General features: G+C 36.9%; 5 long non-coding RNA genes and 1 pseudogene across 14 annotated transcripts in view; all 6 read right to left on the minus strand.

Annotated features, from left to right (window-relative positions):
* Positions 1-17,946: 17,946 nt before the first annotated feature.
* Positions 17,947-31,823, minus strand: LOC122056624. The gene is made up of 7 exons (XR_006133322.1): positions 31,641-31,823; positions 31,440-31,562; positions 31,223-31,328; positions 28,514-28,551; positions 20,286-20,366; positions 20,146-20,202; positions 17,947-18,082 (listed from the first exon to the last, which is right to left on the minus strand). It is a non-coding gene; the product is annotated as an uncharacterized LOC122056624 (long non-coding RNA).
* A 14-nt stretch (positions 31,824-31,837) lies between these two features.
* LOC122056621 lies at positions 31,838-41,509 on the minus strand (annotated as a pseudogene).
* A 424-nt stretch (positions 41,510-41,933) lies between these two features.
* LOC122056622 lies at positions 41,934-46,369 on the minus strand. Of its 2 annotated transcripts, none has more exons than XR_006133314.1 (4): positions 46,163-46,369; positions 45,995-46,061; positions 45,047-45,195; positions 41,934-42,094 (listed from the first exon to the last, which is right to left on the minus strand). It is a non-coding gene; the product is annotated as an uncharacterized LOC122056622 (long non-coding RNA). The 2 variants fall into 2 exon arrangements; XR_006133315.1 differs by lacking the exon at positions 41,934-42,094 and adding an exon at positions 44,758-44,814 and having other exon boundaries at positions 46,163-46,368.
* Positions 46,370-52,373: 6,004 nt separating this feature from the next.
* LOC122056625 overlaps positions 52,374-72,089 on the minus strand; it is a 34,773-nt gene continuing 15,057 nt past the window's right edge. Inside the window, exons 5-8 of one of the 4 annotated variants that reach the window (XR_006133323.1) lie at positions 70,349-70,402; positions 69,497-69,611; positions 52,566-52,632; positions 52,374-52,485 (exon numbers count right to left, since the gene is read on the minus strand). This is a non-coding gene — a long non-coding RNA (uncharacterized LOC122056625). The other 3 variants (XR_006133324.1, XR_006133325.1, XR_006133326.1) reach the window with 3 other exon arrangements.
* LOC122056623 lies at positions 52,726-54,642 on the minus strand. 6 transcript variants are annotated; one of them, XR_006133319.1, is made up of 5 exons: positions 54,582-54,619; positions 54,484-54,495; positions 53,644-53,835; positions 53,467-53,516; positions 52,726-53,023 (listed from the first exon to the last, which is right to left on the minus strand). It is a non-coding gene; the product is annotated as an uncharacterized LOC122056623 (long non-coding RNA). The 6 variants fall into 6 exon arrangements; XR_006133318.1 differs by having other exon boundaries at positions 54,349-54,495; positions 54,582-54,618; XR_006133321.1 differs by lacking the exon at positions 54,484-54,495 and having other exon boundaries at positions 54,582-54,642.
* Positions 55,233-56,551, minus strand: LOC122056626. Its single transcript, XR_006133327.1, has 3 exons — positions 56,464-56,551; positions 55,829-55,889; positions 55,233-55,760 (listed from the first exon to the last, which is right to left on the minus strand). It is a non-coding gene; the product is annotated as an uncharacterized LOC122056626 (long non-coding RNA).

Consider the following 72,089-nt stretch of genomic DNA (forward strand, 5'->3'; position numbering starts at 1 on the left):
CATGGTGACCTGCTCGAGGAAGTCTACATGGAGCAACCTCCGTGTTTTGTTGCTCAGGGGGAGTCTTGTGGTCTTGTATGTCGCTTGTGGAAATCTTTATATGGTCTCAAGCAGTCACCTAGAGCATGGTTCAGTAGATTTAGTACCGTAATTCAACAGTTTAACATGACTCGAAGCGAGGCTGATCATTCTATCTTTTATCGCCACTCATCTACTGGTTGCATCTATGTAGTGGTTTATGTTGATGATATTGTCATCACAGGTAATGATCATCTTGGGATTTCATAAGTAAAACAATATCTTTTCAAACATTTTCAAACAAAGGATCTCGGTAAACTCAAATATTTCCTAAGGATAGAAGTGGCACAGTCTAAAGATGGGATCATTATATCTCATAGGAAGCATGCAATGGATATTCTGGAAGAAACAGGAATGTTAAACTCAAAGACAGTCGACAATCCCATGAATCCTATTGTCAAGCTCATGCCAAATCAGGGGGAGCCTCTTTCAGATCCTGAATGGTACAGGCGATTAGTAGGGAAACAAAGCTACCTTACTATCACTTGTCCGGATATCTCATTTGCAGTAAGTGTAGTAAGTCAGTTTCTCAACTCTCCGTACAAAGAACATTGGGATGTCGTGACTCGTATTATTCGATATATCAGAGGTGCACCAGGAAAGGACCTTCTATATAAAGACAAAGGACATACTCAAGTTGTGGGGTATTCTGATGCAGATTGGGCAGGATCTCCCGCTGATAGAAGATCTACTTCTAGGTTCTGTATATTTGTCGGAGGTAACCTTATTTCTTGAAAAAGAAAAAAGTAGAATGTTGTGGCAAGATCCAGTGCAAAGGCAGAATATCGAGCTATGGCTATAGCCAGTCAAGAACTTATATGGTTAAAACAGTTGCTTCAGGAACTAAGGTTTGGAGAGGTTACACAAATGTCACTCATATGCGACAACCAGGCCGCCATGCAAATTACCTCAAATCCAGTCTTCCATGAGAGAACAAAGTATATTGAAGTTGACTGTCACTTTGTCAGAGAGAAAGTCATATCTGGAGAAATATCTACTAGTTTTGTCAATTCACATGATCAGCTAGCAGATATATTCACTAAGTCACTCAGAGGTCCCCGAATTGGCTACATATGTAACAAGCTGGGTGCATATAATCTATATTCTTCAGCTTGAGGGGGAGTGTTAGAATATGTAATATATTTATAGGGGCATTTATGTAATTATGTAGCATACATCTTTCCTATAAAAAGCCTAACCCATGGTATCCAATACATGAGGTTTAGTTTTCCTTTTTACCAGAAGAATGTATCAAAGTAATCACAAAGCTCCCACATGATATCTATAAGCTACCAACTCTAATACTGAAAAAGTTAATTTAAAAAATTGCATCAGAGGAAGTATCAATCTATTAGTTGTATTTTATGTTTTAAATTTGCTTTGTATCTCCAAGTCAGTATCCAACATAAATATTACCTGACACATGAGATGAAATTCACCATTCTCTGGATTTATTCCAAAATCACTAGAAGCTTCAAGAGGGGCATCACCGAACCAGTCACTTGCATTAGGCAGAAAGATATATCCTTTCTAAACACCAAGTTTATAAGTTTATCAGGCCATCTCCATGGACAGTGACAAATTTTGGGTTTAGGTTAAGATAGGGTTATCTCAAAAATTGTTTGGAAATTTAAGGAGGGAAGCTATCATGATCAACCCCACCAATATCCACGAAGATTTAAAACATGTTTTCCAGTAAAACTAACTGTGGATATTGGACATACTGAACAGGCAGAAGGAGAATCTAGGATATGAAAAGACAGTCCATTAACATCAAGCTGGCTATGGAGACTTGAAAAGCTATCCCCTCGAGACATGTAGATGTGAGGTTGACAAAAACAAGAAAAACAAAGGCATATAATTTACATGAAATCCATCGTTCAAATTAAAAAAGATGCCAAAACATATCCATTTGTCCTAAACACAGTAATGAAGCTTCACAGAGCATCATTAATTTTAAAAAGCAAATGAGACTGAGAATAATCATCAAAGTAGATTTATGCTAGTCGACGTTATTGTTTCTAGAATAACTTCTAGAACCATGGACGACCTGCAAGACAATTCACTACCAATGAGGGAAATTAAGTCCATGAAAAAAAAAGTATTATACTTAAAAATAAACTCAAACCCAAAAAAAATCAAAATACTATACTTAAGCCAACCTCATTAGTCAATGGATATAAAATCCAACGATCAAGTCCATAAACTATATCTTAATGTTAGCATCTGTAGGTTTTCACGTTGCGGAAACAAACCTGCATCAATATCAGAAACTACGACAGAAGTAAGACGGAGAACAACAGAACCTTCTACAGACGCTTGCTTCTGTAGCGCAACCTTCTGCAAGACGAAACGAACCAAAACTTAAGAACACTCGAACAATCTTTGACCAAATGCTCTTTTTCTGGATTTTCAATTGATCTATCTTTGAAACCATTACCTCATGAACCTTAAATAGACAAAACAAAAAGAAATGAAAAGACAACAAGACAAATGAAAGGACACCATTAGCTCTAGACCATTAAAACTCATTTAATCTCCATTATCTTCAATATTCAATCTCCATTATCATAAGCAGTTATTCTCCATTGTCATCAGCCTTGAACCAACACCAACAAACTCCTCCTTGGATCAAGTGGTGATAGACACTCCAATCTTCTCTCGAAACCACACAAATCTGCTCTAGTGAAAAGACTTGGTGAAGATATCGGCTAACTGATCTTCTGTAGTACAGTAGATCAATTCTACTTCTCCCATCTGCTGCACTTCTCTAAAATAATAATACTTCACATTAAGTGTTTTGTTTTACCATGAAAAACTGGATTCTTTGAGATCGCCAGTGCAGCTTGGTTATCAACAGAAACTTTCGTTTCCTTCTCCATTATGTGACCCATATCATTCAGAAGCTTCCTCAACCAAATAGCTTGATTCACAGCACTTGTTGCCGCAACAAACTCAGCTTCTGCAGTCGATTGAGTTACAATTTTTTGTTTCTTCGAACACCATGAGAAACAAGCTGATCCTACTGAAAAACAATACCTCGAAGTACTCTTCATACCATTTACAGAACCTACCCAATCACTATCAGAAAATCCATAGAGCTCAAACTTGTTGGACCTTCTGTATCTCATTCCATAGGAACTCGTCCCGTTAAGATATCTAAGTACCCTCTTCGCTGCTATCATGTGCGCTTCACTAGCACAATGCATAAATCTTGAAAGTATACTTATTGGAAAAAGGATATCCGGCCGAGTTGCTGTCAAGTACATCAGACATCCGACCAAACTTCTGTAGAATGCATTGTCTGCAGGTGCAGAGCCATCACTTTTGCTCAGTTTATCCTTCTGTGCCATAGGAGTTGCTACACTCTTGCACTCCTCCATCCAGAATCTCTTTAGAATCTCTCTCACATACTTCTTCTGACAAATAAAGATCTCTCCTGGAATTTGATTCACCGCCATGCCAAGAAAAAATGTCATCTCTCCTAAATCTGTCATCTCAAACATCTGCATTAGACTCTGCTTCATCTTCTGTATGAGCTTCTGATCATTTCCTGTAACCAAAAGATCATCTACATACAAGGAAATAATAATTACACTCAGATCAACCTTCCTAACATACAGAGTATGCTCACTTCAACTTCTTTCAAGCCCCGACTCAGTAAAATAATCATCAATCTTACTATACCAAGCTGTAGGAGCTTGCTTTAAGCCATACAGAGCCTTCTTCAACCTGTACACCTTTTGTTCAGGCTCTGCAACACAAAACCCTTCTGGCTGCTCAACATAATATCCTCCTGCAGAATACCATTAAGAAATGCAGATTTTACATCAAGTTGGAATACCTTCCATTCCTTTTCAGCTGCAATTACTAGTATCATCCTGATTGTATCTAGTCTCGTCACAGGAGCAAAGGTCTCTGAATAATCTACTCCCCAAACTTGAGAGTAGACCTTCACAACAAGCCTAGCTTTATGCTTGTTCACAGAACCATCTGGGTTTAGCTTCGTTCTGTAAACCCATTTTACTCCAATGACCTTTCTGTCATGTGGTCTATCCACAAGTTCCCAAGTTTCATTCTTTTCAAACATAGCTAGCTCCTCCTGCATTGCAGCTAGCCACCTTCTGTCTTCCTTTGCATCCTCAAAACTAGTAGGTTCCATTACTGTAACATTACATCTTTCATAAACATCAGTTAATGATCTCGTACCTCTTATTGGTGTATCATCAACATTTTAATCAGAACTGAGTTGCTGCTCGATGTTCTATCCCTCAGCATTCTGCTCCTCAGAATTCCGTTCCACCAAAACAAGCATCTCTGGTCCCTCAGCATCTTACTCCTCAGAATTCGGTTCCACCAACCAACTTCTATGAGCCACACCTATAGCAAAACAAGATGCTGTAAACATCAACACTACCTCGTTATTTGCAACACCTTTTGTAGCATCTTGCAGAGAATCTTTCTCCTGACAAAACCTTGCAATATGCCCAAACCCATGACAATTATTGCACTTCACGTCTAGCCTCCTCCAACACTTGTAATGTGGATGATTTGTGCCTCCACAATGTTTGCAAGAATCAAACCTTTCTCTCTGATAAGCAGAACCACTCTCAGAAGGATGCCTTTGTTCAGCATGACCTTTGTTACTGCTTGAACCTTCTGCATTCCCTTTCTGTTGGTTCTAAGACTTCTTTTCTCTTCTAGAAGCTCTCATCTGAGACCTTGCTGGTAAGGCTCCTTCCATGGCTTCTACGGGAACTTCCCTTCTCATCAACCTTCTTTGTTCTTGAGCTTTTAATGCACTCAACAACTCCGCCAACCTTATATCGGGCATATCCTTGGTGTTCTCCAGAGAGGCAATCGTAGCTTCAAACCTTTCTAGCAAAGACACTAAAATCTTCTGCACGATTCGATCGTCCTTCATATCTGTGCCCAGAACTCTGATTCTGTTAGCCAGATTGATCAATCTATCTGAAAAATCCTTCACAACCTCATTCTCCTTCATTTGTTGTCTCTTGAACTCCCGCATCAAATTCAAAGCCTTCATACCTCTTATCTTCTCATCACTTCGTACTCAATCTTCAGAAAATTCCAAATATCCTTCGCGGTTGGAAACTTCATGATCCTGTTGAATATAAAAGGTGACACTACAGCATAAAGGCACGACTTCGCCTTCGCCTTCCTTGTGAAACTGTATTTGATTGATTGTAGGATTGTCGGGGAGTGGGGTCACTTCATAATCATCCTTCACTACTTCCCACAAGTCACTACCCTCCATGAAAGCGCTCATCTTCACCACCCACGCTTGATAGTTCTCCCCATCAAACGCAGGAGGCGGCGTAGAAGAAAAACCGCTTCCACTTGCTTCCATCTCCTTCTGTAGGACAGAAACAACCTTCCCAAAACTTCACAAGACTTCCACAGCTCCCGAAAGATCACTAAGTGCTCTGATACCACTTGTAGGTTTTCACATTGCGGAAACAAATCTGCATCAATTTCAGAAACTACAACAGAAGCAAGACAGAGAACAACAGAACCTTCTACAGACACTAGCTTCTGTAGTGCAACCTTCTGCAGGATGAAACGAACCAAAACTTAAGAACACTCGAACAATCTTTGACCAAATGCTCTTTTCTGGATTTTCAATTGATCTATCTTTGAAACCATTACATCACGAACCTTAAATAGACAAAACAAAAAGAAATGAAAAGACAACAAGACAAATGAAAGGACACCATTAACTCTAGACCATTAAAATTCATTTAATCTCCATTATCTTCAGTATTCAATCTCCATTATCATCAGCATTTATTCTCCATTGTCATCAGCCTTGAACCAACACCAACAGCATCTCTTGTACAGGTAAAGAACTTTAACTTATTTAATGAATTTAACCAATAAAGTAGTTCAGTAGAAAAGAGGATTATTATATATTCTAAACAATCTATACAGCCTCTAAAGTATGTCAATCTTACATGATTAGGTCAAGAGTAAAAGTTTAATTCAGTAGTTAAACCTCTTTGAGTAAAATATAATTCACTTCTACGATTCTTGCGTATATATTTCTTTGAAAGAACTTTGAACTAAAATAATTAGATGGATTCAGAACTTCAGCCTTCAAAATACTTTTTGACAAATAATGCACACTGTGCTTTAACAATCCTAATACTTCAAACACTGAAGGTAGAGATGGATACCATAATATATTATGCAGTTGCTAGTATATTGTTAGAAGAATTGATTACTAAAGCCTAGCCCTAACTTTAGACATTTTGATCTAGCTAGAACATATTTTTCAACACAACTTGCAGACTATTAAGTCTCTGTTACTCCAATAGTCAGTAAAATTAGCTAGCAAAGGTACATGTACACTTTTCTTTAGTCAATGTGTTCAATCATCACCAATCAATAACCCAACTAAATTAATTTAAAAACTAATAAAGTTTAACCAAACACAAAACCTATACTAGGTCACCAAACCTCATGCCACAGTAGAGAGCTAAATTCAATAAGTTTAACTGGGATATTGTGGAGCTTGTTGATTAAACAAAATTCAAAATTGTAATTGTAACATGGAGACAGAAAACTAATGACGAAATCAAGAGGGAATAAACAATTGCCTAGATTTCTTATCAAATTCTAACTTTGGATGAAATTGCTGTTTATTGAAACTTAGGGAAAAAATCTAAACTAAATTAAGCAATTCACCCATGTTAGATTAGATTATCATGCCAATATATATGCCAAAAGATACAAGACATAAGAAGAATTCTCAGAAAAACATAGAAAGTAATAGATTATACAATTGATCATTGTTGGGAATCTTATCTCCAAAATAATAGAAATTTAATAGCTAAAATATGAATTCTAGAAAAATCAAGAAATATAGCCAATTCAAATAGGTTTCTAAAGGGAATCAGACAAGCACCTCACCAGTGGCTCTACCCTTCGACCATGTCAAGGGAAGTTCTAAAATCTGCTCAAACAGCTACCTTAGTCCAAGAATCACATAAAGGAATCATTGTGTTAAATAGAATGGAAATTTGACCAAACCAATTCTCTGCTTCAAAGTTTCAGAAACATAGAAACTACTTACTAGGGCAAAGAGACTTATGATCTTCAAATTTGCATTCCAATTTTGCTCAAGAATATTTACAAATACATCAGCTGACAAATCTCCCCCACCTTCACAAGTTCGCTCCTTTCTCCATTCCCTACAATTTCCACTCAGTTGAATATGCACTCCACTATAGTCACTATCAAGTTTGAGACACCCATTCACTTCAATCATTTCCCTACACATAAGAACATTTTTCTTTTCAACTATCATACGAATTATATATATATATATATATATATATATATATATATAAAGTTTGGGTTAAAAACAAATTGCATGATCAAAAACTAAATAGGACCACACAATCAAAACTTCACGATTTGTCGTGATAAGCCCAAGAGAATATGGATGATCCCCCAAAGGAAAAGAATATTCATAAATTAGATATGTTTGTCGCCTATACCATTCAAAACCCAATAAGACCAGATGGTTGGATCATAATAATCTCCCTCATTCAAACTTATGAGTCAAAGATTATGATCACATATTGGACCACACCATAAACCACAGATGATATTAGATCGGATTGGCAGATCCACCACAATTTTATCATTGTCTAGAGCATATCATCACAAGTTGAATCATCCAATCCTCCCCAAATAATGCAAGATCTGATGGTGAAGGATTCACCTCAATATCACCATTACTTGGTGCATATTTTCATCCAAGAAAAAGATTCATGTAATAAATTATCTCCCAATACAGTTTACAGAAATCCATAAACCATCTTAGCATGAACATTATTCAAAATCTCAAATCAAAAGTAGTTCCATTATTGGATCAATTAGTTACTAAATCATAACACCTATCAGAAACATAAAAGTAAAAAAGTTGTGTATTGCCTGTTCCAAGAAGTGTAAAAGTATTGTCTTTTTTAGAATGAGCAAGTACTGTCTTATTACCATGTAACAAGGGGATTTCAAAATCAAAATCACTAGCTTCCGATTCAAACATGTCACCTCGCTGATATGAGACAGGAGCAAATCATATCCTAAGCTTAAGTATGTGAAGAGTGTTTAAATTTTTGAAAAAAACTCACACCGCAAGATTAAGAAGAAAGTAAATGCAAATGACATTTCGATATTGGTAGTTATCACAAATATAGAAAAGTTATGACTCGTGTTGATAATAATAATCTATGAGGTAATAAAGGACCAGAATCAGAATATAGGAGAAATAAAATTAAAAAAAATATTTAGAAGGTTGCAAATTTCTTAACTGTTACAATTTCCACTTCTGTCGATAATTTAGCACATTTCTTTTTTTGCTACTACAGGCCTGAAGCACAAAGAGATTTTATTCATTGGTGCTAATCCAGTGGCATGTGGACTTTTGTTTATCTTCATGGTGCTTTCGGGCTAATATATTTCATGTTACCTCAATTTGAACTTGCTCAATTTGTTTAATTGCGAGAGTTGAGTAAGGAAACAATGGTGGTAGAAGGAGTGCCCACTTCTTTTATGATGTGAAGATAGATGACTATGCAATCACATATATAATGATTATTAAACATATTAATAAATTGCATCAAAAGTATATTTTTTTAAGTGCATTCTTTGTATATAGTAGGTAATAAATAACAAAATGAAAATAATATTAGCAATATGAAAAACATGTAGTGCTTATGGAAGCTTCAAGATTTATTATGCACAATTGGTGTCTTCAATCTTAAGTTTAATCATGATTGAATTCCTGATAGCAATCACATTCTCATCTCTTTGTCTAAGTCATGATGCATGAGTTACAATTATTAGGCGACTCATTGGTTAAGACAATTCATTACCCCTCAAAGCTTTACAATTGACTTATTTTATATCATAATCCAGCAAATAACATTCTTTGACAAGTTGTATCATCTCTTACTTTCTTATTTTGTCAATACATTTTATTTGCATTAATTTAAACTTTAATAATATTAGTCATCTTCTTCATGTCTAGTATATTCTTAAAATGTCTAGTCAAATGGAGTAAACCCAATTTAGTATTGGTGAGCCATTTTGAACCAATCTGAGATAAAAGTAATATGACTACATATGTGATGCTGTGATTAAAAAAATGATGCCTAAAACAATTTGAGTCAGAGTTTACATACCCTTGCCAAACAAAGTAACTATGTAAAACAAAAAAACTAGTCAACTTTGCCTTCTAGTGTTGACGGTATTAAAGAATATTCTAATTTGATTTGATTTGATATGATTTGATAGATTAGGAAAGTAACATAGAAGGAATGGAGAGGTCAATCTGTGATTGAGAGAGATTTTTATTTTTCTTTTGTTTGTGATCTTCCTTTTCTAGTGTCTCCTGCATCCTCCTATTTTAGTTGGACTCTTTGTAAATTATGTAGAGATGAATATATATGTATGTTCTTGTTCTCTTCATACAATTCTATATGGTATCAGAGCAATAAGTGAATTTTAAGGCAGTCATGGTGGGCTCTGGCTCAACATCTTCGGATGCTAGGAGTGAGGTGATGCCTTTGGAGGCAAATGCATAACCGATGGCTGGTTTTCTTCCTGACAACTTTATTGGCTCTCTCCAGATTAGCCTTCATAAACTGAATGACAAAAATTACCTTGAGTGGTCTCAGACAATGCGGTCGGCAATAGAGGACAAAGGAAAACTTGATATCTGAATGGTGAAATCATTCCCCTAACCACAAAGGATCCAAGATCCAAGCATTGGCGGTCTCAAAATTCTATGGTCACTGCTTGGTTAATCAACTCTATGGATCCTGTGATTGGAAAGCCATTTATATTCCTACCCATAGCTCGAGATGTGTGGGAAGCTAATAGATTAGGGCAATCCAAGCGATAGTGCTGGCTATAAGAAGAAGATAGAAAGAGGTCGGGTATTTGTGTTTCTGGCTGGTTTGAACAAAGAACTTGATGAGGTTCGAGGGCATATCTTGGGATGAAAGCCCTTGCCCCCTCTAAGAGAAGTTTTTTCAGAAGTACGCAGAGAAGAAGCAAGAAGCCATGTGATGCTAAAAACATTCCTGAATCAAAACTGGAAATGGAGGGGCCCGCTCTTGCAGTTCGTGGTGCAGAATTTTAAGGAAATAGACAAGGAAAGCAAAGGCCTTGGTGTGATTATTGCAGAAAATCGTGGCACACTCGTGAAAACTGTTGGAAGCTACATGGAAAACCAGTAAATGGAAGCGATAACAAATTAGGGGGAGAAAGTCGTGCCCTTCATGTGAACCATTCAGATCCAAAGCAGCAATCTTCCTCAGAATTTTTTCCCTTCACTAAGGAATAAATGGAGCACTTACAAAAACTATTCTAGTCCCAATTCTTAGGAAATTCTAACTCTTCATGTACCCTTGCTCAGTCAGATATTGTTCCCGTCGGTACCATTGCATGTACCAAATCTAATGGCTTATGGATCTTAGATTCAGGTGCCACTGATCATATGACTAGTATTTTGCAATATTTCTCTTCATATACACCAAGCGCAGGGAATAAAAAGGTCAAAATTGCATATGTTTCTTGTAGAGTCCAATGTTTCTAAAAAAAACATAAATCCAAGGGGGGACATGGAAATAGACTCTTTATTTTTCTTAAGGGGGGCTAAATTGCTAATAACCAATTAATGGACACATGGGCTTAGCCCAATTGGTAAGGAATGGACCTAACCCTAGGGATTGATTCTTATAAGGGGTGGGCGGTAAAAAAAAAAAAGATAGAGGTGAGGGGTTTCGGCGGAAGAAAAGGAAGAGGAGGGAGGTCTCCACGGAAGGAAAGAAAAGGGGCGTCTCACCATTGTTCGTCGTCGCCTCCTACGCCAACATCAGCCCTCCGAACATAAGTCACCTCTTAGAACCCTCTTCTTCCACTTGATTAAGTCTGTGTTTTCTTTTCCTTTTGTTTCATCTTGTTTTCGCAGTAGTTTCTAGTACTTCTTCCAGCTCTTTTGAACTCATATACGCAGCAAGTTTGAGGGATCTCTAGGCTTTCCACAGCAGGTAGGGATGAGCGTTATATCGGGCTGGACAGCAGAGGGTTTTTGATGGTTGTGTCGGTATTATAAGCAAGGGATTGATCGTTTGTAGGCTGTTCCAGGATTTGAGTGTTGGAGATGATTTTTAGAGTTGTTTTGCTCCCTTGCAATAGATTGGTTGCGGCGAAGTGGATTCCATAAGTAGGCCGACTGAATCGATTATTGTTATTATTTATTTTCTTGCTTTGCCCTTCTAGGGATTTTTGAAAATTGATTGGCTTGGGAGGGTGAGGTTCAAGATTTCCTCAAGCTAGTTGCTTTGTGGTGGACAAATTCTGGGTGCCGGGAATGGACTGGGTTAGATGTTATAGTGCTGAGGTGTTTTCTGCTCAGGGTGGCAGGGTTGGATGGAGGGTATCAGTGTTGTGTTCTGGAAATGTGGTGGGTCTCAGTTATTGGTTAGAATGAGTGGAGAGTAATGGATTTGGGTGATCGTTGGTGAAGTTTTTGGTTTTCCTCGAGCAGTGATGAGGGAAAGGGAGTAGGTGTTGTGTTAAGTGATTATTTTTCTCTTGTCTTCTTTTAGAATTTTTGCATGGCCATGGTATAATTTAATCCTTATTCTGCCCATTACAAAAACTGCATGACCGTAGTATTAAGTGAATCTTGCTTGTTTTTTTTATATTTGTAGGACTGTTAAGTGATTCTAGCTTCTTAATTTAGGTATGGTATTAACACTGCATGCCCAAGGTATTAGCTAATCTTTGTGTTGCTTTTCACTAGAATTGCATGACCATGGAGTTAAGTGAATCTTGCTAGGTTCCTTCCAAATTAATAAGTCTATTAAGTGATCCTAGTTTCTTAATATAGGCATGGTAGTAAATTGCATGGTCATAACGTTTAGAGTGCTTGAGCCACCCTTCTGGAGTGTTAAGATGTATTCTTGGCCACATGAAATCCTTAGGTTGCATGAACTACATAGCATAGACTCAAATAAAGAATTGGTAGCGGGTCAGGTTGCTTCACCTAATAGATTCAACCATGGAAATTGACAAGAGTGTAGTGAATTCTAGTAATGACGGAGCTATGAGGGTGGAACGAAATCCAGTTTTAAATGACCTTCAAACAGGAAACTTGCTATACCTCGGTCCGGATTCCGTTAGTGTTTGTCACTCTATGATGTCTCATAACATTCAGGTTGTTCATGAATCTTGTGGAGTTCAAGTAGCCCTTCTTAAGGAGTTAGGTTTAACTACTATGGATGTAAGTTGCGAAGTCTGGTATTGATAAAACTATGGCCGCATGTGGATTCTGTATGTTGCTTAAGTAGTTGATTGTAATGAATGGTAATTTTGCTAAAAAAAACTATGATGATGAGGATTAATGGAAATTTCCGGAAGGGCCAAGGCCCCAGAGGGACCCCAATATCGGATTTCTATATTTGGCCACGGCCCAGTGACGAGAGTTGCTGACACCCCGCCACCTGGTACCATGGTTAAACAGATTGATCAATCAAACAAAGGATAAAAGATGGTTAACGCGTCTTCACCTAAAAATGATTTATGATAAATGCTAAAGGGAAATGCCAATAACGTAATGTATGAAGGATACTTATAATAATGTTGATGAAACCCGTAGTATAATGTTTAATGAAAATATGCTTATATGCCTGTTTGCTTGAATGTTTAACAACAATTCCAAATAAAGGTAGATTTAATGATATATGCAATTAGATAAGAAGATTTTTCTGCCATGGTTTGGAGGTGCTGAGTTAAATTCACAAGGTTTTGGGTTTGTGGCAGGTGTAGATATGAACGACATTGGAGGCTTGGATCCTTGACTAGACTGGGTTGGGCAGTACACTCCCGAGGACCCTCTGATTCCGCATTAAGAATAAATAAACAGCATTTATGTTTTAGAGAGAATAAAATAGTTTCTATCTAGATTCTCAGAATGTATGACTGGTTTATCAATAACGAAAGTTTTCTTATTATTTGAAATGTTTTATGATGCAAAAAAAAAACTTAGGGTCTTTTCAATTCCTTTGCTACTATTGCAGGAAAAGGACCGGTAACTATTTCTCAAACTATAACATTGAAAAATGTTTTACATGTTCCTAACCTTTCATACAATCTTCTATCCATCAGTAAATTCACCCATGATCACAATTGTTGAGCTAATTTTTGTTCCTCAAGTTGTGAATTTCAGGATTTAACCTCGGGGAAGATGATTAGGGATACTAAACAGGATGATGGGCTTTACCTCCTTAATGAAGGGTCTAGTTTTCAATAATAGTGAAATTTTGTTATGACATTATAGACTGGGTGTTGGGACCCCAAGGTTATTTTTGGTGTGATCAACCAAGTTAGGTTAGGTCCTGTTATGTTCTGATCCCTGTGTCTAAGTGTGCAGGAGCTTAGGAGCACAGGAAGTCAAGCGGAAGACGCGGCTAGCGAGAAGGACGACACGGAAGAGAGTCGACAGACTCGGTGCGTCCGAGGGACGAGACGCTGAGGAAGAGTAGGCCGATGGACGAGAAGGATGTGCGTGACGTTCGAGAGACGAGAAGCCGGAGCGGAAGCCTGCTCGAGGAGAAGGCCAAAAATTAGGTTCGGGTGAGCCCTATTCCGTTAGCCGAAATCACCTAGGTGATCGGAGCAGCGTAAGAGCTAGAGTGGAGCTATGGACCTGCTAGAGGCACCTTCAACAGGAGTTGAAGGCGCCTCCGCGACCTTCAGGAAGAAGCCGCCTTCAATGGCTGAAGGCGCCTTCAACCAGCTATGGAAGGTGCCTTCCATGGCTATGGAAGGTGCCTTCGACCAGGCAATCTGGCTGTTGGCGGAAAGGATAAAGTTTTATCCTTTGCCATGCTGGAGGCGCCTTCTAGACCTATGGAAGGCGCCTTCAGCATGAGGATAAGTTTTTCCAGGGGCTATAAAAAGACCCCTGAACCTAGGAAAGATGGAACAACTTATGTATTACTTTCCTAGCAATAGTCTGAGCTATTAAACGAGTGTAAAAGGTTTCTCCGCTTTCGGTGAAGGAGATTCTTAAGAGCTGTCATTTGTCTTGGATTAACAACCAGCTAGGTTGTAACCAAGTAAATTCTGATGCCTTTTACTATTTTATTTAAAGTTGCTATTTCTGTTTAATTTTATTTGCTATTGCTGCTAACCTGAGTCCAAAGATCGAGAAAGGTATTATTTTAAGTGTTTTAGGTAACTCAACCCTCTCTAGCCGGCCGACCCGGACTAACACTGGGGTATCCTAGTTTTCAATATTTAAAGCGGTTGTTTCCTAAGCTACTTATGTTGTAAGTTTTTCAATGTGAGTCATGTGAATTAGCAAAATATCATCGATCTATTTTTCAATCCCAGCCGTACAAAAAATCAACACCTTTTACTATGATTCATAGTGATATTTGGGATCCTTCTAGAGTGACCACCGTTTTTGGAAAATGTTGGTACATTACTTTCATTGATGATCATACTAGGGTCACATGGGTTTTTTTGCAAAAAGAAAAATCTGAAGCTACAATGATGTTTAAAATTTTCTATAACATGGTTCAAACTCAATTTCATACTCAGATTAAAATTTTATGAAGTGATAATGGAATGAAATTCTTTAACAATGTGTTGGGGATTTTATTTTTTTTGCTGAGAAAGGAATTTTGCACCAAAGTTCATGTAATTATACACCCCAATAAAATGAGGTTGCTGAAAGAAAAAATAAGCATCTCCTTGAAGTTGCTAGAGCCTTGAGTTTTACAACTAAGGTCCCTAAGTATCTTTGGAGGGGAAGTTGTTCTGACAACAACCTATTTAGTTAATCGAATGTCAACCCGATATTTGGCATTTAGAACTCCAATCCAGGTTTTCACATAATGCTTTCTCGATTCTCGGTTATTGACAAACATCCCTTTGAAAATCTTTGGAATTGTTGCATTTGCTCATAATTTTGATAGTAGAAAATCAAAACTTGATCCAAAAGCACATAAATGCATATTTGCAGGATACCCCACCAAACAAAAAGGTTACAAATGCTTTGATCCAGTTTCGAAAAAGATATTTGTCTCTATGGATATCACCTTCCTTGAAGGAACTTCATATCATAACTCTCATCTTCAGGGGGAGAACAAAACTAATGAAGATGAATGTGTTGATAAATCTAACTTAACCTTTGCACTTGTTCCTAATGATGCCCGATCACTAAAAGTAAAAGAGGTAGAAAAATGTGGAAAATATTGAATCTACCAACAAACAAGAACACATTGTGATAATGCCATCTCAAAATGAACAAGCTCAGAAATAGATGTGAATCAATATAAAGATTTGTCTATTCAAAGAAAAAGGAAGGCCCTAGTCCCCAGCATCCTCAATTATCCAATCAGAGGTTCAATCATGAAATTCATGATTCACAAGGCCATGATCTTCCATGTAACTTTGAGTCTAACTCTTCTAGTCAACTAGATCTTCCTATTGCTCTTAGGAAAGGTGTTAGATCTTGTTCAAAATATCCACTGTCAAATTTTGTGGCTTATGAAAATATTTCACCTTCCTGTTGTACATTTATTTCACATTTGTCTATCCATTCCTAACAGCATCCAGGAAGCTCTGAATGTTCCTAAGTGGAGAGAAGCTATTCTTGAGGAGATGAGAGCTTTGGAGAAGAACTACTTGGGAGAAAGTGGACCTACCTAATGGGAAGACAATTGTTGGTTGTAAGTGGGTATTTACTGTGAAATACAACTCAGATGGATCCATGGAGAGGTACAAGACCCGCCTGGTCCTCAGACTTATGGAGTAGACTACTCCGAAACTTCTTCTTCGATTGCTAAGTTAAACACGGTACGAATACTTCTATCTATAGCTGCTAACCTTGATTGGCTATTGAATCAACTAGATGTGAAGAATGCATTTGTAAATGGAAACCTAGAAGAGGAGGTTTATATGGAACCTCCACCCGGATTCATTGAGAAATTTGGAAGTAAAGTATGCAAGCTAAGAAGGTCTATATATGAACTCAAACAGTCCCAGAGCTTGGTTTGACAAGTTTATAAGGTTTGTTAAAGGTCAAGGATATACTCAGGGCCAATCTGATCATACTCTATTTACTAAAAGATCCACTAAGAATAAGATTCCAGTGTTGATTGTCTACGTAGATGACATAATATTGACCGGTGATAATGCTGAAGAAATGAGCAAATTGAAGCAAAGCTTAGCCAAAGAGTTTGAAATTAAAGACTTGGGCTAGCTAAAATATTTTATGGGAATGGAAGTTGTCAGATCCAAGAAGGGTATTGTGGTTTCACAATGGAAGTATATTCTAGATCTTTTAAAAGAAACTAGAATGAGTGGCTGCAAACTATCAGAAACTCCAATAGATATTAATGTTAAGCTTGGAGAAGTTAAACAAGGAACTCCTGCAGATGCAGGAAGGTACCAAAGACTGGTTAGAAGGTTGATTTACTTGTCACACACATGACTTGATATTGCTTTTGCTGTGAGTATCGTGAGTCAAATTATGCACTCTCCATTTAAAGAGCACCTTGAAGCTGCATATCGAATTCTCTGATATTTGAAAGGGACTCCAAGAAAAGGACTCTTCTTTAGAAAAAAATGACAAGAGAGGGATTGAGGTGTATACTAATGCTGATTTGACAGGATCAATCACTGATAGGAGGTCAACTTTAGGTACTGTACATTTCTTTGGGGCGATTTAGTTTCTTGGAGAAGCAAGAAACAAAGTGTAGTTGCTAGAAGCAATGGCCAGGCAGGGTTTAGATCTATGGCTCAAGGTGTCTGTAAGGTTCTTTGAATTAAGAAGGTCCTAGGAGATCTTACTAAGGCAATTAACCTTCCTATGAAGCTATACTATGATAACAAGGCGGTGATCAGCATTGTTCAAAATCTAGTTCAACATGACAGAACAAAACATGTTGAGATTGACGAACACTTTATAAAGGAAAAACTCGATAAGGGAATAATTTGTACTCCATTTTTGCCAACTTTACAGCAAGTGGCAGATGTGTTGATCAAGGGCTTGTTGAAATCGACATTTGAATTTCAAGTCAATAAGTTGGGCACGATAGATACCTTTGCACCAACTTGAGGAGGAGTGTTGACAGTATTAAAGAATATTCTAATTTGATTTGATAGATAAGGGAAGTAACATAGAAGGAAAAGAGAGGTCAATCTGTGATTGAGAGAGATTTTTATTTTTCTTTTGTTTGTGATCCTCCTTTTCTAGTGTCTCCTGCATCCTCCTATTTTAGTTGGAATCTTTGTAAATTATGTAGAGATGAATATATGTATTTTATTTTTCTCTTCATACAATTCTACATCTAGTAACATAAGCATTTTGTTATAAATGCATCTACAAGGCATAAAATCATACAAAAGGAAAAGATCAAATTACCACAAGAAATTTTAGGTCCCTTTCTAGGTGATTCATATCAACACTGCATCAATGAGAATAGGCATATTATAGCTGATTCATATGAAAAGCTCAAAAAAAATGAGTCAGAACAGTGAAGTGCCAAGATATACGTGTATCTTAGTTTGTTGTATAAAATTGAGCAAAGGCATATTAAGAAAATTGTAAACCAATGCCAAATAACAAGTGGGAATGAAACATGTGAAGAATTATACATCAACAAAATGAAGCATACAACAACATCCAAGCATTATCCCACTAGGTGGGTCCGCTATATAAATGCTTTTACACCATGGGGATCTATCTCCTACTATATTATCGTGTATATTTAAATAAATTTTATCTTATTTTATCGTAGCTAATGAAGTCTTCTTTGGTCTATCTCTTTCTTGTTTGATTTGCATATGAAGCATAGGAATGAAAAATTGCAATGTATATGTCAGAGAGATCGATTCTAGTAAAATTGTCTGGGATCAATGTCACCAAAGCCCAGAAGCATTAGTATTCCTCCTGCATAATGAACAGAAGCTAGTGTAACTAGAAGAGCTTTCTTGATGGAAGTTACATCTTCAAAGAATGAAGGAGAAATGTCCTGGTAACTTATACTGAGGAATTAATTAAAACCTATTTATATTAATATTTGATTATTATAGAAACTTACTATTAGATTATATTTGAGATGTTGAATATTAAATTTAAATTTAGACAATCAGTAAGCATCATACATACAAAACTTTGAAGGATTTAGTATAGAATGAAGAAAAACAATTTCATCCCCATTAGATCATAGGCAAAGAAGAGCATCATTACAAAAAGAATAAATAAAAAATTAATAGACTCGCTTATGTTAGAGTAAGAATATCTAGAAAATTTTAATGACTAAATAAAGTCTTCATCAGAAGACAACCATAGTTATCCACGAAAAGTCTAAGATAATTTCATACATGACTTTTTCCAAAAATTCATGTAAGTGCTAAAGAATACTTGTCCATACAGCTGGAGTATTAGATCTAGAAGTTTTAGAAGTAGGATTATGCTCATGATAGCATCCTAAAGTGAACTTGCTTTTCTTCATATGGGTTTTCAGAATAACATTAAGAGCAATTTGGAAACTACAATATAAATGAAAATTAGAAATACAATTCTCAGCCGTTATTCTTGTTGTTCATATGAAGATCCTAGAATATTCTGTAACATTTCCTAAGAACCAATACACTGCATTTGGTTAGAAATAAATCTTTCTCATGTTCATGTGGAGAAGGAAATTGACTATTTGGGTGCATGATAAAAAAAATTCAATTGATTATGGCATCAGGGGACCATGTTGTCAGCTAACCATATGGGCACAAGTACCAAACCATTTTGAGCTAAGAATGAAATGGATCTCAGTACCAGAACTTTAAACCTAGAGCAAATCTACTGTATCAGCTGCTGTATTACTATGGTATTTTCAGTGATCAACCATAATCCAGACTATTATAATACATATAACATATAAATAAAAAGGAGGCATGGGAGGATTGTCTCCGCCTTCCCTTCCTTGAGCCACAATGTGGGCGCTGCCCACAACGGCTACTACTGTCCTTCCTCACCAAATTGAAGCCGCCACTATCACCAAGTTGCCACCCACCACCACCCAGCACTGCCCCTTATCTAATCACAACAGCCCCTCACGACCCTTCTCTATGAAAGGCGCATCCCTGCCCTTTACCACCATCTTCCAACAATCATCTCCCTCCCCTCTCAAAGTATCATTCGATCAACACTTCCTTCTCACAAAAATAGCTTTTCTTTCCCCTTCCTGAAGAACCCGAGCAATTTCTACCTTAGACCATGATGAATCCATTATCCTCAAGCATCAGAAAACTACAATATTTAAGCGGTATTAGATGCAAACTGGAGTGTTGCAATAAAGGTTGGTGGGCATTTAGTCAAAATTTTGTGGCAATCTTCACTTGGGGCAGAAAAACATTATTGAAACTATTTTCACATTACAAGATTCTTTGCAGATGGATAGTACATATATGATCAATTTGAGACCAGAAATATCAGGAAAGAAAATGTTATAAACGTAATATGTGGAACCATGTATAGGACCATGGTACATTGTATAGAACCATGTATCCTTTTGTATCAACCATATAATGAGATGATATTAGTTCATGCGAAATGTACATGTTGTCATTGTAAATCTGGAGCACTGTTGCACCAAAGAAGGCAGTTTAAATTTTCAAGATTAAAGCATATGTTCAAAGTATCATTTCATGCTAGATAAAGGTTAGTGTTAGGTTGATACAGTATGTACTGACACTAAATTGGTAGTTATGCCAATTCAACACCAAAGGAATAAAAGATGGAAGAGGAGGGAGATACACAAAAATTAGAGAGAGTAAGACACAAGACAAAAAGAAGAAAGCATGTCCTAAGAAAACAAAACAACATAAAAGACAAAAATAAAAATAAAACCCCAAACAACATTTAATTAATTGCTTCAATTGGAATACTCTAGTCATGTACCGAATCAATCAGACTTGGACATAAGACATAATGCTCAGCAAGTGCATTATACTTACAGCCATACTACTCTGTACAAACATTGATACTGGCCATGCTTAAAACTATGCTTGAAACTGAAAACATTTATAAAAAAAACTATTTAATCAGGAATTTAGCACATTATAGAACATAAAGTTAACATATCATGTTACTATACTTAGTGCAAGGACATAGAGAGCTATGTTGTTCCATCTTGACATGTTAGGACAAAGCCCTTTAGGATAGCAGCTAATCCAACCTTCAAAAATAAAGCAACATCATTAGTTGGATCAAATACTTACAAAAATATAAAAGTAACTTAGTAATTACAAGTCGTGAGTATTATAAACATAATAGTCAGAGCAAAAGTTGATTTCATCAAATTATTTATAGAGCCTTAGATTTATCTTGAAATCTGAGACTTGTTTTCTATCCTTAGCATTTAAAGTTAAGGTAAACCTCCTTGCAATATTATTTTCAGTAGTTACTTGGTAAAACAAAGTCCTGCACTAGGCTACTTCAAAAATCTAGTAGTTTTTTTTTAGAATTACTTACAACCTAATTGAGAAAAGGTTGTTGGTATAGTATAAGTTACAGGATCTATGAGGTTAATTGTTATATAAATAATAGTTTGTTGTTATAGGCCATGGTGGGTCTACTGTGTACCTTGATAAACCTTTGTCATTTCTTAAGAAACAGGATATCAGAACCAGTGACAACTCTTTAAAGGATGCAACCTTGGAACAAAACATGAACCATAAAAAAACCTTAGAAGAAAACAAGGAGTCCCTTCATATAGAAATACAAGGATGTCAGCATCTAGGCTACCCTTCAAGTTTGGCATTATCCTTCTCATCCTATTATTTATTGCATTGCATAGTTCCCAAGTTAGTCCTACCCAAGTATCAACCTCAAGCAATGAAAGGTTGGAAGGAACAAGGAAGCCTACTAAAAGTGAGATTTCAAACACATACGATATCAATAAATAAAGAAGGAAACTATGTGATCTGTAGAAGATGACAGCATATCATCCGAGATAGATTTGTCACCATGGTCACATCCATTAGGCTTAAAAGGGAAAAAAATAATATCATATTTGTACAACATGTATATGCTTAAGGCAAAAAATAAATGGAGGTTTCAAGATAGAAACTATCCATATAGTTTATAATTAACATTTTTTCATGGATTAACCTTGTGATATTATTCTTCAATTGAACTTCTCAAACAACACCTACTGATACATTCCTTACTTTGTACCAAAGTTCAAAGGTACAAAACAATAGTAGTATTTAGTATTTACTAATTAAGGTAAAGTGAAAACTCAAAAATATATTGTTTCTCCAACTAACATATCTTTGATATCTAGCTAAGAATAGGTAATAAGTCCAAATGGGTTCTTCAAGTTGATTAAAGTCAATACTGTCATGGTAGTCAATGCTAATTGGGTTTTTGAGGTTCCAATTCATTGAAATACTATTTTTCTCAATAAGTTCAAACAAACTATTGCAGATTTAGGGATTATACTATGCAAGGAGAATAGGTGATTAAAATGTTATTTTACTGAACTATTTCCTAATGAAGTTATTGCAATATGACCAAGAGGTCATGGGTTCAAGTCGCTAAAACAACCTCTAGCAACGCAAGATAAGACTACGTACAATACATCCTTCCCTGAGACTGCCAATACCTCACATTGGCGGGAGCTTCATGCATTAGGCTGCCCTTTTTCTTTCCTAATGAAGTGAAATTTCAATTAGTTAGTTCATGCTAACTAAGACAAATGAGGGGATTAACCCATTTCATGTTGACTAGAAGAAAATTCAAGAGCCTCATTTGGTGGCTACTTTGTTAAACTTCCTTGTGATATTACTCTTCAATTGAACTTCTCAAACAACACCTACTGATACATTCGTTACTTTGTACCAAAGTTCAAAGGTACAAAACAATAGTAGTATTTAGTATTTACTAATTAAGGTAAAGTGAAAACTCAAAAATATATTGTTTCTCCAACTAACATATCTTTGATATCTAGCTAAGAATAGGTAATAAGTCCAAATGGGTTCTTCAAGTTGATTAAAGTCAATACTGTCATGGTAGTCAATGCTAATTGGGTTTTTAAGGTTCCAATTCATTGAAATACTATTTTTCTCAATAAATTCAAACAAACTATTGCAGATTTAGGGATTATACTATGCAAGGAGAATAGGTGATTAAAATGTTATTTTACTGAACTATTTCCTAATGAAGTTATTGCAATATGACCAAGAGGTCATGGGTTCAAGTCGCTAAAACAACCTCTAGCAACGCAAGATAAGACTACGTACAATACATCCTTCCCTAAGACTGCCAATACCTCACATTGGCGGGAGCTTCATGCATTAGGCTGCCCTTTTTCTTTCCTAATGAAGTGAAATTTCAATTAGTTAGTTCATGCTAACTAAGAAAAATGAGGGGATTAACCCATTTCATGTTGACTAGAAGAAAATTCAAGAGCCTCATTTGGTGGCTACTTTGTTAAACTTCCTTTGTTAACGATACCAAAGTTAGCAAGTTTGTGAGCTTGATGTCCAATGGACTAGTATTTCAAATTGAGGACAATCCTACTAAGGAATGTTCATGTATCAAAATCAGTTTTGAAGCACCTAGCATCAGTTCTAGCATAAGTTAACCAATTTGAATGGACTAACTTGGCTAGCATGACCACCAACACTAGCACTGGAACTGGCATAGTTATAGTTATAGCTATAAAACAACAATGTAAAAATAATAAATTGAGAAGGAAAAGCAAAGTTAAGCAAGAGTTACTTCCAATGATAAACCAATAACAAACCCTTGCTGAAGTGGATGATCAAATGGTGATCCACCTAAAACTGCATCACTTATTTTATCATTGAAACTAATGATTTAGAAAAAAAAAAGAATCCAATAAAATGTGAGTAAATAAAATTTTAAAAAAAATATTAGAATAGGCAACAAAACTGGGTAGGAATAATGATGCAAATGCATATAAGAAGAAAAGGTACAGTTTCATTCAAATCAAGAATTCAATTTTGGCTTATTAAAATAAACTTTTGTCAGTTTTAATGAATCTAAAAACTTCAAGCAAAGCTAAACAAATGAAGTAAATAGAAGTATTCATTTACCTCATATTACTATGCAATTGCAATTTAAGAGAGAGTACAATTATGTAAATGAAGATCTAGACAATATTTGGCAGCCAAAACACAAATTTTTTAATCGTATATATCCTCCATCTTGGCTATACTATATGATGCCCAAGGACTACTTCAAGTCAATCTAATCAATAGCTGTGTCGAGAGTTTCAGACTTTCGCTAGAACCATAATATTTCAGTATTGTGTTGATGTTTCAACCTACAACACTAATGGAGAATTGGAGTGGTACGATGAAGGAGATAAAAAAAAAAGAAGAATAGAACACAACTATATGCCAAATTTCGGATTTTATGTTCTACTTGCAACAGTACAATGTTGATGTTAAAAGCTACAAAAAAAATAATAAATATTATTTCAATTTATCTTAATAAGTTTTGTGGCATGTCAAGGGGTCTATAATGTACACACTCATTGACATTATTAATACAATTACATAGAATAGATTACCTATATTAAGTTTCTATAATTTATCCAAACGACATGTTGAACGGTTTAGACTATTTGACTTTATTGAGCAAAACTAGGCAAATAAGATTGGCATTGATACCAAATTGATGCAATCACACTCTGTTACTCAAAATTAAATTAAATTGATAAATTTAAATGCAACATCAAAATTTTGCCACATAACCCAAATTTTGCCATGTCAGCCCACCGGCATCCTTGATGCTACGATAATCTTGAGTAACCCAAATGTTGCATGTGGATGCTCTAAGTCTTTAGGCATGTCTTCAAAGGAGGTCGTCTCTTGACTAAAGCCAGACACCTTGTGATGTCGGCTTTGATACACTTTGCATGGAGATCTAGGAACATTTGCATCTTTGATGAGGGATAGTCAAAGAGTGAGAAATTTTTTAAAAATGCACAAATTCATGATTGTTGGAGTTTGGGAGTATTTTTTATCTAACATTATGTCAAAGATGAGCCGCTACTAATTTTTGGGTATTATACCTTGGTCTTGCTTTGATATATATTTTTTTACTTATAAAAAAAAATGCTTGGAACTTAAAAGTAACTTAACCAAAAGCACATTTGCGCCATGTATCACATATATCTGTTGGAAGAGGAAACTGTGTGTAACCTAGGCAACAAAATATTATAAGAAAAATCATTAGAGATTTGGATATAATAATCATGTCAGAAGAAATAGTAATGTTAATTGTCAGAAACACCCTTCTATAGATGTATCTGGGCATGAATGCACCTAAACAATACGTTTACTGTTACAAATATTATAAAAGTCTATGTATAGAGTCATAATCTTATCTAGTGAGGGGATGACCTATACTGTATCTACTTATGGCGACATAAGGATTATGCAACAAAGCTTGTCAAAGTCCAAATGATTGATTATTATCAAGTTATGTTAGACCCAACCATTATGGTTTAGCTACAACGCTGACTTATTTAGGATGTCATATCTGAGCATATTAATATTATCTCAATAATTTTTCTCCCATTTCAACATATCCAAATTACTGCAGATTGATTCAATAAAAGTGCAAAATAAAATCTAATGGCATGTGTATTTTTAGGAATTCATCTACATATCTTTTATGGATTTGCCAATTGATTAGCATTAATTGTTATGTATTATGTATCTAGTGTTATATATATTATCTATGCCCACATTGGTTAGGATAATTAATTTAATTGTTAAGTGATTAGACATTATATTTGTTTGCATATATGGATTTGATTTACTTATTTTATATACTATATAGTAATTAAAAAAACTCATATAGTCGTACTTTTTGACATGCTATTTGGCATTATTATCTATACAATGGTGTTAAGGTATGGGCAGTAAATGAAGGCGTTATATGTGATATATGATTTCGAAACCTCCACTGTTAATCTTTCTCAATAATTATTTATGTTGTTTTATATTGCCTAATTTATACTCAACTGGTGAAGAAGATCGTGTGTGTTTTTTCCATCTATTAGAAATAAAAAAAAAGAATAGAATGGACAAAAATATCTCAGTAATAAGCTTTCCTTGCAAAATTAAGGCCCCAAGGTTGTGTCTCTCATGAGTGTAGGAAACACAAAGGAAAATAAGTAATTGGCAGAAGGATTTATCCGTCAGTCCTTTGCCAATGTTTTCTTTGGCAGAAATAGAAGACAGGAAGTAAGGAATATGAAATTCTTTATCCAGTTCAACCCAAATTTTCTTCCAGTTAATTTGGATAAACATGAACTATTCACATGCAATGGACACAATCCAACCAAAAAAGACTCAGGATTGTTTTGCTCCCAATTCTATATTTGATTTATATTTTTTAACAAATAAATTTTGAAACTTTGGTTGCTCTCCCTCATTGATTCCCTTCATGAAATGGAACAAAGGGGCACTCTATTTCTTTCCTTCACAAGAAGGGAACAAAAGCTAGAAAAAAAAAATTTACTAATGTGTTCCTAGATTTTATTTTTCTTTCCTTAGTTGTTTCCTTCCCTCGTAGAAAAGTGAGCTAAAGATTGAGCTTACTACTGAAATTGCATTCTCAATTATACAAACAACCTCACAGATTTACATCAGGAACGTGACACCAAAAGCTCCATCTCGATCAATGTTAACTTAAATGCAAAGGTTGACCTCGAATTGGAAAACAATAAAATAGTAGGGGAATAGTGTTGGGAATCATAAGCATATGCATCCATCACACAAGATGTCCAAACTTTATAACTTATACAGCCAACAAAAAACTGAACTCCCTAATCAAACTCATTGCCAATATCCTCCTCCAAGAAGTACTTGTTGGTGCGGTTAGCACTGACGGTCTAACTCAGGTTGTGATAAATGACAAAGTAGGTTAAGTTAGTTTCGTTGTGATCTAACACCTTGACGAAGTGTGCAGGAGAAGCCCAGCTAGGTCGACGGGCGGACCGGATAGTTGGCACGAAGTCCAAACAAGTCGACGGGCCGACCGGATAGTTGGCACAAAATCCAGACAAGTTGACGGGCTGACCGGATGTCTGACATGAAGTCCAGCTAGCTGATACGAAGTCCAGAGAGGTCGACGGGCTGAGCTGATGTCTGGCAGGTAAGTTAAGGTAAGTCACTGGAGGGGAGTGACTTGGTGAGGACGCATTCCCAGTTAGGGAACTTAGGCGTCGATCCAACTTAGAACCATTTCGAGAATCTAAGTTAAGATTGTGACTAGATTCCGGTCTCGGTGAGACGAAATCTAATTATTACTCTATTTTACTATATTTGAACTAACTTTTGTTTTGCAGGGTAGTTTAATCTTTATTTTGCCTCGGACTAACATTTTCTTTCAGGAAAAGGAATTTCTGGAAAATGGTGGTACGGGCGCCTGGAACTGGTCCGGACGCCTGGAAGGCAAAACTTATCTCGTTGCAGATATGGAGCGCGTTGATTGGCCGGGTCTACGTCACGGTCTGAGTGCTCGGAAGGAATCTGGGCGCTCGGAGCACCTCTATAAAAGAAAGCCTCCACCAGAGTTGAGAATAAAAACTTCTTCCTAAGACTGCTCCATTGCGCACTGCTCCTGCAACGCTGCGAGGCTGCTCCGACAACCTACGATTCGAGCTTATTGTTTTTCTGTTGTCGTTATTTAATCTTTATTCTTGTACTTAACTTTGTAATCAATTTTCGAACTGCTAGTTAATTGCCCAACGAAAGCACTCGACGAGTGCGGGCCTTGTAGTAGGAGTCGACTAAGGCTCCAAACCAAATAAAATTGATTCGTGTTAGCATTGTGATTTTTATTTTTCCGCTGCATACTCGCTTCGAATTTTCGATCGCTATCCCCCCTCTAGCGACTTCTACGATCCAACAGTACTTAGATCCACTAAATTCCATAAAGAGCAATCAAACTACATAAACAAACATATCATCATAATGAGAATAATAAATGCTACTCAAAGCATACTTCACAAAAAGGAGCACTGATCTACTGGATATCATATTTCATAAAAAATAAGAAAGTTAATGCATTCTCATATATAAATGGAGTCTCATTTAAGGTCCAACTCAAAAAACCAATGGATCTAATATTATATTTAATCTAATCAGTTAAAAATCAAATAACAACTTTATAAAAGGAAAATCATCGATGTGTGTAAATTTTATTTAGCTAGATCAGCTATGTGCATACATAAGTAAAAATAAAACTGGAGTATTAACACTTGTAAAAAATGGGTCTTGGACTTGAACTAAAAAAATTTAAATAACTTTCGAAAATGAATCAACTTCCATTGAAATTAATTACTTGTAGATTTAGGTTTATCAATTACTTGAAGCCGAGTTTTCATGTTAAATTTACACCATCACAAATACTATCAAAATAAATTTGAATGTCATACTTATTTAATTTTTAAATTGATGTATTACAATATTTAGCATGTTTATTATGATACTTATCCAACTCTCTCAACCATCTATTTTTGTAATTATCCAGTCATTCAAACTATTTTTTTGATTACAGATTATATGTATCTATAAATCGTATAAGAGACAAAAGACAAAAAAAAAACTGATAATTCATAAAAAGCATCTAAAACCAAATGGCCATCTTGCCTTCAACACCCACAGACGTCCATTTCTTGGCGAAAAATATAACTACTTTGTACAATGAATATAAGCTAATGGTTTACCTAAATAGTATCTTACATAATAAAAATAAAGTAATAAGGCGGCTTGATCTCCCATTTTTAATTTATTGCCGTGAGAATTCTAGATGGGCAATCAACTCAACTATTGACGTCTTAAGTTTTAACCACAACAATAAACAAGTACATATGTACAAGAACGCGTATGATGAACCAGATAGCTTACTTCTCAAGCAAGTAAGGAAAGGGAGCCACAATTGTACAATAATCACATTCCTGTACATTAGGAAAACAACTTCATTAATATACATGTTAATGTAATATAATTATACCCTTCATAATTGTAGTACAAGCAATGCAAGAAAAGCTTTACCTTTAAAGATGCAATAAATTAAAGGTCCAATTCTAGATTTCACATATTCAATATAAACTTGCACTGAAAAGAAAAAACCCATGCAAATTGGCAAGACTTGACAATCAATAATACTTAACAACCAAAGATGATCCCTATAGTGAAGAATTTGAAACTTGCAACAAAAGGAAAGAAATAAAATATGCTAGGACATGAATATCTGATCTAAAGACACCATTTTCAAGGCATTTGACCACCGATATATAGAAGACGATTCTTATAAAATTTCTCAAAATCTAACCGGTGTTTGTTAGGACAAATAACATTTTCCTTGTGAGCCTGCATATGGGGAAAGAATTGTAATGTCAGATTAGCAACAAGAAAAGGCAACAAAAGCATAATGATACTGAAACAAAATATTCATTGTTAACCTAAACCAAGATCATGAACACAGTTTCCAGAAACTCTAATGTAAGTACTTCAATTAAAAAACATTACAAATCTAATAGGGCATATGTTCTTTGCATAAGAAAAAGTTGCATTTAAAGATTGGCCAAAGATAACAAAATAACTTACAGAAGACACATATTCATTATAAAAAAAACACTTTGCTAGAAAAGGCCACACTTCCACCTTAACAACATAAGAAATACTCTCTCAAAAAAGAACACAAGCACAACATGATGGTTACACTAATCAGAGTATATCATGATATTATGAATGATTATTGTTTTGTGAGTCAGCTATGAAATTACTAGTGCAACACCCGTCATGCATAAGTAGCCTTAATGAATGGGGGCATATCCAATTTGACAAAGATATGTGAACAAGATGAGAAGTGTCAATTAATTTGAATAAGTGATTATTCACTTATTTTAGTCTAGAATAAATAAAGAGACAACTTTCACAAAAGGAATATAGGACCCTTAGTTTGCTTAATAGTGAAAAGATCCATGCAATCAACACAATGAATATGAAAACCTAATGCATCCAACATGAACATAGAAGAATTATAGACATACTTAAAACTAAGTTGGTAGAGACCGGTTGAGCATGACAACACAATGATTTTGTTTCTAGTGAAGTTGTATTTCTTACAAGAATAACTTGTAATTGACTGAATCAACCTACACAATGAAATATGTAACACACTCTAGAAGGAACCTAATGTTGGCAGCTTCTCCCCATATAAAGAAATAAACTAACGTACAACTTCTTTTCCTTGCTAGGGTTATCCATGCCATAGAAAATTCAACAAAAAATTAGTAAAAAAAACTTAATAAAGGAAAATATATAACATAATAGCAAGAAGATAGTCACACAAAAAAGTGCATACTCCTTCCATACTGGTTGAAGGGCAAATACTTGTACCACTTGGTATAAGTTCTAAAGAGACTTCTCCAAGACATTGTTTACAGTAGTTTCATCTATTTTCTGCTCAACAAATTTTACATCTTATGAACAATGAAGTATTGAATTAAATGACGAATCAATTGATAGATAAACGTTGTAAGAACAATATCAAACAATAAAAAATGAAAATGAAAATAAGTAAATTATAGATGGATGAGAAGAAAAATAGGACATTGTACTTGTAGTGAGATATACTTATCCAGAATAATGGCACATGCAGAGTTAGATAGGTGAAATTTTGTGGTTATAACTAGGGTTGCAAACGAATCAAGCTGGCTCACGAGCTTTTCGAGCCGGCTCGAAAAATATTCGATTCGTATTCGAATCTATTGAATTCGAGCCGAACTTGAACATGTTTGAACTTTTTTTCGAGCCGAACACAAGCCCAAATTATATTGTTCGAGCCGCTCACAAGTCTTAATATTTATTAATATAAATTGAATATATATTAAATAAATAAATTTCAAGCCTTTCGAACCTATTTTCGAGCAATTATTCGAATAGTTCGCAAACATGTTCGAATATTTTGAGCTGAACTCGAACTCGAGCCCTAATTCGAACCGAACTCGAACCAAACATTTTGAATTTTTCGAGCTTCGAATCGAGCTTGATACCTATTTCGAGCTGAATTCGAGCCTTAAATTTTTCTGCATATTCAGCTCGATTCGATTGGTTTACACCCCTAGTTATAACAGTACTATGACCCAATAGCTAGACACCACTGGGTACTGGCTACTAGTCATTTTTGCCATTTTCTCTACGCAAACATTTATAAAACTCACAAATCATTCCTTTCCTCTTCTTCGCTAAGAACATGTCTACTTGTGGTGAGGAAGGAAATAAGGAAAGGAAGAGTATTGCAAAGATAGTAAGGGCAACCCAGTGCACAAAGCTCCTCCAAATAAGGGGTCCCAAGGAAGTGCCTATTGTATGCAGCCTTACCTTGCTTTGCAAGAGGCTATTTACGAGACTCAAACACATGACCTCTAGGTCACACGATAGCAACTTCACCATTGTGCCAAGGCTCCCCTTCAAGAGTGCTGCAAAGATATGGATGGATTTACTCTTGTTTAAGAGGTCAGAGAACTAAAGTAGATCACAATGTCATATTACAATTTTAATTACTTCTTCAAGTTTTTTAGCTTATAATATATAAATATATCCAATGTCAGTAGGAATTTCTTATCAAACATTTTCTTCCATCACTAGGGTGGTCTTATGCAAGCTCCAATGTCAAAAGAATAAATAAAAATAACTTCAGATCTTTTGAGAAACAAACCTCCAGCTCCTACCTCCTCAAATTTAAATCTTCAAGGAATAAGTTTCTCCCTATCTTCCTGCAAAGTATTCAGAAAGAAAATTTTAAGCAATGAATACATGTTAGAATTATTAGCACAAATATAAATAATTTTCCCTTATTAAACTTTATTGGAGTCTCTAATGTTAAATAAAGGTTGTGACCGGACAACATCTTGTATAGAACAAAAGGGGTCAGGTTTGAAAGTCCTTGTCGGAACATTTCCTTAGCAAAACAATAATATCAAAAGTAAGCATTGTCTACTTTAAAGTTATCTTACAACTAGGGAGAAAATCACACCATTGATGTCATCTTACTACCAGGTCTACACTCATTGCCAACCTTTGATACTAGCTTTCCACTCTTCATGGTAGACTTGGAAGTCGGACCACTAGAGCAATCACTCCTGTAGAATTTGAAAATTCTTAAGGCAACAAAGTAGGATAGATTTCAAATAATATCAAAAGTAAGCATAGTCTGCTTTAAAGTTATCTTACAACTAGAGAGAAGAGCACACCATTGAAGTCATCTTATAGCTAGGTCTACACTCATTGCCAACATTTGATACTAGCTTTCCATTCTTCTAGTAGACTTAGAAGTCGAATCACCAACACAATCACTCTTGTAGAATCTGAAAATTCTGAAGGCAACAAAGTAGGATAGAAATCAAATAGAGTTGAGGTTGGGTTTTTAAGAGATATGAAGTCTGGAAAAATACCTTCAATCACTCTAGATGGCTTACACTCAAGTACAATTGTCAAAGTAGGTCCCTTCACATCCTTCATACATTTGGTAGTATGCAAAATTAGAAGGAAAAATGTGGTGATATTCCATGTCATCATTGTCATCAAGAAAATTAGAACAAATGTTTTTAAAAAGGTTCACATAATGCCTTGTGTCCATAGACTGTAAGAACTTCAACAATACATGACTCCACACCCTAGCGAACATCAACTGACTTATCCTAAACAAATAAATGTATTTGATAAGTATTTCTATCCAAAGAAAATGCACCTTACTCAGACTTACACACATGGCAATAGCATTTTAGCATATTACCCTGGCAGTATACTCAAAAGTATCGGGTCTGATAGTAGTGGTCCACAATAAAACATTCTTGATCACTGGGGCCCGTTGTCAAATTATACTTGATCAGTTAGAATACTAAGTTGCCCTCCTTTTAGCATGCCACTGGGCAAAGTATCCCATGGGAAAAGTTAGTTCATTACATTAGATTGATGCAAGAGAAGTTCTCAATAATTTAAAATGCACATTCAATCACAAGAAACTTGTGCCAAGTGAAAGATCACTTAAATTTAAAAGAATTTGTGAACGAGTCGTGACAATCCATTTGTCTAGTGGCAGCATTTCGTACCTAGAAATGGGAAAAGATTGTACAACATTTAGAATGGCAAGTAAGAATCACACCAAACCAAATCTATGGCTAATTTGCAGCTCCAAATCAACAATTTTATCCACTCATTTCTATAAGGAACAGTTTGCTGCCTATAGAACATGGCATGTAACTCGGGCACTCAACACTACCCAATCAGAAACAACACAAACTCCTTCCTAATCCTATTTCCCAATCTCCAAGCTGTGTTGCTAAATAAGGCTCATCAAAATGTTATTTCCTTGTATATATTATACACTGCAATTGCTTTCTCATGGGTAATAAATAGCATTTACTCTTAAAACTTAATTTGATAAGAATAATTGGGTAACAAAATTGCTTTCCTACATGTTTCAAGAGATTTTTGTCAACCCTAATCATGTACGTTACTTGAATAGAAATCTGATCTGAAAGAAAATATTATCTATACATCAATCAAATAAATCTATACCTGAAAAATTATAGATTAACAAGCCATCATCAAAACACAGGAAAAAGGAACTTTGAGCAGCACTAATTTTGATATAAAAAGTAGCCATAGTTACCTAACATCTTTGAAACTAATTTACCAGTTATTCTCATCATAAGCATGAAGAAAAGAATCCTTACTAGGAAAGAAGCTCACAATCAACCATATTATCTGGATAGGACGATGTGCCTTTCCATTTGAATGGAACTACTGAAATGATTTTGGATTCAGGCCACATGTATGGGGAACGTCTACTAGTTTTTTTTTGCAGGGTTTGAAGTCTGCAGAATGGTTCATCCAATGGTGCAATACAACCAATGCTCACATCTAGTGTACTGAATAGAAGGGTGAACCAGTTGGTCTTGTCATAACCAGGAGTTATATTGGTTTGATCAGAAGAGATGGAGAGCATCTACAGCTTCAAGAATTTTGTCACATGGGCCCCAGCATGAAATTCAACTCTAGACAAAAGCTTCTGCCCTTTCCAACCCTAATGTTATTGGAGCATTATAGAATATCTGCAACAGAATATTAAAGCATTGAACAAGCTCAGGAGCTTGACTACAAGTTCTGTGAAAAATATACAACAAACACATGCATCATAGATGTCTTTGATAGGAGTCATATACCAGTGAACACGCTCGTAAGTATTTCTGACTAGCAGAATAGTAAAAAATTTAATTAGGAAATTATCATATACATGTTCAAATTGCACTTATGTTGCATTACAAATAAAAAAGCTATAGAAAAAGGGAAGTACCTAGTTAGTTAACAATGTTAATCAAATATCCAACATACTACTAGCACTAGTTGAGCGAGCACCTTACCTGAATATTTTTTTTATCATCTGAAACTACAAGGCTCAATGTACTTCCATCTATCAGAAACTTAGTTGCATAACAATCAAGAGAAGCAAATCCTTGGCTAATAAGCTCAACTGAGCACCCTGCTCTTTCCAATTTAAAAATAGATGCTTTTTGTGAATATCTCCCACTAGATAAAATTTTTGACCTGCAAAATTCATATTTTTCATGAATCACAATGATCACATTTCTATAGCCCATGCAATAAAAATTAAAAGGGAGATGAATCCTGCGAGTTTTAATCAGTTCTTCAAAAATGGGTCATAATTCGAGGAATAATGATAGCAGATAGACATTGTAATAATCAGAAATAACAATAACTCAACTTAAATGATAGAGGTACAGAAAACTGAAGACAGAATACTAAATATAAAGTTTATATGACTCAAGCAATTTTGTACCAAAATTTTGGAACAGAAACAAATGCCTACGAGCTTTCTGATATAGTTAGGTTCAAGTCTTAAAAGAAAGCATATTTACAATGTTTTCTATTCCATTACATAAAGAGGAGCATCATAGAAAGCGATAACATTCAACTCAGTACCAGTCCATTTGTGCAAGGAGGTCTTAGGGCCAGATGAAACCAACAAATGACCTTGGAGAGAAGCTATGGCAGACACAACACCCTTTAACTCTTTCAAGTAAACCTCGAAAATCTGTCAGACAAAAAAACAGTAAAACTAAAAAAAAAATTACACCAAGTTCAGAAAGTAAAGTTTTATTTTGTTAATGAAAATTGACTTTCTATTTTACTTAATAATTCCATATTCTGAAAATTGTCAACATTGTTAACAAAAGTGTATAGTAACATTCTTCCTCTAGCGGCTACATCCTCGCCCTGTACATAAGCTGTTATGATGGCTAAAAGGGTTTCATTTTCCTTTGTCGTTGTGTTCTGCAGAGACAATACCAAAATTGTTAACAAGAAATTTACTTTAATAAAAAGAAACCAGACTACAAATCTTAGGATGAATGATGTTAGGACAAAACTTATTCTAGAACATGTCTAGTTAAATAAACTGCCAAAAATTCTCTGATTTCTTGTTCAACTTGCAAATAATGTGACCACTCTAACAGTAAGAGCATTTTAGAGGTTTGCATCAGAATTGTAGCCCTAGTTTCCCATTGTCCTCTAGATTTCCTAGGTTCTAAAACTCAAACTCATCAATAGTATAGTGTTTTTAAAATCGTCGGAGTTAACATTATCATTGTCATTCATGTGAACAATATCTTGACCAGCAATAGAACAAAGGACTTGATTAAGAGGTCAAACAACCTGCATAACAAGAGTTGATGCTAAAACCATCAAAGCTAATTATGTGAACCAAAATAAATGCTTGCCAAAGAGTACCAAAATTATATGAGAATTGCAAGATGATATAAACAACATAATGGTGTCAAAGCACAAAACTAGTGAACAAAGAATAGAAATATTCAAACTATTGTAAACTTTCTAGATTAGCATCTTTTGTTATCTAAATCTAACATAGTATTTAAAGCAATGAGCATACAAGCTTTCATGAAAATGACGGGGTTTTTTCACTATAAATTTCATGACACATTTCTTCCAAATTCCAAAGTCTAAACCATTAAACTAATTGTCTGATTATACTTGGAAGAGAAGGCGTTTGACAAGTAGGTTGTGAAATACTTCGCATAGTTGCATCAATAAGGAAATTGAAATAAAAAGAAATGTAGTAACTAAACGCTAGAATATTGCTATACGAGGAACTATGATATACTTTAACGAAAATTAAAATTTTTAGAAATTTAAATCCAATACAAAGGATAGCTTACTTGGAAAGATAATATCAGTGGATATAGGTTTCTCTCAGCTTAATAGGTGATTTGATGAGGGGTACCCCTCAAAGGAATCTGATAAAATAGCTAACAGATATGGTCAATTCTTTGAATGAAACACTTATCAAATCAATGTTGACTTAAAATGATCATATGGGCTAAACTAGGCAACTACAATCAGATGGAGATTTGATAAGTGCACTTGGGAAGTTGGTGAAAATGCTTCATATCTTCATTGTATAGCTCATAGTAATAATATTAAACCCTCTATTACCTAATTGCAAATTGAAGATCTAATGGAAACTGATCAAAGGTATATACTTGATGGTTCTACAAATCATTTTAAAAGAATTATATAAAGACAATTTAATCCCTTAGTTGTTTTACATACAGGAGATTGAAATATCATAAAAATGTTTCTTTTTTTTCATTGGTTGAGTCGTTCACTCATGCTGAGACTAAAACTACTATTCATGGACTTACTAAACTTACAGAAAATGTGGAGTGAAATCATACCCAATTGCAGTAGAAAATGTATTATTAAAGTCATCTCTAAAGTGTTGGCACTTAGACTTCAACAATTAATTAGTGATATAGTGCCTCCTAATTGCTTTGCTTTCCTTAAGGTGCAGAAGCATAGCTTTATGACTATAATTGAAATAATAAATTATTGTCAAAAGAATAATAAAGAAGTTGTATTGAAGATAGATTTTTTTTTTAAAAAAAAACCTTTATAATTGTTTTTTGGCACATTATGCACACAAACTCTTTTCTCTTCATTTATTCACATTGCCCACAATGAGTTTACAAAGATCCTTAAATATGGTAAACATAAGGAGCATCATTTAATTTTTATTTTATTTTATTTTATTTTATTTTTGCTAGTTAGTAGCAACCTCCTTTGGTAATTCAGCTGGTTGACGATACATTGTTTCTTGTCAAGGCTAATACAACAACAACAATCAACTGTTATCCCACTAAGTGAGGTTGGTTATATGGATCCTTCTATGTCATTGGACTCTATCCGCTCCTACTATATCATCATCTATATTTAAATAAATTTTATCTTATTTTATTATTGTTAACAAAGTATTTTTTTTATCTTCCTTGTTTGTCAAGGCTGATCCAAAAGAAATATTGTCCTAGTTGCATTCTCTTGTTTTAGTGGGCTAATGGATAAACTATAGAAAACCCACACTTGCCTACTTGGATAAAGGGACAAGTCATTAAGCACTTGTTTTAGATGTGTATACAACTCGAGTTCAAGAATTTCCTATAAAATATTTGTGCTTTTAGTAGAGAATACAAGCAGTCACGTATTTAAAGACAAGCAACAACATTACATCACTATCAAGGGAAGCAACTGTCAACAAGAAATAGAAGTATATTAACAATTATTAAAAGTGTCTTCAGCAGTTTAATTTTACATCAATCTAGCATATTTTTTACCTACTTAGGTGATGCATAAGGTTGATAGATGAGAAAAAGATTCTTATGGACACACAAACTCATGTTCATATTTCCAGAATTGGTTGTCTTAAGATGGAACTTGGTGACTCAATTAAAAAATCTTGGAAGTTTAAGAGTTCTTTATATTGAGTTACACATGTAACTAATCTTAGTCACTGGCGGTGAAGATTGGTTGATCCAAACGATTTAAAGAGTTTGATATTTAGTACTTAATTCCAATTAAGGTTCAAAATCTTGAGTCGTGTTGAAGTTTTGATTTTTCACTAAAATAATATTGTTTTAGTATTGTGTTGATATTTTGATGCATTATGTCGATAATGGATTAGAATTGAAGAAGGAAGAAGATGAAGCATAGGAAGGAGACATTGTCTATGCAGAGCATGATTTAAAAAATTGTATCATCTATGCAGGCAAAATTTTCAAATCATATCATTCTATTAAATCATTGAAACTCAATATTGGAGCATTAGAGTATCAACTTGAGATTTTAAACCATGAAGCTAAGTTGTATCGAGTTTCGGCGATTTTATCGGAATCATACATTTCAATCATTCACCCCAACATGGTATAAAATTTCAAACCATGTTTAGTCTTGCAAAACATATTAGAATGATTCTTGCCCAAACTAAAAAAGGTGCTATATCTAGAAGAGTTTACACAAAGTGAAATAATAGTTTTATTTCTTTCAGCAAAATATAAGTCAATAATCTGACAAATATCAGGCTTAGGAGGATACATGACATAAGAATCTACTACTAAAGCATAAATCAAATACTTCTATGACAAATGCAATACTAAGAATAAAATTATAAAAAATTAAAATATGGAGGTTGAGCTACATGGACAATTCTCTAGAAAAGAACTTGATTTTTTTGTTGATCTAGAAATAGTTCAATCCAAATGATTCTTAACAAGGAATATTCTATTACTTGGTGTTGGTCTTTAATGGGAACATTTATAATTCAATTATTATATAATTTTAACAAGCAGTGGAACTACTCAAGCCCTTCACTCTCTTTTGGTATTCATTTTGTGAAAACATGTAAGGTCTCACGAGTCAGATGGAAATAAAATAATGGATGTTAATTAAAAGAAAATAACTTATAAATTTTTTTAGGAATTTATAGAATATTTTTTGGATTTTAAAAGAACTCGTATGACATGTTTTAGGGGGACATATCTAGTTTGAACACCCAATCTAGTTGGGAGTTGATTGAGTATATAATTCTAAGGATTATATTAAACCCTAGGTCTTATTCGTCTAACCCTTCCGCCGCTCACCTTCTACCAATTCCCCGTTACCACTCTCCATTGACGTGGCGCCGCCCATCGCCATCGATCCGTCGCCGCCACTTTGTCGGAGTAGTTCGGAGCCAGCGGCGAACTTTAGCACTGCCAGTTGGTCAACGACACCAAAAAGGGAAGGCAAGTAGCTTTCCCCTTTGTAGGTATGGGATAGGGTTTTCTTTAGGTAGGCAAGAATAAGGGTTTGGATGTTCTCCTATTCCGCGCTAGGGATTTTTGCTCGATTTTCTGTGTTTTGCTCCAAATTCCTTTTGCTTCAATATATGTGATTGAAATGAGAATTTGTTTTTCTTGTCTTGATGAGTTTTAGTAAGGGGTGTAGAAGGTGATTTGCGATTTGTTGTGTTCTTGTTTTTTGTTATAACTCTGGATTTCCTCGGGATAGATTAAGTAGGTTGTGAACCATCTTGTATCTATCTTGTTTCTTCAAGACAGGTCAGTTTTGTGTTCTTGGGTAGATCTACAAGTGGGGGTTTGATTTGGGAGATTGTGATTCGAATCGGAGATCTTGTTCGTTACTTCATGATAGATGAAAATGTGGAACAAAGAGGGTGGGATTGCAATTCAATTTTAGTTTACTTTCATAACAGAAAACTTGCTATACCTCTATTCAGATTTCATTAGTGGTAGTTTCTCCTTGCTATCTCGAAATGCCGAAGCTGTTCATGAAATGTTTGGTGTTTTAAGTAGCTCTTCTTATGAAAATAGGCTTAATTACTATGCATGTAAATTGTGGGATTTGTAATTCGGTTTTAGTTTTCTTTCCTATCAGAATTCTTGCTATACCACTGCTCATATTTCATTAGTGGTTGTTTCTCCTCGCTACCTCAAAATGCCGAAGCTTTTCATGAGGTGTTTGGAGTTTAAGTAGCTCTTCTTATGAAAATAGGCTTAATTACTATACATGTAACTTGTGAAACCTGGTATGATAGAACTATGACCACATGAAGAGATATCATGTTTATGCCATAAGGTTCGATTAAGTAATATGCATATATGCTTGCATGGTGTGAAAGAAGTATGTTATGTCCAATGTACTGGGGTTTAGGTGCATGTATGGTGATAGTACGAGATAGGTGCCCTCGGATGAGCTCAGGGGAGGGCCTTCCAAATTAAAAAAAAAAAAGAAATTGATTCAAGGGATATTGGCTTTAGGTATGCGAATATATAATATCCTAGACTGTTCCTTTAAAAGTTCATGATCATGGACCGAATGAATGTGCTCTAATAAGGGTTGCCACAAATGCACCATGTATACTCTTAGTTGGTTACGTTGGAGTTTCCTTACCGTGTATGCTATACCATATTTGATATTTTCCTTTGAATTTAAATCTTAGTAAGAAATGCTTGAGTTGGTTTTATAGCCGAAGCAAGTTCAAGTCCTATATTTTCTAGTTTTAAAATTCTTGCTTTTTATGCCTATCACATACCTACTTGTGGAAGATATACTTGCAGGGTCTATGGACTCACATTGTAAATGATGCAGGTGGAGAAAATGGCACCATAGATGTGATAGGGGATGTGGAGGTGGAGTAGCCAAGAAGATGAGATGGAATACAAAGCACACTGTCCGAGGGTCCCTAGGAGCATGTTAATAAATTTTGTTTCCTGATTTGTTATGTTGATATGAGTTGAAGACTTTGTGCGTGTTGTTAGAGTCTTATGAATTTCCATTTGAAAAGTATATGTTAAATTGTGAGATTCATATGTGATGCATGTTGACAATAATGAATGAGGTATTTTAGTTTTGGAGGTCTTGAGTAAGGAGTAAGGGTCGTTTCAAAACAAGGTCAAATGTTCTTGTCTAATTATGCTTGATATGGTGAACAACTACATCTTCAAGTCATCTTCTTAAGCTTAGCCATAAGGTCCAAAATGATTGGAGACGGAGAAATTTAATAAGAAGGAAATTTAATATTAAACGCGGTTAGTCAAAATTGACTATGGTTGGCTCATAAAGGAATCATATTCAAAAACAAAGATAGTAGGATCAAGATGCTCAAGAGATGAAGGAATTTTTTTCATGGGATAGATTGGCCAAGCTAAAAAAACATTCACATGCATATTTGAGAAATGCTAATGAGTCACATTTTGGGTTAGTGATGACCGTTATGTAGGAAGTTATGACACTAGTTGATGATGATGATGATGATGATGATGATGTGAACTTCGGTTTATCATTCTTCAATCATAAACACACTTTGTTGTAAAGTATTACATTCTTCTATATGCAACCCTTATCATTACTAGACATATAGTCTAGCTTTTGTACTACATCTCCATCACTATTACAAAAAGGTATGGTTTTTAATCTATGATGGGTAAACATTCTTTAAATTCGCCGAACTACTTTTTTCGCAAAGAAAAAAAAAATTAGAATTAGGTATAAATGGATAAGCTCTAAAACATTCAAAAGATGTTATCTTGTTATTAACTAGAAAATTTTAGCGAAACAACCAAAAATAAGCAGAACTACATAAGGAGCGCTATGACAATGGTAGTAAGAGTTTTGATTCACTTAGAGGACCCTAACATTTTGGGCAATTTCTTGATTCGTTCTAGAAATAAAATCTACCTCTTGCTATTGTAAATAAATAGGCATGCCAAGTTCTTTACCTAATTTTCTGCATAACTTGGTCGGATGAGATTTCAAGAAATATATACAAGACTAAAATGATAAGACACAAAACCAACACCTCCTACCGCAACCTAATTGGGGAAATAGCATCACAATGGAAGGGAAAATAATTTCAATTCCTTCGATGAATAGCAATGGATCCAAAAAAAAAAAATCAAATTCATGGCAGATTTATAAGGGGGATTACATTACCTATATTATGTCTCCGACGAAAGATCACATCCCCAAAAAATTCTAGGACCCCTGATCAAGAAGAAACAAGCTACATATTAACTGTCCAATTCTCCAATCAAATGAAAATATAAAAACTTACATTCAAATCTCAAAGGAAAATAAATAGCCAATGCCAAAACAAACCTAGAATAACTCTAATCGGACATAAAAAAAAACTACCAAGATTAAGACAACAAAAAGTATAACTAGAATCACAATAAAAAAAAAAAGCAATGGAAGATTTACCTCAAATAAATAAAGGTACCAATCTCTCAATAGGGCTGAAGGATGAGTCACTCGAGACTGAGGATGAAGAACTTGAGAAGATGACCCTTGGTGGGGAATCACAAGATTGTCTTGAATCTTGAGAATGGTCATTCGATTTTGTTGAAGAACATAGGGCAGAAGAAGATTAACATCTTGGTTAAGAAAGAGAATAAGGATATTTGTCTTGCATTACCAAATATAACAGAGTTAGCAACAACATACACTAGTAAAATATAGTAACCATGATAGAGATTACAGTATGCCTCCCTAATTAACTAACAAAAGAAAAAAAGTTCAAGGATACTATGGTCTTGTTGGAAAAACATGATATGGATGTCATGCCCCGGGGGAGTCCTTGCCAGAGGAAATTTCGATAGCATCTCCACTGTACGGGTGACAATCTGGAACTGATAACAAAGCCGTCAGGGCTCATAAATCTCAGCCAACACGGCCGGAACATATATAATGAAATGAGATAAGCATTCCACATAGTTTATATAATTCAGCCTCCGGCTGACACAACCACGCAGTTATAATGGTAAAAACCTACTTACAACGAGGAAAACACAACACAACGGAAAACCTTCACAACAGAAGCATGGGCATCATACCCGAGCACGATATAAAATCCAAAGTGCAAAACACATACATCACAAGTATGTAGTTCACTGACAAGGAAACACAAGTCCGATAATATAAAACCACCTCGACACCTAGTGGGAACTAGCGACTGGAACCTCATCACAGCTGCAACCTGAAATAGAAAATATATCAACGGGGTGAGTCCAACACTCAGCAGATACCAAGCTGACATGCATAGTAGGAAATAACTAATAGTAACAATTATGCGTACAGTTTCTTAGAATAATAATGAAAAATGCAAAACGGAAGGAAATGAGAGAAGCTGTACTCACCAGGACCTCCTATCAGAATAATAAGGTCGTCGGACCGAAAATGTCATATCTCCTGTATGCATGTCAATCATATGCATCCACCAAATATGCAGCAAACAAAGTGCAACAGACACAAGCAATAAATGCAATCATGCATATGATGCAAATGACATGTCATGGTCACCCCTGATGCTAGTCAGCCATCTCACACACGATGGTGAGACCGAGTGGGTAGGGCGACAACTGTGCACTCTACCATCACTGATCCTCAGTGACCGAGTGGACAGGATGCTGTCAGAGTACACCTATCCTCCTACTCCAAATCATAAGTGGAGGAGCTCAATGCTCTCATCTCCCTGAGACAGTCCAGAGGAGGGATCCCTGTTCTGCTACCACGTTGCGTTACGCTACCCATGAGTGGATCAGCGTAGCACTGACAGAGCAACCTGCTGCAACCCACCCTGCCTGAATAAAAATCACTAACCAATAAGTGGTTGTGTGTGCAGATCCATGTAACTAGCGATGTGCTCAACAATAATGGAGTCGACAGTCGCTCAGCATGCAATCATGCGAGATGGTGCGTGACACTAAGCATGAAAATCCTAACCATATCTACCTCCATAAAACATGTACCAAAAAAAAAGGCTCAAACAAGAAGATCTAGGTACACGTATCAAATATGGTAAATGTCTAGTCCGGTATATCATAAGGCATGGTATGTCACTACCTCTATGAGCATAAATAATCAAGAGGGTAATGGATGCAAAACAAATAATAAATAAGCATGCTGAAGGAATCAAGCAATGACATACCGATGCAGATATAACATAATTATTACTATTCATTAAAATTCACTATGCATATCAAATGACAATATCTAAAAGATAAGTCAAGGTACCCGCCTAAAAAATGGAGATCGTATCCGAAAGATCCCACGTCGAGACACTGGTCTCGAATCAAAGCCCTATAATACATGATATACAGATTTAGCTAATTACTTATAAATTAATTAGCTAGACCAAATCCCCAACTAAATCTAATCCATCAATCAACTAGGGTTATCTCCATTAACTCTAGTCGTGCCATCATTCGGACTAAACCCAATCCTTTAATAAATTTGTATCGTTAAGACAAAATAAGGGATTTACCTCCAACAATTCATATCAAGCTAAATTTAAATCAATTCTAGTAGCTCATTCAAATCTAGAAATACCTCTGTTGACTCTCGATTAGAGAAGTCAGAAGTTACAGTAAGAATTAGGCAAAACTACTGCCCACTGTCAAGTACTCCAACGCAGCACTTGCCAGCCTAAATTCAGCAGAGCAATGCTACTGACTCAACCTGCAGACCTCCCTGCCTCCTCCTTCTCCAATGGCTATTCGCTACTCCAACAGCGACTCTCACTCAACAGGTGGCTGCAACATCACCAACTCGACCTCGCGCAAAGGAAAGGCAGTAATGAACCAAGGTGATCAGGAGGTGACTCTCCGAGGACTCCTGATCGGAGTAGCACAAAAAGGGGCCGGCTGGGAACAACTCCCTGCTCGTGGACAGAGATCAGATTTAGGGCTCGGGGTAGCAACAAAGATGTGACCACAGTGAGGGATACGGGAGAAGAAAAAGAAGGAACCTCGACGTCGGCTGCTCGGGTGGATGAACGGCGACGCCGGCTGTCAGCACACAGTGGCGACGACGCGAGTCGGACAGATCTAGGGCTCGGCTGGTGACGACGCGGGTCAAACGGATCTAGGGCTCGGCTGGCGATGGATTGCACAACGTCGGCACAATTTGGCAGTTCGCGGTGAAGACGCTTAGGGCAGAGGTAGTGCGTTGGGAAGGAGAGGAGAGGAGAAGATAAGGAAATCGAGAAGGAGATGTGCCCGGTTTCCCGTTGGCCAGTGCTTTAATCACGAGAAAGAAGAGGAAGCGACGCGATGCGACGTCGCCGGTTTGGGGGAGATGAGGAGGCTCGGGAAGAAGAAACCGTGGAGGAGGAGGAAAAAGGGTTCGACGTCGGGCTTAGGGCACGGTAAGAAACAAAGGAAAAGAGAGAAAAAGAAAAGAAAAAGAAAAGAAATAAAAAAAAATCAAACATTTCCTCGTTCAAATAGGATAGCTTTAACAGGCTTTCCCCTAGCCCAATAATTTATCCCCTTAACATATGTCATACAAGCTCCGATTAAATTTCAGAAAAATTTCTAAAAATTTCGTTAAGATTATTCCTCAAATAACCTTATTATTTTATTATTATTTGGATGCCGTATTTTACAATGGATCACTAAAAATAAGGAATAAAAGTCATAATCCTTCAAAATTAGTTATAAAAAGTCAAAATCCCATGAAACATCAAAAGCTCGAATCAAAAATAATATCTACGTGTACGCAAGATAGCAAAAGTATCTAGATAACTTTGCATTACCAAGTTCCTTTTCGATTCAATGGATGTCGACATAGACTTCATCCTTGCAAATAGTGATATTGTTGCACAAAATTTTCTATGGGAATGCAGGATGTTGATACAAATATTAGTGATTTGTTGCCTTACTTGAGAAAGAGGGCTCACAGGGATGCTGCATGCAGCTGCAAGCATAGTAGACTTGCACTTTCAGTATATATATTTACAAATGCAAAATATTTAGCAAAATCTGAATTAAATATTATATATTTTATACAGTAGACTTGCAGTTTCAAAACTAAACAAGCAAAAACATACACTTATAAACTTCAGAATTAACAAAATTATAGCATGTTTTATTGCATAATTCCAGTAAGCAAGAGGCACTAGTGAAGATTATTGATAGTAGAACTTTACCTTGCTTGAGCAAACAAGTAAACTGAGCATCCAAATTAGTGGATTGGCACAAACTGCTGCAAACTGCTGATATTATCAGTGCAAGTAAGGGAGAGATTAATAACGCAAATCCTTCGTTGCCCATACACAGTGGTATAAAGAAGTGCACACTGCAGAAATAACACCAATTAATCCTAGTATTCATGTAGGTTCTACCACAAACCTGAAATGTACATTCTGAATTCACCTAGAGCTTGCCCTCATGTTTAAATGTGACCGTTATGGTTTTGTTCGGATAAGAAAGGCTTGAATAGAGCAATGATAAATAACACAGAAATAAAATAATCAATGCCTTGAATGTTAAGATAGTCAGTATAAGATACTCCAATTCTAGATACAATGATCCACACACCTATTCGACACTTGTACCCAAATTTGGCTATCAAACATATAGCTTATCAATTCTTGGATTGCAATGTGACACAAATATGGAAGGATTCCTCACTATCAATTTGGCATAGGTCTATTATAACTTAATGCTTTAAAAATGCATGCTTAACATGCACGAATTGTGGTGGTAACTTAGTTGGGCACACATCTGATGCAGTTAGTTGATATGGGCTTAAAAAATTTATAACATTATAGTTTTTTTCAATTTTTTTGGGAACTCTGGTTTAACTATTATAGATATAGCTTCTTCTGTTTTGTTAATACCGATTAAAAACAAGAACAGAACAGACAAATGTCCAACAGACTATTGCAATATGGTTCAGAGCTTTATACATGTATGCTTCATCAGAAATAGTAGTTATTATTCCATGTGCCATATTGTTTCTAGAAACAAATCTAGTACTTTTATCATCATGCTCAAAAGCAGAATTTAATTTGATGTTGTTGTAGCTTTAGGAGAATCATTAACGTAATCAAAAATAGAAATTAGCTAACATAAGTTAGAAAGATAATATTCACCAGGAAGATCAATATCACTAGGAACACTTTTGCAAAATTTTCCAGAGTATTCTTGAACTTCAAGACCCTATTAAAATAAAACATTTAGGCAATAGTTGTAGTTATGGAAAATTTCTAGCAAACATGGTAGAGGTTGTAAGGAAATTTTAAATGCAGAATCAAGTTTACCCAGCTACATCTAACACGCATCACTGCTTCAAAACCTTGGGGTCTACTAATGTTCCATCTAAGATCATTGTAGAGTTTAACCGGATCAGAAAGAGCAGAAAATGGATAATAATAATAGACCTGCAAAGATGCAAGTGAAAATTGAGATCCAAGATCCAACATCAAGGAAATAGGATTCTCTAGGTAAATAGTTTATTCTTTTTGTAAAAAGAAAGTACTCATCGCCATTGAACATTGTGATGTGCCGATACCTAATAACAAATGAATAACATCTGTAAATCTATAACTCTATTGTCTGAAAATTATGACTTGGGTGACAGATTCACATCACATCAGATGTTCATGCAATATGCACAAGTTGTAACAGTAAAATTAATGAAAGAAGGTATTTGATGCAAAAGATTCTTTCTGAAAGCAATTCCAGTGAAGGTTGAAGCATTTTATATAAGACCATTTTCTGAAAAATAGAAGATACTTTCTCTGCCTTGGTAGAGTTCTTATTAGTAGTCTTTAAAATGTAGATTTTATGATTTGTATTTAAAGGAGACTACTACCACTGAGTTGAAAACACTATAAATCAATAAATCACAGCAAACTCAAAATAATCAAAAATCAAAACAATAATGTAGTGTGATAGTTGGTTACACAATCACCACACTAATTACAGTAGGGAGACCAAAGAAATCATTATCATTAAATAATGTTATGGGGCTAGTTATATGGACTTCATCCTTCTATTGAACTCTATGTGAAGGTATGTTACTAGTTATATCTGTATATGGCTTCCTATCCCTTACACCTTCGAGTTCCAATGCCTTCATCTTTTTATGACTATATACTGATCATCTTTGACCTTTGTTCATTCTATCTTAACCTTTGTTGCCCCTCATTTTAGACTAAATCTAACTTCTCTAAGATAGTAAATTTATGATAGCATTTACTTTTTTTTAAATATAAACCATCAATTCATCCTGAATATCTATTATATGAGAGATTCTAATAAGAAATTGAGGTTAATTAATATTAACTGGAGTTGTATTTGAGAACTTCTAATGTAAAGCAATTTGCAGTAGTATAATTTGTGAGTCGGTTCCTATTATAGCATTAGGGTATAAGAAATAGCTGTCCTTATCAACCTTACTTTTGAGAAGATACACATAATAATATTTTGTGTATCTCTCCCTAGGGTAGTGTCGTTAAGAATTGTCCGCGTAGGACCTCCGGGGGTATACCTATTCTTTCAACAAATGTCATGGAGACAAACGAATAGGTTGCCCCAGTATCAAATAACACAGTTGCATATAGACTAAAAATGCATATCTGACCTGTGACAACAGTGGAGGCGTTTGCTACCTCCTCTCTGGTAAGGGAGAAAACTCAAGCATTAGTAGTACTTGGTGGAGCCTCCAATCTGCCTTGACTAATATAAGGTCCTTCCAACGCGGCCTGCATCTAGTGTGTAACTGTGTCTACTTGTTTCCATACTGAATAGGCTGTGCTGGTGGTAGGTGGATCTTGGTCGGGCAATACTTGGCTATATACCCCTCTTGACCGCACATATAACAGCCACTTGTGCCCTTGCGACAGATTCTAGGATACATCTTTCCGCACGTGAAACACGTGGCATACTTAGGCTGCTTGCTTACGGATCCTCCCTTCTTACGTGGCCCTGAGTTTTCTGAGTGCCAGAACTCCCTTGACCTTTGTTCTCAATTTGTACTAGCTTCTGCTACTTGATGTTGTTCAGGTAATGCTCCGTGATCAGGGCGCTACTAACCAGCTCTTCTATAGTCTGCGGTCTATTTATTCCGCCAGCCACATTTAGAGCTATCTTTGGCCTCAACATCTTGAGCATTAGCGTTACCCTCTCTCATTCTGTGCTAACCAGTTCGGGGCATAGCCGAGCCAGCCTATTGAATTTCTTCACGGCTTCGTCGATTGATAAACTTCTCTGACGGAATTCCGTGAACTCATCGTAGTGTTTGTTCATGACTCGCATATGAAAGAATTCTTCAAAGAACTCAGTCTCGAAGTCAGACTAGGTCATTTGATTCACTATTCTTTTTGCCTTGACCCGTTCCCACCACTTTATTGCATCTCTAGTGAGGCAAAAGGAGGCACACTTTATCTTTTCTACCTCCGGCCAGTCCAGTAGCTCCATTATGCTCTCTAGGGTTTTGAACCATGCCTGAGTATCCCATAGTTTATTGGTGCCAGAGAAATTCTCTAGTTTCAATTTTTGCCACTGGATGAGGTATGCTTCTTGCCTCACTACCTTTGCTGGGGCTACTGGTGTAACTGATGGAACTTCGGCTGTGATAGGTACGGCCATATTGGCTTCCGGTGGGACTACCGGAGAAGCTTGTTGATTAGCAGTCAGGGTGACAATGACCTGCTGTTGCTCTGTAGCTGAGTTACTAGTTCCAAAAGGTTGGGCGGTGGTGCAGACTCATTCGTCTCTAGTTGAGCTTCATTAACTCTTGGCTGTCTAGCAGGCCGTCATCTGGCCATCTTCATATTTACAAACCAAACCAGTGAGACATATGTCAGCCCATTCTCATTCCTACTTGCTACCATCACTACTTTCATATATAAGCATGCTAAACTTTAACAAGCATTTCTTAATAATCATAACGGAACTGGATACATAAAAGTTATGAAAACGGTAATTTCTTACATGGAAACTGCAGGATCAATGCTTGATGTGTGTGACGGAAGGATGGAATTCGCTATGATACCAAACTATAACACCCGCCCTTCTACTAACCTTAGCTTACAGGACAAACGTTACCCTTTTCTATATATCGTAAATTTCGGCATTCCTACCTATTACATCCTCCTCAGTCCATAGATCTATTCTAACTTGATACGACTGGTAGGATATGACTTGGAGCCCAGCAGAGATGAAGGAGAGTCTAAAGCTTCTAACGAGTCTGGGCCGTGTGACCCTGACAGGTAATGTACTCCCGGCTGGTGCAGGGCACGGCCGTGTGAGGGTTGACCCTTGGCAGAGGAGAAGAGGAGCACGACCGTGTGAACCTACACGGCCGTGTCACTTCGACCGAGAGGAAGAGAGACACAGCCGTGTGAATCCACACGGCCATGTAGCTTGGGCCGAGAGGAAGAGGTGCGCAACCGTGTGATTCCATTCACACGGTTGTGTAGCTTTAGCCAAGAGGAAGAGGTGCACGACCGTGTGATTCCACACGGTCGTGTCACCTTGGCCGAGGGGAAGAGGTGCACGGCCGTGTCACCTTGGTCGAAAGCAGCCAGTGGGAGGTCGTGTGAACCCACACGGCCATATCACGGGTCGTGCGAAGGGGCACACCCTGCTCTACCAAAAGAGCTTGCCTCCCCTTTTTCACTTATCCTTGCCACTCTAAATTCTACCAAACCAATAAATTCATCCTAAACAATTAGTGACAGTATTTTATGTAAAGCGGAGAGAAGAAAATACTCAAGTTCTAACATGTTCCACACAATTACAAGTTCTCCGATCGCCTTCCATTGTTCCGTCACACACACGCACACAAACACTGCTCCTGCTGCCTCCTCCTACTCAAGCTTTCCTTTTCCTTTATCTGCAGTATAAGGAAATGCAAATTTATAAGCGGATGCTTAGTAAGTACCAGCTACTCATAAAACAATGCATTTAAAGAGAACAGGCTTTTAAAACTGCTTGAGGAAAATACAACAATGGAAGGAGATCAGAGAACTTGTAATTGTGTGGAACATGTTAGAACTTGAGTATTTTCTTCTCTCCGCTTTACATAAAATACTGTCACTAATTGTTTAGGATGAATTTATTGGTTTGGCAGAATTTAGAGTGGCAAGGATAAGTGAAAAAGGGGAGAACAAACTCTTTTGGTAGAGCAAGGTGTGACCCTTCGCACGGCCGTGCGGGTTCACACGGCCTCCCACTGCCTGCTTTCGGCCAAGGTGACACGGTCGTGTGGAATCACACGGCCGTGCACCTCTTCCCCTCGGCCAAGGTGACACGGCCGTGTGGAATCACATGGCCGTGCACCTCTACCTCTCGGCCCAAGCTACACGGCCATGTGGATTCACACGGTCGTGTCTCTCTTCCTCTCGGCTGAAGTGACACGACTGTGTGGGTTCACACGGTCGTGCCCCTCTTCTCCTCTGCCAAGGGTCACGACCGTGTGACCCTCACACGGTCGTGCCATGCGCCAGCCGGAAGTACATTACCTGTCAGGGCCACACGACCCAGACTCGTTAGAAGCTTTAGACTCCCCTTCAGCTCTGCTGGGCTCCAAGTCATGTCCTACCAGTCGTATCAAGTTAGGATAGATCTATGGACTGAGGAGGATGTAATAGGTAGGAATGTCGAAATTTACGATATACAGAAAAGGGTAACGTTTGTCCTGTAAGCTAAGGTTAGTAGAAGGGCGGGCGTTACACATCCATTGCCAAGTCACACTTGGACTTACGTTGCCAAGACTACATGCTTGGACTTACACCGCCAAGACTCATCCTTGGACTTTCCTCCTTTGCCAAGATCATCCTTGGACTTTCCTTGTTGTACCTGTATCCTGCACACTCACAATGCATATCAAATACAATAATAAACCTAACTTAAACCTTTGTCCAAACATCAAAACTTAGGGTACCCGATTGCCCCAACAATAAGGAGAGGGGAACGTTGTGTGGGTTAACCTGTGCCAACCAACACAGAGTGAAACTTTCAATTGTGGATAAGACATGTTAATCCGCATGATACAAAGTTAAGGCTACTCTTTGTAGAAAACTCTTGAAATATACATTTAGTATTTTGTCACCTAGACCAAATAAAAAATAAATTGAAGTTTTAAAGTTGGCAAGAACCTGAAGTTACTACTTGAAATATCTAAAGTGAATACAAATTTCTCATGGCAATGAAAATTGAATGTTCAGGCTTACTCACATTGGCCTAATACAATAAATCCTTCTTAAGCTTCCCACTTATATAATTACAAACCTCAATATAATCGGAGAAATGAGTGATACTATTAACTTGTCATTCAAAAAGGACCAAGAATGGAAAAATTAATACGATATCCTACCTCTACAAATCCATCAACTAAGTGAAACTAGGTACTCACTATTTGGTGAAAATCAAGCACACTCAAGGTGACTTTTCTTTCCAAATTGCAAAGAGAAAAATAGTATATTGGAATTCATTAAAAAGAGAAGAATTTCTTCACTTGGCACAAAAAATATGTTCATCATCTAGAGTTGCTGATAGAAAATCTATATAAAGTGGAGATGAGGAAAAAACCACCAAAGCATGAAATTCTTGCATATGCAAGACCCTGTAAGGTTTAATGCAATCTAAGTAAAGAAATATTAATAATAATGTTATGTAGTGATATTTATCATCATCATATAATATCTTATTCTTCTGATATGACTAAACCAGTAGCTTCTACAATGATCAAAAATGATTTCAAATGTTGAACAGATATTGAATGACAAGACCAAAACATATCTGACAGTTTATTGACATTAATATTGTGTTGGGCCACCCCTACCAACTCAACTTCGCTAGTAGTGATGACGATAGATTCTATCCTGGCTAGTACTAGCTGAGATATAAAATTTTGTTCCCATTGATCACGGAAAGGAGATGAAACACTGTAAACAAGAAAGGAGGGGAAGATTGACATTCTACAGTTCTGTTAAATTTGACATTGTATAGGCATTCTACAGTACTATTATATTTTTGTTACACTTATATGAAAAATTACGGCATACTAGCATATTTCCAAATTTACATTGCTAAAATTTCGGTAACAAGATCATAGGTTGCATAACTATGGCTTGTCAAAGAAATAGAACAAAAGGCATTCTTTTATGAGTAAAAATGATAAATAAATTAAGCAGTATGAAGCACTTGACAGATTTTCAAAATACTACCAGTATACTGCCAATCAACATGTATCTTTATTGGGTGTGCAAGGGTTGTTGGATACATATCTTCATCTTGCTACATTGAAGGAGATACAAACCAATAAAGCCAAGATGGTTGAGATTAGTTTAACTTTAAAATTTTGACCTTGATGTTGCTGCCACTTCAAGATTGGACAATCAATGACATATCTCGGATAACAAAAATCAAGGACAATATTTAAATTTAAATATATAAACAAAAGACAAGAGTAACATGTCCTCATCGTTTCAATTATCCAATTAAGCTCAACTTACAGTTATCTAAAATCGCAACAGTCACCAACTCATCAAGGTCCCCAGAATTTCCAATACACGTTGTGCAACCATATCCAACTATATGGAATCCTTGCTGATTTAAATATTCTTGAAGGCCACTACAATATACATAATTTCATCAATACATGAAAAATATGAAAAATCAATTGACAGATGTGACCACTTCAATCAATAATACCCTTTGAGAAAATACTTGGTAACAACTCCAATACCAGGGCAAGGCTTGTTTTCACCCAAGGCTTAACCTGAAAATAAAGGAAGAAAGATCACTATATGAATACAAGTACCAAAAAAAATATATTTGCAAGCATGAGATACAATGAGATGCTCCAGAAACATAACAAACAACAACAACAAACTATCATCTTATAGCAAAGACAGACAATATCCAAATAAATACACAATATTGTTAATCTAATTTAAGTAAGGCCTTGACCCTTTTTCTTTTAGAAAAAAAAGGGGACAAAAAGGCATATTTATCCCCTTATCAACTATAACCTAAAGACCCAATTCACAAGCCTTCTTGGCAACAAGTCCAACACCAAGCACAACACTATCATGCTTGAGCTCGACAGATTGGCCATGAAAGTCAAACTTCACAACTTTTTCTTGTGATTTCTTGGGCACTGCAAATCCCTGCAAAAGAAGCAATTGGTTAGTAACAATAAACAAGATTCAGAATTAAACAATAATCAAGATAACAACTGTAAATAATTTGCAATTGGTCATAATCAGTATGACAGTGATTGTTTTGCAAGATAAGGCATTGATGAGACACTTCCATCTTCAAAAACTGATAGGTTCTTGATAATTAAATAAATGAACTTCAGAAATTGTAGGAAACAATGTATCTTTTTCAGCATTGCAATTCTCAAGCTTAAAATGTACCAGTTCATCTACTTCATCACTATCCCAAATTTTTTTTTAGAAAATGGCAGCAGAAACTATAAAAATTTAAGAAACAACAACAACAAAGATTGTATATATACACCGGAAGCAGCTTAGCGAAGGTTGTTCATGGTCGTGCTAAAAAATGGAACTAGGCATTAACCACTAGTGAGGAATACACGGACTCTCACCTTGAATCTAACTTTGTTGTCAAGACAAGAATGCCAATCTGCTTTCATCTCTTTTAAGGGTACACGGTCATGAGATCCATCATGATTTAAAAGAAAAAAAATTAAATGCATTGGTTTTCTGGACAAAGAAATGGATAACAAGGGAGCGTAGGTTGAAAGATAACAGCAGAGGTCTACCTTTTAGGACCTGAAATGCAGGGCTGAACAATCTTCAAGGTTTAATTCTAGATAAGATGAATAAACCCTTTCCTTCTGAGGCTGCTCAGACATTCAAACAAACACAGTTTCACAATGAAGTGGTTAGTGTCTTACCTCCTTATAGTCAACAAACATTTTGTTTGGATGCAAATAGGCCTCAATCATAGCCACCTGTCGAATGAGTTTAGTAAGATATCTTTGATTCAAAGTCAAAATAATAAAAAAAACAATCTTGTGCACAAATATTAAAGTTATTAAAATGACTGACCGTAGCAACAATTTTTCTAAGAATGAGTTAAGTAGCTAAATAAGCACAGAAATATTCATATTTGCAGTGTTACATTGAAACAAATGAATATTAGATAAGGTGACTTATATCATTTGAATTTTTCAATTTAGCTCACTTGAACCAACAAGATTGTTGCACTAGAGATGTTCAAATTCATGTGATTATCACACATTGGATATGTTTTCTAAACTTCAATAGTCACTCAAGTATGTATCTTCTTACACCATCCCCTTTCATGAAATTTGCTCTCTCCTATCATTTCATGGTTAGATTAATGTCTAAAAGGGTAATATGCATTTCTATGTTGAAGAAACGAAATAGAAAAACTGACATAATGGTTTGGGACCATGTCATTTTCAGTACAGACAAGTTACACACTTGTTGAATAAGTATACTCATAGTCTCATCACTTCTTCCAGTCAACTTAAGATATTGCAAGGTCACATGATCCATGGGGAAAAAACCCATTGTTGCTCCAAATTCAGGTGACATATTAGTTATTGTTGCCCTATCAGCCAATGATAACTCACCCATTCCTTCACCTGTAGCATCAAGTCAAAAATAGTTTGACAGAAAAAGTTAATGATATAAATTTTCCACATTCCAAGTAAAAGTCAAGAAGAATTACCATAGAACTTGACAAACTTGCGAACAACTACATATTTTCCTCAACATTTGGGTGATAGTCAAAACCGAATCTGTTGTTGTGACACCATTTTGTAGTTTCCTTGTCAACTTAACCCACTACACCAGACAAGACCATGCTCATGGGCTGAAAAGACAAGAATACAGTACTAAAAACGCATAATTAAAAACATAAGACTGTTTGATTCAGAAAAAATTAGCCTTTCTAATTTTTGTTCACAGTTTCTAGAAAAAGGATAGGGGAAAGAAAAGGCTATATTACGGTACCCAACAATATTTTTTTGAGATTTGAATCAATACTGACAAGAAATCAGAATTTTACAGTAATCACAATAGGAAAATAATTGGAACTTTGGAATTGCTAAAATGGTGAACAATCAGCAAGAATTTTACATAAATGCTTGAAGAAGACAACATACAATACTTGAAACTAGAGACAAAAAAGCTAACAGTGGAATAGTTAATAAATTCCTATAGCTTTCTATTAGTTGGGAATATTTAACAGTCTAAAGCCTCCACAACCAACTTCAAAAAGATAGAAAAAGGAAAACAGAAATCAGCATCAAAAGGATTTGCAAAAACACAACATAACCAATGCCCTCTCAATATCATATAAAATGAAAAAAAAGATGGAAACATGAATTCCTATAGTGCATAAGTGATTTTACCAATAAGGATATGTTTTAATTGTTAAAATTAACAAACCCCAGTCCAGTGGGTGCTTTAACAATCAACTAAAAAAATGCCAAGAAAAGGCAAGATAGATGAATTTGATCAAACATGAAAAGCACACTAAAATATACAAGCCACGCCCAATTGTTTATAGTTTACTCAATTAAACTCAATAATACTACATAGTTTTACAGAATAGATAAATTTTTTTTACATTTTTAAAACCAATTAAACGCATTTGACAAGTGTTAAAGTTCCTCGAAACAAAAACAAGCTCTAGCATATAGATAAAAATCATCTTAAGATAGGTTGGTCAAACATGCAATAATGAAAATACATCACACATTTAGTGTACACAAATTGTCAGTTTCCCACACAAGGAAAAAATGGTTCGTATTGAAAATAGAATTCCAATATGAAGTCTGGATTATGTTCCTCTATCAGTAAGTAGATTTCTTCACATGCTTCATGGTTTGTAACAGTAGAACCCCTGGTGCAAGTAAATATAATTCCAAATAGTTGAATGTAAACCCAAGAAAGATCCTAGTATAAATTTACCTTCTGAGAATGCCGTAACAGAAGCTTCTTTGAGGTTGCTGGAGGTTGATTTGCTTTCCTTCTGAAAAATCATATAGTACTTAGTTGTTCCACATAGAGGTATATTGTTGTGTATGAGAATATCTTTCGTTAGATTAAACAGTATGAGCCAACTCACCCGAAGAAAGAAAGTTGATCTAGATGCAAAAATAAAATAAAACTAAAATGAAAATGAAGAAGAATTTGCCTTTAAAAATAACATTCCTATGGGAGTTTCCAAAGTTCAGTTTCCAGACAGTTGCCTACTTCATATTTAGATGAGCACTTGTTTCAAAGGAGTTTCAGACATTCAGAAATTGAGTTTAGCAAAAACTCCACTAATTGAACTAGCTATGAGAAAAGCAACAAAGCATCTTGCATTATTATTAAATGAATGGTAGAAAATTTTCTACCAATTAAGTGATGTTGAAGATACCTATGTACGTTTTAAATAGCAAAACATCTTTTGCTAAATCTTCATTGTGTTACTATGCAAGAATAACAAATAAATCATAAATATTATGAAAAAAATTATGAGATATCTACATTTTTATTACACAAGAATAACAAATAAATAATAAAAAATTATGAGATATCAATAACAAAAAAATATATACCAAAGGCAAAAGGAAGAACTTATAAATAGTTCCCCACACAATTAGCATGTTGCTCCATCTTATTCACAGAACTTTCACCTACAAAAGAAATGACAATATTGAAACAATGATAAGGTTTGTCTACTATTAATATATAATTAAAGGTTTGATTAAAGATTCTTAAATAAAAATAATGCTAAGAAAAATTAGAATTAAACTATAAGTAACAAGATAAAAAACCAAAGTCATATAAATAAAGGAGAAAGAAAAGAAAAGGATAAATGTTAAAAATAAGGCATCTCATTCTTCATATATATTCTCCATGTCATATAATTTAAAATTTTGAGTTGTTTCTCTCGATATAGACTAAAAACATCTTCTTCCGCCCGCGGATTGGCACCAGCACAAGCACGCCTCCAATTCTGCATTGTTGTGTCCGTGTGACGCCTCAGATTCGTCATTGGGCCCATGTTACGCATCCGGACTCGTCATCGATCCCGTGTGACGCGTCTGGATGCATCTCCGAGATAGCGTGACGAGTTTGGACTCGTAGTAGCACTTCGACACTGAAAATATGCTTGCCAATCCACTGGAGGAACGAGATGTTTCGCTTATATTGGGCAAAATGACCTGAGATTTTAAACTATGGCATGGAGAATGATGAAAGAAGAATAAGAAAAGGGAGATATAAAAACGAGATAGAATAAAACAAAAACAGGACAATACTAATAGTATGAAAACAAAGGGAGATGAAAATTTTGATGTAGAAAAAGAAAAAGATAGAGAGAATGGATATAGGTCATTAGGTCGATAATAAAGAAAAAAAGATTAGAAAATTATAGGAGGTAAAAAAATTGATGGAGAAGCAAGAAGAGGAAAAGAATAAAAAGCAAAAGAAAAGGTTAAGAGGGCAAAATTCAAATCAAAGGAGAAAGGATGATGACAAAGAAAATAAAGGGGAGGAAGTAAGACAAAAAAAGAAAAAGTAGAAGAAGAAGAAGAATGAGGAGAAGAATAAGGAGAAAAAGAATAAAAGAGCCAAAGTGAAACAAAGGAGAAAAAGACAATGAAAGAAAATAATGGAAAAGCAAGATGAAGAAAAAATAAAAGGCAAAAGAATACAACATATACCTAAAAGGCAAAGATATCAATCAAAATATATTAAGATAAAAAAAATGCAAATTATTATACATTATCATCGTAAACATTATTATCATAAAAAAAATAAAACTCATCATTAAGTCTTCGTTGTTGGTCCCCACCCACATCAATAGTGATTGGTAAACACTATAAATTATCAATTTGTTTTAAGAACAAAAAAGCTAGAACGTTCTGCAGAAACTAGCATGTGAAAAAATTGTATATGACAAGATATAGAAATAAAAAGCTAAATACAACTCACAACAAATGAACGGACTCCACCAAGTACACTATATAAAGCAAGTTTGCCCATAGGAATTCCCATGCCCTAGAAAATTGCAATTTAACAAGCCAAAAGTTCATATGAAAAGATCCCAACATAATGGATTGCACGTCAGGAATGGCAAAGAAATCTGAGTATAATATTACCTGGCAGACAAGATCCTCAAAACCCAAGATCCGCTCACCATCTATGACCACAATAATTTGAATATTCCTTTCAGGCCAGTCTCTTAGTACCTCAAGAATCCTTCCTTTGAAAACTCAATTTATTCCATAAATTTCAGTAATTGGATTAGGAAGCAAGTCAAGCAACATAATAACTTCTCATTCAAATTGATATAGAGGCCCTGAGGATGCCTAAAGATAGAGTCTGGGATGCCTCTCCGACAATAGGTGTATAAATAATTGGAAGCAATTCTTCCACATGGTCAATGAGGAGTTTGTAAAAGATCTTCTCCTAAAGATTAAATCATACGTAAACCAAATGAGGTTGGAAATAATTCAAACCAATTACTTAGGAAGATTAAATTCCAGTTACCTTACATACCTGAAGATCCATCATGTTCATATAATGTTGCAAGGGTACTTGGTATTGATGAAGATTGTGCATGATCTATTTCTCGTGTAAGAAAAAGATGCAAATTTCATACTCATAATAGGAAATAGAATTGTTTTACTTTTCTTAGGTAATTCTAAATACATAAAAACCTGAAGCTCTTGATTGACTTATTTGAACTAGATGTTCTTTCATATTTCTTTAAATACCCTAGAGGTTGAAACTTAATCGGAAACAAATTTAATATTGAACACGGTTCGTCAAGATTGGCTATGGTTGATTCAGTTAGCCCTTTAGCTAAGGTTGAATTCATGCGGCGAATATGTCCACAATAGTGAAGACATGGACATCTCTCTTGCAAGTGTGCAAATCAGCCATCACCAATCTGATTGATTTTTTAATGGATTTCCCCCCGTGTCCAACAAAATGTACCTTATCTATACCAGTTTCTTTGAATGTCAAGCTTCTTTTTTTTTTACCTTCAATACATTCTTCCTTGAATACTTAATTTCTTGGTGGTGACACTTGATAGGGTAAGAATTTATATAGATCCAACTTAGGAGTTTGGTATTAGTCCAACCAAGATTGAAAATTATCAATGCTGAAATTTCACTCTGGAAGTTCTCTTCATTATCTATGCCATGATTTGCAAAGAAATATTTAATCACAGGATCACTTAATATCTACAAGTATAGTTCATTTGAAGGAGAAATACAAAATAACATAGAATAGTGATGATGTATGCTTTAGAATGTCCTATAACTAACAGCGTTCAACAATAATATCAAGAAATCTTGATAAGTTGGAATCATGAATAATCTAACAAAACAAAATAAGGTGGCATCAGACTTACAATTTTCCTGATCAAAGTGCAAATGTGGTTCTCTGAATAAATTGGATAGACCTGATCCTTCCTTTAATCAAGTTCTTAACGCCATCCAAATTATTTGTTTCAGCTGACACATGTTGAATTGCCAAAAGAAATAGGAGTTTGGCCAAGAAATTCATTTTGTTCAATATTACTACTGCTCAAATATCCAGACTGAATGGATATCTGTTTTATCTGAATTCTATTTGATGTATGACACCTTCCAAAATTCAGTAAATTTTAATTGGATGTCAAATGACATTGTTTTACCAACCCCAGAGTCTATAGTAAAATCAGAGGACAAGTGTATTCTCGTGCTAGTTCTTGGAACAATCATAGGTACCATATCTGCTTGGATGGTCTGAAGGTTGACTGTGGACTGAAGTTTTGATAAACTTCTTTTTACAGAGGAAGAAACGGATGTTGGTGCGACCAGAGGTGCTCTCGTGCTAGCACATGCTCCAATTACAGAAAAGAGAAATATTCATATCTCATACCTGCTCCAAACACATAAAATGAAAAATGCAATAAAAACTATTCAAATAGCCTACCTAGTAATGATTTTGTCTCCTTAGAATTTGTTTCAGAACTCTGTAATATTGATAACCTCCTCATACTAGACTTTATGTTATCATCTGGCATAGATGGATTACTGTCACGCCCCAGAGGAGTCCCTGTCCGAGAAAATTTCGGCAGCATCTCCCCTGTACGGTGGACAATCTGAAACTTATCTAAATAAAGTCTAACGATAAATTAGGGTTAGTTACCTAATCCCCAATCCACCTTTAGATCAATTCCAAACTACCTAATCCTATCTATCAATCATCAACAACATGATCAAAGTAAAACCCTAAACCTTACCTCAGTTCACAATCCAAATGACTGCGGTGAAAGGTTGCTTGCTGCTGAAAAATCCTCCACACTACCAGGATCAAAATAAAATCCACAACAACAATTAAATACCCTATACTATCAATTATGGCAGCACCCATAACTCTGTAAATCTGAGCCTCAAACCAAAAATACCTAAATTTCCTTACCTATCTCGTAGCTGTGCTTGTTGATCCACCACAAAGAAGGATTGATCTATAATAGAGAAGAATATCCAAGCTCTGATCTTAAAGATCACTGCTCGGAAGGAAGGAGGGCGCCGGAAAGGGCACCGGCAGCATCAGAGAATCGGCGGCTGTCAACAAGACAGCGCACAGTGGCGATCGGCAAAGGCTCAACTAGGGCTTGCTTCTTCTGTGCAAAGGACGACTCCGAGAAAGGAAGACAAAACCTGCCGTGGTGCTCGGGTCAAGAGTCGGCGGCGGTCGGAGGACTCTCGGTGGCTGGCGGAGGCGTCGGGTGGAGAAGGCCGGCGTCGGGGCAGAGCTTGGTGCACTCGGGGAAGAAGGAAAACTCGGCGTGGGATAAGTAGAGAAGAGGGGAAGGAGGAGGAAACCGCCGAGTGGCCGGCGGTTAGGGCTCGGAGGAGAAGGCGCGCGGCGGCGTCGGGGAGAAGAAGGAAAGGGTGCGGAACGGCTCGGGTTCGGCGACAAAAGCAGAGGAAAAGAAATAAAGAAATAAAAAGAAAAGGATATATTTATATAATCTTTTCCTCGCTTAAATCGGGTAGCCTAAATAGGCTTTTCCGGACCCCGTTCTTGTCCCCGTTAACACGTCCATACGAGCTCCGAAAAATTCCCGAAAAATTTCCAAAAATTCCGGAAAATTCCCTTATTAATATTCGCCTATTTCCGGTATTTTACATTCTCCCCCACTAATAAAAATTTGGTCCCCAAATTTCAGTATCTACCATCAGCAAGTACTAGTAACAGATAATAGAGTATAAATGCTGAACGGTAATTAAATCGCATACCTCAAGTGAAAAGATGGGGATATCGAGATCGGATCGTATCCTCGAGCTCCCAAGTAGCCTCCTCGTCTGAATGATGTTGTCATCCGACTTTAACCAGCCGGATGGTCTTGTTCCGCAACTGACGCTCCTTCCGGTCGAGAATCCGTACCGGAACCTCCTCATAAGTAATGTCAGGCTGAACTGGAACTGGGATATCTGCCAGCACATGCGTCGGATCGGGTACATATCTCCTCAGCATGGATACATGAAATACATCGTGCACGCCTGACAGGGACGGTGGTAGTGCCAGTCGGTAAGCTACTGCTCCGATCCTCTCCAAGATCTCGAAGGGACCAATGTACCGCGGAGCTAGCTTACCTCTGAGGTCAAATCTTTTCACCCCTTTCGTGGGTGAAACTCGTAGAAATACATGGTCGCCAACAGAGAACTCTAGTGGTCTGCGTCTCCGATCAGCATAACTCTTCTGGCGATCTTGCGCCTCTGACATCCTCCGTCTGATAGTACGGACCAACTCTGCATCCTGCTGAACTCTATGAGGTCCCAACAACTGAGCCTCTCCAACCTCATCCCAAAGAACGGGTGTCCGACAAGGTCTACCATACAACGCCTCAAACGGTGCCATCTGGATAGCCGAATGGAAGCTGTTGTTGTAGGCAAACTCTACCAACGGCAGATGGTCCTCCCAACTGCCTCCGAAATCCATAACACATGACCTCAGCAGGTCCTCTAAAGTCTGAATGGTCCGCTCTGACTGTCCATCTGTCTGTGGATGGAAGGCTGTACTGAAACGGAGCTGTGTACCCAAGGCCTGCTGCAGACTCTGCCAGAAACGAGACGTAAACCGTGGATCTCTATCCGAAATGATACTCAACGGAATACCATGTAGTCTGATAATCTCTCGACAATACAGATCTGCTAATCGATCCAGGGGATCAGTCCTCCGAATCGCTAAAAAGTGCGCGGATTTGGTTAATCGATCAACGATTACCCAAATCGCGTCATGGACTCGTCGTGTCCTCGGCAACCCTACCACAAAGTCCATAGTAATGTGATCCCACTTCCACTGTGAATAGGAATCACTGAAGTAACCCCGCAGTCTCGTGCTCACCTTCACCTGCTGACAAACAAGACATCTAGCTACGAAATCCGCGATGTCTTTCTTCATGCCGTTCCACCAGTAGGAACGCCTCAAGTCTCGATACATACGGGTCCCGCCTGGATGGATCGTAAATCGAGAACGGTGTGCCTCCTGGAGTAGCTCCTGTAAGATCGGATGAGACTGTGGTACGCATAATCTGCCTCGGAAATATATAATACCCTCCTCGTCTCGTGTAAACTCGGTCTGCTGCCCGAAAGCTATCTGACTACTAATGAACTGCAAATGCTGATCACCAGCCTGTGCCTCTCGGATCCTCGTCCTGATCGACGACTGAGCAACCATGGTAACCAGAATACCCTGCTCTGTTGGTCCCTACTCCTCAAGATCTAACTCAGAGAAACCCTGAATCAAGTCCGTGACTGAAGTCCGGTGGCAAGCCAAAGTCGCTCTGGACTTCCTGCTCAGTGCATCGGCAACCACATTAGCTTTCCCCGGGTGGTAGCTAATGGTGCAATCGTAGTCCTTCAGGAACTCCATCCATCTCCTCTGTCGGAGATTAAGCTCCTTCTGAGTGAAAATATATTTGAGACTCTTATGATCAGTGAGAATCTCAAATGTAATACTGTATAAATGATGCCGCCAAAGCTTCAGAGCAAAGATGATGGCAGCTAACTCCAAGTCATAAACTGGGTAGTTCTTCTCATGCTCCTTCAGCTGACGAGAAGCATAAGAGACTACTCGCGGTCGCATCGCAGCGCCCAAACCTCAGAGAGACGCTCGGTATAAAGTACAAACCATCATCTCCGAAGGTAAAACCAAAACCGAGCCGACACTAATCTCGCTCACGGAAGTCGGTCTCGCAATCCTGACCATACGAACTTCACGCCTTTCCGGGTAAGACGTGTCAGTGGCATAGCAATACGCGAGAAACCCTCGACAAAACGTCGGTAATATCCGGCCAATCCCAGAAAACTGCGGATCTCCTGAACTGACTTCGGCTGCTCCCAACCGGTGACAGCCTCGATCTTCTGAGGATCAACTGAAATACCTCTGCTAGAAACCACGTGTCCCAGAAAACCAACTGAGGATAGCCAGAATGCACACTTGCTGAACTTCGCGTACAGCTGATGTCGTCGAAGAATCTCCAAGACTGTGCGAAGATGTTGTGCATGCTCCTCCTCGGAACGAGAGTAGACCAATATGTCATCAATGAAAACGATAACAAACTGATCCAGATACTCCAGAAATATGCGGTTCATCAAGTCCATAAACACCGCTGGAGCATTGGTAAGCCCAAATGGCATTACCAAAAACTCATAATGACCGTATCTGGTACGGAAAGCTGTCTTCTGAATATCTGAGTCTCTGACTCTCAGCTGATGATATCCGGATCGCAGATCAATCTTAGAATACACTGATGTACCTCTGAGCTGATCAAACAAATCCTCTATCCGTGGCAGGGGGTACTTATTTCTGACGGTCACTGCATTCAGCTGCCTATAGTCAATACACAACCTCATGGTGCCGTCTTTCTTCTTGACAAATAGCACTGGAGAACCCCATGGTGAAACACTAGGGCGAATGAATCCTTTGTCTAAAAGCTCCTGGAGTTGAACCTTCAGCTCTTTCAACTCTTTTGGTGTCATACGATACGGAGCTTTCGATGTCGGCGCGGTTCCCGGAATCAGCTCAATAGCGAACTCCACTGGCCTTCTGGGAGGCAAACCTAGCAGCTCCTCTGGAAATACATTTGGGTATTCCCGGACAACAGGAACGTCGGAGAGTTGCGAACTACTACTGTCCTCAGTACTGATCAACGATAACAGAAAACCATGACAGCCGTGAGACAGCAGCTTCTGCGCCATGTCGTCGTCTCTGATGCCAGTGAAACTCCACGAGGGTTGGTTCGGAGGCCGGAAGGTGACCACCCTCGTCTGGCAATCAACGGTAGCATGATACACTGACAGCCAATCCATGCCAAGAATGACATCAAACTCGACCATCTCCAATACTAGAAGATCTACCGTAAGTATCATGTTGCCAAAGTCTAACGGGCAACCTCTGATCTCCTGGGTGACGTCTAAAGTATCACCGGACGGTAGGGAGACAGTCAATCGCCGCAACCTAACAGTAGGTAATCTACCAATCTCCCGCATAAAAGTACGGGATATAAAAGAATGTGAACTACCAGTATCAATCAAAATATCAGCGGAGAATGCATAAATAGAAATCGATCATGAAAACGGATCTCGGCTCACCGAGCATCCTCTCCGTAATCGCATGAACACGACCGGTCTCGGAGGAGGAGGTGGTAACATCGCCGGGCGTAAGCCTCGCCATCGAGGCGCTGGACTATGTGCGGATAAGACCGAGAGGATGGTGATCGATACTATACTGGCCGAGACCGAGTCTCGACATCGCCCGAGTCGGATAATAAGGTCCCGGAGCAAAACTCCGGGGTGCTACAGAGTACTCCTGTCCAAGCATGCTGCGGAGGGAGCTGCTCCCTGCTGACGTGTGAAGATTGGGCTCGCCTCCTCGATATGCCCTCGATCGACTAGACCTGCCCCTCGACTGACCCTCCGGGCCGTGTCGAGCCTTCACCGACAATCTCGGCTCAGTGCCCGGCTTGCAATAAAAGCAACCGATCCCAGAGCAAGGGGTGAGGTGATCTCTGGATCCACATCTGAAACAATGAGTATCACCGTAAGGTGGTTGCCGGTTCTGCTGAGAAACGGAACGTCCTGAAGAAGACCGCCTGATTGAGGCCTACGAGACGCCCGAAGTACCCGACCGACCGTCTGCGACTACTCTGGCTGTCCTGTCGCCTGTGTCTGCTGGACTACCCTGATGTCGACCCGTATGCTTTCTTTTCCTGTCCGGATATGTTATCATCAAAGCTCGATTCAATGCATCAGAGTAAGATGTAATCCCTAATCCGACAAGCTGTACATGCAGATAACCATCCAATCCCTGTATAAACTGCATCATGCGAGTTCTGTCCTCCGCAACTAACTCTGGACAAAACTGTGCCAACCGGAGGAATTCAGTATTATACTCGGTCACTGAGCGATTATTCTGCCTCAGACTCATAAAATCCTGTCGGCGAGCCATCTGATAGGACAGTGGAAAGAAACGGCTCTCAAAAGCCTCTCTGAACCTGGTCCACGTGACATTGCGCTCACCAATAATAGAACGCTGAGTAACCCACCAGGCATTAGCTTCATCTCGTAAATGATAGGCAGCCAGCTCTGCTTTCTCCCACTCAGAGCAAGCCATATAGAAGAAAGTCTGCTCCATAGTCTCTATCCATGACAGAGCCATACTCGGATCGAGATCTCCGCGGAAAAGAGTGAAACGAGTCTTCATCGACTCGGCCAGTGCTGGAATCCTAGCTCGTGCAGCAACAATATCAGTGAGCTGTGTCGGGACGGCTGCAGGAACTGGCGGAAACACTGGAGCTGATACTACAGGTGGTACCGCGGAATAAACCGGAGGAGGAACTCCCGGTGCTGCTGTATATACCGGAGCATAAGTCGTCGGTGGTACTGCCTGGGGAACAAAAGTGGTGGCAACTGGAGGTACGCTAGGAAAAGGTACCGGATATGGTGCAGCTGCTGCTACTATAGGCACTGGGGGCACAAGTACCACTGGTGTCGGGTACACTGTAGGTCCAGGTGGCAGTGGTGCCGAGTACGTCGTAGGCTGCTCTGGAGCAAATGTCGGGTACGCCAATGGTACACCTGATGGTACGGTAAACAGGGTAGGCGTGGATACCGTCGGTGTGGCCAAAATAGGTATCTCCACAGGAGCTATCGGGATTTGAGAGCCCGATGCTCCCGCTGCATCCTGAGTCTGTCCCTGACTGACAGGCTCACTAACAGTGGGCATCTCTGGCATATCCAGAGATCCCGTGGTCCTCCCACGTGGTCGTCCAGCACCACGTCTCGCAGCAATACGAGTAGATCGTCTCATATCTGTTAAATTAAATTTCAGATATCAATACCAATATAACAAACATAAAATAACAACATACATATTTGCTGTCTGGAGATGTTCCGTCGCTGTCCAGTCCCCAATTTGACCTCAAAATTCCGAACGAGAATATCGCCGGAAATCCAATAAATCCGAAACGGAAATCCGAAACATAACCATATCGAAAATCCGATAAAGCCCAGTTTGACTCGCAAACCTGGCTAACCCAAATATCCAGAATACCAACAACCGGTATCCGATAAATCTCCAGAACACCAAAAGCAGGTATCATAACCCGCTCTGATACTAAATAAATTGGTATCAGATAAATCTCAAAAATCCAAAATACGAAACAAAAGATAGTAAAACCTGGCTCTGATACCACTAAATTGTCACGCCCCAGAGGAGTCCCTGTCCGAGAAAATTTCGACAGCATCTCCCCTGTACGGTGGACAATCTGAAACTTATCTAAATAAAGTCTAACGATAAATTAGGGTTAGTTACCTAATCCCCAATCCACCATTAGATCAATTCCAAACTACCTAATCCTATCTATCAATCATCAACAACATGATCAAAGTAAAACCCTAAACCTTACCTCAGTTCACAATCCAAATGACTGCGGTGAAAGGTTGCTTGCTGCTGAAAAATCCTCCACACTACCAGGATCAAAATAAAATCCACAACAACAATTAAATACCCTATACTATAAATTAGGGCAGCACTCATAACTCTGTAAATCTGAGCCTCAAACCAAAAATACCTAAATTTCCTTACCTATCTCGTAGCTGTGCTTGTTGATCCACCACAAAGAAGGATTGATCTATAACAGAGAAGAATATCCAAGCTCTGATCTTAAAGATCACTGCTCGGAAGGAAGGAGGGCGCCGGAAAGGGCACCGGCAGCATCAGAGAATCGGCGGCTATCAACAAGACAGCGCACAGTGGCGATCGGCAAAGGCTCAACTAGGGCTTGCTTCTTCTGTGCAAAGGACGACTCCGAGAAAGGAAGACAAAGCCTGCCGTGGTGCTCGGGTCAAGAGTCGGCGGCGGTCGGAGGACTCTCGGTGGCTGGCGGAGGCGTCGGGTGGAGAAGGCCGGCGTCGCTGGCGTCGGGGTAGAGCTTGGTGCACTCGGGGAAGAAGGAAAACTCGGCGTGGGATAAGTAGAGAAGAGGGGAAGGAGGAGGAAACCGCCAAGTGGCCGGCGGTTAGGGCTCGGAGGAGAAGGCGCGCGGCGGCGTCGGGGAGAAGAAGGAAAGGGTGCGGAACGGCTCGGGTTCGGCGACAAAAGCAGAGGAAAAGAAATAAAGAAATAAAAAGAAAAGGATATATTTATATAATCTTTTCCTCGCTTAAATCGGGTAGCCTAAATAGGCTTTTCCGGACCCCGTTCTTGTCCCCGTTAACACGTCCATACGAGCTCCGAAAAATTCCCGAAAAATTTCCAAAAATTCCGGAAAATTCCCTTATTAATATTCGCCTATTTCCGGTATTTTACAATTACCATCTGATGTAGACTTTTGGCATGAATGATCATTTAATCTAGGACTAGCAATTGCATATGGTTCAATGCACTGCATTTCATAATATCAGCTAGTATTAAACTTTATATTTACAGATTTAGTGACCATTTAATGTTTTCTCAAGAAGCAAAATATATTTTTAAGCCTAATAGAATGAGTTAGAATACGCACAGAGAGGTTCACAACCCATACGCCAACACAACTTTGATTGTATGAACATCCAAGAAGCTTTCCCTCGTGAACATTCGTATCTGATAGTCTAGACCATCCCACATCTACATTATCATGGCATACCATTGGTTCCCAAGAAAATACTTGGACAAAATTGGTATTAATGCTTTGTGAGAAGTGTCATTAAAAAATGAAACAATTGAGTGTACTTTCAGACTTTCATGCAAACCACAAAGAAATGTTCTCCCATCAGGATTAAATGTCATAATTCATTACAATGTGGTCAAAACGTACACCAGAAGCCTGGAGACAATTTCAGTAAGTAATAAAAGTGATCTAGTATTCAAAATCATAATTCATTTGTGGAGCAGCCGTCAGCTTCATTACAATGTGGTCAAAACCAAGGTCAAAGTATATGAAAATCCAAATGAATTTCTTTATGGAAGTTTTCACAAAGTTAGAGTATATTGATTGGTGGAACAAAAATGACCAAATCAAAGTGAGAGCAAAAAATAGAGAATACAGCTATAACTAGCATCATGTTCTATGAAGATCATAGTTCAACTTAGACAAGAGAAATGCTCATTTTCTTGCATGGCTCCATCAAAGTGAAGAAGAGATAAATAGCATACTCATTTTATAAGCAAAAAGAATGTTAGTGAAAAAGTAGCAATCAAAAGTGATGTCAGCAATTTATGTTATGTCATCATAACTTTAACAGGTGCCATTCTCTATCAATATATAAAAAAAAGCATAAGCAAGCTATTTTTTTAAAACTATTTTATGTGATGTAAAATCACCTAAAGTCCCAAAATGGAAATCTGCATGATGTTAAAAAGTTGCTAATTGTTTTTTAAATAAGTGACAAATGGATCAACTTCAGTCTTGCTTCCATATTTATGCCTTACTATGTGATTTCAGCCTTTTATTCTAATATTTGATTGAGAACGTGTCACATTCATAGTGGATTTTATTTCTGGATTTCTGGTGGAGTCCAATATTATCAGCCCCAAATTGTAGAAATCTTAGAGGCAATTAGAAGAACCAAACTACCAAGTTTCATACTTTGAGATCTACAAGGAGATCAAGATCAAATTTACTTGACAGCTCTTACACTGAGACCATGATTTCTCCTGTTGTCCTTTGATAGATGAACTGACAGCAATTCTCTATTGTAGCTAGACTAACGTGAGTATCAGTTCACTGTTTAATATTAGCCCATGACTCTAGGAATTCTATCGTCCTTTGACAGATGGCAGTTTCCTGAGCTAGACTAACATGAAGAAGGTAAATCTCAAGTAATTCAAAGAAAGATCAAAGCAAACAGAAAATATCTGGAAGCAAAGTTAAGGAAGATGAATTTTACAAACCAAAAGCATTGACACTACTCCCACAAAAGAATTTCTCACAAGTGACGAGAATGACTAAATCAATATATTATTAAACATACGTGAGTAGGCCTACTAAAGAAAAAGGGAAAAATAATTTAACTAATGTTATTTGGGAGTCCAACAAAAAATTTAGAGAGACTGAAAATTATAAATGGAGAAAGCAATTTCCACATGAAGCTATACCTCAGGCCTAGAAGACCATTTATCACTCAGAGACACCATCGAGTAGTTACTTTCCTAGAGAAAATAGGCAAATGAAAACTTCCTACCAAGAATGACCAACCATAAAAGTACATATCTGAAATACGAAATATCATATATCATCAAACAGAACATTATTGACATGATCAGAAAAGCATTTAAAGTTCAAATAGTAACCAAACAACCGATAGGCCAAAACATAAAACAAAAGATAAAACTAGAATAATAGAAGTTAACTTACCTTATATATATGTTTATATGATTAGAATTTAAAACTGTAAAGAATTGTTTGTCATGGCTGAGATACTGCAAAACAATGACATATCAATAGATCTTTAAACAATAGTGGTATATCACTAAATATTACAATTTGTTCAGTACATTCACTCATAAGATAAAAAGATATCAAGATTCAATTTGAGTAATTATTACTAGAAAAGGCAAAATTTTGGTGACACCATAGACAAGAAATTCCTTTCAATTATAATCCTAATATGAATCAAACTAATTGTTAAATCATAAGCATTATTTCAAACCACAAATCAAATATGCGTGCTCGAGTGATCAATACAAAACATCACAAAGTACTAAACTTAGATAGTCAAAGTTCCTAAGTAGAAACAGTTGAGAGGCAAGAAATCTAGGTAAGGAATTGAAAAGATAACCACCCAGACTCAGAATTAATTGAAAACCAAGATTTCAATGATGAAAAAGGAAATCATCATATGGAACTTTAAGTGCATCAAAATAGTACATTCAAAAACACATAAAGGATGACTAAATGATTTTGTCCATGCTCCTTGCATACATGTTGCTCGGAAGAAAAGAACTTACTTGATATAGTCAATAGTCCTCTCAATACATACCCTATCCAACATAACAATCTTCCTTGAGGATGAAAAAAAAAAGTGTCAGTTACTAGGAACAAGGAGGTGACACAAATTGAAGGCTCAAAGATAGACAAGTAGGTGTGAAAAAAGATTACGGAGCAGTCATCTCACTAGGCACACAATCACATAAATCCATTAAGCAATGACAGAATAAAATTCTGACAAGGAAAGCCAAGAAAGGTAAATTCCAATGATAAAGATATATATTCTAAAAGCAACAAAACTAGAACCATGGAACCATCTTGCAGTGCTTTACTTAAACCAAGTGTATCAATTTTGGTAAGATTATTAGATATTATTAATGAAGGGGTTGATAAAAGACAGAAAAAAAAAACAATAACAAAAATATGACAATATATTAAGGAATTATAAATTCTAAAGTAATAATATGATGTGAAAGGACATATATATAAAATAATAGACAGCAAAAGAAGAAACTGAAAACCAAAGAAAACGACCAAATATTCGGATAACAATTTATTGGCATGATGTTAAAATGTATCATACATCATTAGGATATCTAGAACACCTACATCACAAATGCTGACAAATTTAAGCAACAAAAGATTTAATTGGTCAGCAGGAACATATACAAACAAGTGCATAAGAATTTTCTTTCTATCAGCTTCAACATAACATAAGTAGGACCAAGGCTAAGAGAATCTACTTAATTGTCATCGATTTCTCACCATTATTGAAAGCAATGATTATTAATTTAGAAATAGAAATTAATTAACAACATGTGAATGAGAAGAGGACAAACAAAAATATCAACATCAAATAGGAAAGATGTAAAGTTAAAATGCAGAAATACATAAAATTATAGGATTCAATGACCCAAAAATAATGGTAACAATTAGTTTGGTAGATTAAATATCAGCTACTACCTTTGGAGTAAAAAAATCAAAAGGAGGATCTCTTTTTCCATCTTGCCCTAACCAGTGAGAGGAACTAGATCCTTGGTCGTGAGGAAAATAATAAAAATGTTAAGAATACCAGAATATCAGAATATCCATTTCATTGGACTGAGATGAAAGGACTCGATCCCACGCTAAGAATAAGAATAAGCCATAATACAAGAATACCCATTTCATTTGGACCGGGGAGAAAAATAATAATATCTATATGTACCAGAATTATAATCCAACTGAGTAAGGGAGCTTGATCTCATGGCCATTATGATAATAAGAAGAAAAATGCCTAGAATGCCAGAATACCAACGATCCACTGCTAAGAATAAGAATACTAGAATACCTGAATACGATCCATCCAAACCGATGGGAGGAGCTCATTATATCAGACGGATAATAACAAGAAAGCGAAGAATACCAGAAGTCCAATATTGTCCCGACTGACGAAAGGAGTTTGATCTCTTGGTCGAGAGGATGATAACTAGAAAACCAGAAATACCAGAAGTCCAATAATATCCCAATGCATCATATCAATAGTGCCCCTGCTGGAGAGAGGAGCTCAATCCCTATGTCGGGAGGATAATAATGAGAAAGCCAAGAATACCAAAAGTCCAATAATATCCCAACAGGAAACGAAGTTCGATCCCATGGTCGGAAGGATGATAACCAGAAAACCAAGAATACTAGAAGTCCAATAATATCCTGACCGGGGAAAGGATGTACCAAAATTATAATCCAACTGAGAAAGGGAGCTTGATCTCATGGTCATTATGA

This window comes from Zingiber officinale, chromosome 3B (assembly GCF_018446385.1).
Source record: "Zingiber officinale cultivar Zhangliang chromosome 3B, Zo_v1.1, whole genome shotgun sequence".
Classification (NCBI taxonomy): Eukaryota; Viridiplantae; Streptophyta; class Magnoliopsida; order Zingiberales; family Zingiberaceae; genus Zingiber; species Zingiber officinale.